General features: G+C 56.0%; 3 protein-coding genes and 1 non-coding gene across 10 annotated transcripts; 2 read left to right on the plus strand and 2 right to left on the minus strand.

The window, feature by feature from the left end:
- Positions 1–2,061: 2,061 nt before the first annotated feature.
- Positions 2,062–7,483, plus strand: ASB6 (ankyrin repeat and SOCS box containing 6). Of its 3 annotated transcripts, XM_043916623.1 has the most exons (7): positions 2,172–2,312; positions 2,617–2,759; positions 3,364–3,545; positions 4,550–4,656; positions 4,752–4,860; positions 5,829–5,915; positions 6,015–7,483. In XM_043916623.1, the coding sequence occupies exons 3-7, from the start codon at positions 3,476–3,478 to the stop codon at positions 6,680–6,682; spliced, it is 1,041 nt and encodes a 346-aa protein (XP_043772558.1). In that variant the 5' UTR covers positions 2,172–2,312; positions 2,617–2,759; positions 3,364–3,475; the 3' UTR covers positions 6,683–7,483. The 3 variants fall into 3 exon arrangements, with proteins under 3 accessions (XP_043772556.1, XP_043772558.1, XP_043772557.1); XM_043916621.1 differs by lacking the exon at positions 2,617–2,759 and having other exon boundaries at positions 2,062–2,312; XM_043916622.1 differs by having other exon boundaries at positions 2,172–2,759.
- Positions 7,484–8,163: 680 nt separating this feature from the next.
- NTMT1 (N-terminal Xaa-Pro-Lys N-methyltransferase 1) lies at positions 8,164–20,207 on the minus strand. 5 transcript variants are annotated; one of them, XM_043916626.1, is made up of 5 exons: positions 19,939–20,207; positions 10,570–10,731; positions 10,232–10,444; positions 9,278–9,530; positions 8,164–8,554 (listed from the first exon to the last, which is right to left on the minus strand). In XM_043916626.1, the coding sequence occupies exons 2-5, from the start codon at positions 10,600–10,602 to the stop codon at positions 8,298–8,300; spliced, it is 756 nt and encodes a 251-aa protein (XP_043772561.1). In that variant the 5' UTR covers positions 10,603–10,731; positions 19,939–20,207; the 3' UTR covers positions 8,164–8,297. The 5 variants fall into 5 exon arrangements, with proteins under 5 accessions (XP_043772561.1, XP_043772559.1, XP_043772560.1 ...); XM_043916624.1 differs by lacking the exon at positions 19,939–20,207 and adding an exon at positions 15,653–15,829; XM_043916625.1 differs by lacking the exon at positions 19,939–20,207 and adding an exon at positions 15,653–15,829 and having other exon boundaries at positions 10,570–10,736.
- Positions 16,745–16,817, minus strand: TRNAG-CCC. Its single transcript has one exon. It is a non-coding gene; the product is annotated as a tRNA-Gly (tRNA).
- Positions 20,164–26,923, plus strand: C11H9orf50 (chromosome 11 C9orf50 homolog). The gene is made up of 7 exons (XM_043917163.1): positions 20,164–20,683; positions 20,985–21,078; positions 21,181–21,294; positions 24,080–24,240; positions 25,933–26,098; positions 26,252–26,408; positions 26,725–26,923. The coding sequence occupies exons 1-7, from the start codon at positions 20,164–20,166 to the stop codon at positions 26,827–26,829; spliced, it is 1,317 nt and encodes a 438-aa protein (XP_043773098.1). The 3' UTR covers positions 26,830–26,923.
- The last annotated feature ends 41,300 nt before the right edge of the window (positions 26,924–68,223 follow it).

Here is a 68,223-nt window from a genome sequence, read left to right on the forward strand (position 1 = left end):
ATGTCACTGTTTCCATTGTTTTCCCATCTATTTGCCATGAAGTGATTAGACCAGATGCCATGATCTTAGTTTTCTGAATGTTGAGCTTTAAGTCAACTTTTTCACTCTCCTCTTTCACTTTCATCAAGAGGCTCTTTAGTTCTTCTTCACTTTCTGCCATAAGGGTGGTGTTATCTGCATATCTGAGGTTATTGATATTTCTCCCGGCAATCTTGATTCCAGCTTGTGCTTCTTCCAGCCCAGCGTTTCTCATGATGTACTCTGCATATAAGTTAAATAAGCAGGGTGACAATATACAGCCTTGATGTACTCCTTTCCCAATTTGGAACCAGTCTGTTGTTTCATGCCCAGGCAGAGATCAGGTGATACCAACGCAAGCCAAGCCATGCCCAGAGATGCTAAAAAGCTTCTTTATTGTCTTCAGAGGGAGCGTGACCCTGCTAACACTTTGAGGTCAGAGTTCTGGCTCCCAGGATTGGGAGAGAACAGATTTCTGTTGTTTTAAGCCACCTGGTTCCTGGTGCTTTGTTCTCACAGCCTCAGGGAATGAACGAAGCCAGGGTAGAGGCTGGCCTCGGACCAGGCTGTGTCCACCCCTCCCAGTTCTGCCCTGCACCCCATAGAATGGTCTAGAAGATGGGCCTCCTGCGGTTACTGACCACGTGCTCCAGCCTTCTCCAGGCCCCTTAGGCCCCTCACCTGTGCCATGGAGCAAGTGACTCGGGATCAAACAGGGTTGTGAAACCCAGGGGTCACCTGGGGGCACCTGTGCCATTGAGGGCCAGGGGATCAACTGAGGGGTGGGGTGTGAATCCTTTTCCAGACCCCCAGGGGAACTCCTGCGGAGACTGAGGTGCACCGGGGCAAGGGGCCCATCCAGAGGGGCCTTGTTGCCAGATAGGAATTTGGGCTCAGGTGTCCAGTCCTCTGATTTTACAAGACAAGCTGGAAATCTCCACTTCTTTGTGAGCAAAATAAATTTCCAGTTTCACTTAAGGAGAAGGTACTTCTCCCTGGAGTGAGAACCAAGGCAGATGTGTGCTGGGACTGAGGGACTGTATGGTCTGGAGCCCCTTCCGGCAAGCCTTCTGTGTATGTGCGTGTGTGTGCGCGCGCGTCAGTCGCTCAGTCATGTCTGACTCTGCGACCCCATGGACTGTAGTTGGCCAGGCTCCTCCGTCCATGGAATTCTTCAGGCAAGAACACCGGAGTGGGTTGCCATTTCCTCCTCCAGGGAATCTTCCTGACCCAGGGATCGAACCCGGGTCTCCTGGACTACAGGCAGATTCCCTGCTGATCCCCACTCCCCACTTTTCTCACTCCTTTAGGCAGTGGAGGGGGGGCAAAATGAGGTCTTCAGAGACCTGATCGGAATTTTAAAGTCTTGTCCCTTGATCTGCATAACAACCTTGTAACGTTGTGGACGTTGGAATGCGAGGCGCAGGGCCAGACTCTACTCCCTAGAAAAGCGGCCCCAGCCTCGGGCTCCTTCCTGTTAGACTCGACTGACAGTAACAGAGGTCTTGACCCAAGATCTTGTTTGATTATCCCCATTATACAGATGAAAGTAAAGTTCATTGAGTCCATCAAGGCAGAAAGTGGAAGAAGCCCTAGTAAGCTGCAGGGCTAAGGAATCGTCCCCATTGCCAGTCAGCGTGGGGAGAAGGCGAAAGCCAGGCCCAGCCGTGGTCCGAGCCCAAGTCCGACCCAAGTCGGGGGCACCGGGGGCTCAGCCTTCCTGAGAGCTGGCCAAGGATCCGGCCGGTGTGTGCTCGCTCAATGGGCGGAGCTCGGACGGCTCCCAGCGGCCGCGCGCGGGATAGCAAGGCGGAGCCTGGCCGGGCCGGGAACGGGGCTTGCGGGCCTAGGGCTGGGATCTGGCTTGGCTGCGGGTCCGCACCCTCCAGTCCCGCGGGGCGGCCCAGCCAAGACACCCTCAGCGTGCGCGCCCAATCGCACCGCGATCCTCCGAACCCGCAGAGGGCGCTATCGCCGCCCCCGCGCTCCCTTCCCCGGAGCCTGAGCAGGCCGGAAGCGCTCGGGTGACTTCCGGCGCGTAGTCCCGGGTTGGGCGGTGCACCGGGCCGGGCGTGGGGCTGGGAACTGGACTCAGCGAGTGGCCGAACCTGGTCAGGACCGCGGGCCGCGCGACGCACCCCAGTCGGCGTCTCGGCCTCGGTGGAAGCTGCGGCCGCCGCTATGCCGTTTCTGCATGGCTTCCGGAGGATTATCTTCGAGTACCAGCCGCTCGTGGATGCTATCCTGGGCTCCTTGGGCATCCAGGACCCCGAGCGGCAGGAGCCCCTGGACGGGTAACTTGCGCTCTTCCCCGCCTCAGACCGGCGCGGCAGCCCTTTCCTTGTCCCCACAAACATGGCGGGCGGTGTCCTCATCTGTCAGATGAGGCCGAGGGCGGGCGGGGATGGGTGGAGGCGGCCGCGGCCCGCTCAGGGAGGGCCGTGGGGCGGGGTGGCGGCAGGGCCTCCACCTCAGCGCCCCGCCCTGCGCCCCGCCTGTCCTGTGCTCTCTACCTGGAGTTGCAGAAGAGCAGGGTGGAGTCGGTAAACGCGGCGCGGGATGAGCTTTCTGTAGCCCCGAGTTTCCCGTTTGGTATAGACAGGCGCGGGTCTGTCCAACGCGAACCTGTGGGAAGGCTGTTCAGAAAGCGCATCGTTTAGAGACTACATCGGCGAGCTAAAACCCTCAGCCTTCGTGGTGATCGTGCCCCCAGAGAGGAAAGGCTGACAGTGGTTAAAGTGGTATATACTGCCTTACGTGGAGCGGAGAAAAGAGCCGAGGAGAGGGGGATGGGGGTGTGTTTCGGGCATCAGTTGGAATTGTCGAGGTGGGCAGGCGGGTTGGGGCTGTGGTGCAAAGGGCTTTCTGGGTGCCTCTGCCTTCGGTGGACCGAACGTCTCTGAGTGTGATCGGGCTTCGGGAGATCTGCTGATCGCTGTGGCTGCGGGGTGGCCTGAGCTGGGGTGCAGCACCCTCAGCCCCGGGTCAGTCGGTGTCTGGTTCTTGCCCTTGGCCACAAGGGTTCCCTTCAGTGCCGACAGCGCAGGTGTATGAGGCTTTGTACCCAAGCCAGGGGCCAGGTGGTATGGGTGACTTGGAAGGAGGTTGATGACAGCCCCAGTCCTTTCTCAGCAGACCTGAGGAGTCTGCTCCATTGAAGAGATCCAGCTTGGTCCTCTTTCTCCCACCAACCTTTTCGGAAGAGACTTTCTGCCCCATGGAGCCAGGGCCCTGCCTGGGGTGGGAGGTGGGGGGGACAACATGGGGGTGACTGCGGGAAACCAAAGGCCACTGGGTGCCCAGCCAGCAGGTCCCACCCTCAGCTGGTCCTCTCTCCTGCCCCAGGCCCAGTTATGCCGCCAGTGAGGAGAGCCGCATCCTTGTTCTCACCGAGCTGCTTGAGAGAAAAGCCCAGTCTCCATTTTACCAGGAAGGCGTGAGCAATGCCCTGCTGAAGATGGCAGAACTGGGGCTGGCACGCGCGGCCGCCGTGCTCCTGCGGAATGGAGCCAACCTCAACTTCGAAGGTCTGCCGGAGCCCGGAGGGCTGGGGAGGATGCATGGCTTAAGTGTGGCCCTGCTGGGGGTGGGCGGTCCAGCCTTCAGACTCTGCTTTTGGAAGGTGCTGCCCTCATCTGTGCCACGGGTGATGACTAAGGAAGCCCACACTGGGTGGCCTCCCATCCCCCTGCAGGTTTCCCAGTGGCCCTTAACCACCTCTGATCAGGAGCAAGTTGGTCACTGCTTCTATCAGGTGATTGACTTAGCAAACTTTCCCCCAGCTCTCAGCTAAATCCTTGCTTCCATTAATGCGAAAATGGGGCTGCTGGCGCTGTGCCCAGAGCTAAGAGAAAGTAATTTTCTGCCACTGGTTCTGAGCCATGCTGCATGCTGGTTCCTGCCACGGGCAGAGGGGGAAACAGATGAGACACATTGGGCATAAATCACAGCCGGCCAGTGTTGGCGTCTCGCTGGTGTGCCCGGGAGTGTTGATGGAGCCATCTTCCTTCCCTCTTTGTTTCGCCCTGGGTGGGGGCTGGGGGGGCAGGCAAGGTCAGCCAGGAGACACTCCGGACTGACTTGTTCCCAGTGGGGGTTTTTGTGCTGATACAGGGCGTGCCGGGCATGTTTCTCCTGCCCTTTGGAGGACAGGCTCAGAGGCTGCTGGGCTCCTGGGAGGTCAAGGAGCTGGGGGAGGCGCCTGAGGCATTCTGCAGTCAGTCACTTGGGAGACCCAGCTTTGAGCATTTGTGGGTATTCATCCGCACAGCCTTGTTTTAGGTCCTGTTTTACAAAAGGGACTGAAACCCAGGTTAAGTACCTTGTCCGTTCATTGGAACGCCTCCCCAGGACCCGAAACTAGGCCTGACTGAGTACCCTAGCGTCCGACGAGGACAGCTGTGTCCTGACCCCTCGCGGTGCCGGGAGCCCTTGGGTCACAGCGTTGGGGCCGGGCTGCCAGGCTGGTCCTGGGATTCCGTGAGAATGTGCCGGCAGGCAAGGCTGATGTGAGCTGTGTCTGCGCCTTCAGACCCGGTCACCTACTACACGGCGCTGCACATCGCCGTCCTACGGAACCAGCCGGACATGGTGGAGCTGCTGGTGCGCCACGGGGCCGACGTCAACCGCAGGGACCGGGTGAGGGCCAGCCCTGCTCTACAGGAGGGGTGTGGCTGGGGCCCCGAGCCGCTCACAGGCCCCGGGGCCAACCTGGCTGTGCTTTCTCGGCTCAGATCCACGAGAGCAGCCCCCTGGACCTGGCCAGCGAGGAGCCAGAGCGCCTGCCCTGCCTGCAACGCCTCCTGGACCTCGGAGCAGATGTCAATGCGGCCGACAAGCATGGTGGGTGCCCCTGGAGAAAAGCAGGCCAGGCTGGGCCAGACTGCCTCGTGAGGCAACCCCGGGCGAGCTGGGGTGATGGCTCGGCAGGCAGACTGGAGGCAACCCGTCTGATGACATAGCACGGCTGGGTGCACGCTGCTGCCTTCTGCTGACTCACAGAGGCGCAGGAGGCGGTGCATCTTGGCCCCACGAGGGCATCTGCAGGAGCTGGACCTGTGTGCTCAGCTCCTGAGTGACGGGCCTTCCTTCCACCCAGGCTGGGTCTCAGGTAGCATCTCAGGGTCCAGAAAAATCCTACTTCTCCTGGCCCTTCTGGTCCCGTGTTTGTGTCAGTGGAGAGAAAACGGCCAGAAACCTGTCACCCTCAGCCGTAGCTGAGAGGTCAGTTTGGTTTTTTTTTTTTTTTTAATAATTTATTTTTGGCTGTGCTGGGTCTTCGTTGGTATGTGAATGTTGATCTAGTTGTGGCGAGTGGGGGCTCCTTTCTGGTTGTGGTGTGCAGTCTTTCCATTTTGGAGGCTTCTCTTGGGGAACACGGGTCCCAGGGCGTGTGGACTCAGTAGCTGCGGCTCCCGGGCCCTGCAGCACGGGCTTAGCTGCTCTGCTGATGTGGGATCTTCCAGACCAGGGATCAGACCTGTGTCTCCTGCACTGGCAGGTGGATTCTTTACCACTGAGCCACCAGGGAAGCCCGAGATCAGTTTTGGTTTTTTAATATATTTATTTGGCTGCACTGGGTCTTAGTTGTAGCGTATGGGATCTAGACCCGGGATCAAACCCAGACCCCCAGCATTGGGTGTGCAGCGTCCTAGCCACTAGACCACAGGGAAATCCCCAAGATGAGTTGTTTTTAACCTTCATTCTCTGGTCCTGAGGGTCTATATTTCCTCTCCCACCCCTGGGCTGGCCTGGCCTGACCTTGGCTTCCCCACCTCCCACTTCCTGCCTCACTGGCTCTCCCTCCCTAGGTAAGACAGCCCTGCTTCATGCTCTGGCCAGCAGTGATGGGGTGCAGATCCACAACACCGAGAACATCCGGCTCCTGCTGGAAGGAGGTGAGCCCCACCCTTCCACACGGCCCCCCGGACCATGAGGCGTGGCTCTGCCGGGGCTGAAGGCCTCCTCCCACCTTTTCCCCCTCCTGGCTCTCCTAGGGGCGGATGTCAAGGCCACTACCAAAGACGGAGACACGGTGTTCACCTGCATCATCTTCCTGCTGGGCGAGACAGTGGGAGGCGACAAAGAGGAGGCCCAGCTGATCAACCGCTTCTGCTTCCAAGTCACGCAGCTGCTGCTGGCCCACGGTGCCGACCCCAGCGAGTGCCCGGCCCACGAGTCCCTCACGCACATTTGCCTCAAAAGCTTCAAGCTGCACTTCCCCCTGCTGCGCTTCCTGCTGGAGTCGGGAGCCGCCTACAACTGCTCCCTGCACGGCGCGTCCTGCTGGTCCGGCTTCCACATCATCTTCGAGAGGCTCTGCTCCCACCCAGGCTGTGCGGAGGACGAGAGCCACGCGGACCTGCTGCGCAAGGCGGAGACCGTGCTGGATCTCATGGTGACTAACTCCCAGAAGCTCCAGCTGCCCGAAAACTTTGACATCCACCCCGTGGGCAGCCTGGCGGACAAGATCCAGGCCCTGCACGTCTCCCTGAGGCAGCTGGAGAGCTACCCCCCGCCCCTCAAACACCTATGCCGCGTGTGCATCCGCCTCTACCTTCAGCCGTGGCCCGTGGACGCCAAGGTCAAGGCCCTACCTCTGCCGGACAGGCTCAAGTGGTACCTCCTCAGCGAGCACAGCGGCGCCGTCGAGGATGACATCTGACCGTCCGGGCTAGGGGGCAGGGTCTGGGCAGCCCCATTGGCATGTGGGTGATTCAAGTACCTGGGCGGCCCGAGGGGACAGCCTTCGGTCCACCTGTCAGAGGCGCAGGGTGGAGCCCGGTGGCGGCAAGCACTCCAGCGGAGGAAGGCCTCTCTCTGGAGGGAGACTGCCCCCGCTTCCCCTGGCAGTGACTCCGAGCCTCGGCCCACAGTGGAAGCGGGGACAGGGTTTAGGACAAGCAGACCCTCCTGATGGGGAGTGCCGGGCACTCCGAGAAGCAAGGGGGCTCCACGCCCGGGCCCTCTGCAGGAAGCCGGCCTGGCCTGCGTGGAGATGCCAGGAGGGGCCTGTGGGGTGCAGCCCGGCCAAGACCATTGACTCTTCACCCAAGATTCTGTCAAAAAAAATAAGCGCTTCGGGGCAGGCAGGGAGAGCTGAGCTAACTCCGGCCAGCTTCTATAGCTCTGGGGCCAAGCCACCCGCCACCCTGCCCAGCAAGGGCCAGGGCCCTGCCCGGGTGGCAGCTGTTCATGCCAAACCTGGGGTTTGGGGACCACGCCTTCTAACAAGCAATCATGCATGACTGCGCTGTCTTTCTGAAATGTCTCACATCGTGAGGGTTCATCTGATGGGAAACGCTACCAAGGGTGAAAGCCAGCGTCCGCCCTGTGTTGAGCCCTCGGCAGGCCGCCTGTGGGTCACACAAGGTGGTCAGTGTGAGTTGTGTAACTGCCTTGGAGATAAGCTGAGGCGACTAAAGGATATATTTATAAGATTAAAATGATTTCTCTTGGCCTTAAAGGTCCTTGTGTAACGTTCACACACACCCACCACCTTCCGAGTTCAGGGTGAAGGATCCCACGGCAGTCAGGAGGGAGGGGTGGCAGGCCCACGACACAGCTGTCCCAGTAAAGACAAGCACCATCCAGACGGGCCAGGGCCTTTCCGGGAGAGGCTTCACCCCTTTATTTTTGAAAACACCCCCCGAGGAGGAGCCACAAGGCATAGCCAGGAGTGACGCTCCGGCCTCTCCCCTTGCCACAGGCTGTGGTGACCGTCACGTTAGGATGCCAGGGCCCATCACCACCAGCACCAGAAATGTGGACATCCCCCATCTCCCAACAGCACCAGGAACGTGGACTTGCCCCCAGCCCCATGATTCAGCAGGTGCCGCATGGGCTTTGGCAGCCAGGAGGTCCAGACCTGCAGGCCCCACAGGCCCAGCTCCCCTCCTACCCTGAGGCCCAGTCCTCAGCAGCTGCATTAAGGGTCATTCTCTTCCTCCTGAGGCAGCCAGGCCTGTGGCTGGAAGGCCAGCTGGTGTCCTGGCGGTGAGGGACTCACTCTCGCTTCTCATGGGAGCACAAGGGCCCAGGGGTCCGCAGGGCTGCAGGGCCCAGTCCCCACCTCCAGCCTCACCGCCCCATCCAGCAGCACCGCTCGGGATCGAGTTCCCTTGCGCCTCTCTGAAAAAGAGCCTGTTTGGCAGTGGACGGCAGACAGCTGTATTTAGTGGCCCCGCTCAACACTCCCGAACCACCGACGTGGCGCTTCTGGGCCCTGCCCGGCCGCCAGTCCCCCGGTCCCACACTGGTCCCTGGTTGCGCCGGCCCGCTCATCTCAGGGCGAGGCTGTAGACGTGGTAGATCTCGTCCGGGAGGTTCTCCTGCCGCTCCTGCGCCAGGAGGCTGAGGCCCGCGCTGCGGACGATGCTGTGCACCACGTCCAGGTCGCGGCACACACTGCTGTCCACGTCGTCCAGGATGACACCCTCCTGGGCCATGTTGTCCTTGATGACGATGATGCCGTTGGGACGCAGGCCCCGCTTGCAGCGCCGCAGGAACTCGGCCAGGTGCTGATCGGTCAGGTGGCCTGGGGGAGGCAGAGGCCGTCACTGGGGAGAGCCGGGCCCGCCAGGCCCCCGCGTGGCCTTCGGCACCGCTACTGCCTTCCTGAGCGCTGACTGTGCTGAACACACAGGGCGCGCTGGCTCTCAACAGCCCGGAGGGGTTCACCAAACCCCACTTGGAGCGGAAATGGGCTCAGAAACCACCTGCCCCACACCTGCCCTCCACCCAACCCTCCTAGCCTGGGCCAGGGGCGTGCACCCAGCCAAGCTCCTCGCCTACATTACAACCCCGAACAGAACTCAGGGCTGGACCCCGTGGGCTCCCGGCAGGCCGGGGCCACCCAGCCTGCAGTGGGGAGGCCTGCTGCCAGATGAGCAGCCCGAGAAGAGCACCCCGAGTGTGCCGTCAGGCTAAGCGGGGGCCAGACAGGACGGCAGGGCAGGGCTCGCTCCCCACAAACAGCACGGGGGGCGCGAGGCTTCCACTTTTCCTAAAAACCCCTTCCTTAACAAAACTAATTCCACATTCTTTGAATGCCGTTAAAACTTGAAAATTAAAAATTTTTTTTCAACAAAAAACTGCCCCCAAATGGGTTGCAGCAGATACGGAGTTGAGACAAAATGTGGAAACAAATGAACCTTCGAGGTGGAGCCCTAGGGAGGGAGGATTTGAGAAGCCCCTGCTGGCCCCCCACCTGCAGGAGCAGAGACAGGCAGGAAGGCGCAGAGAGGCGCAGGAGGCTCACCTATCACCCACTGGATCCAGATCACATCGTACGACTGTGGCTCGGGGCTGAAGTCCTGGAGGCCGCAGCAAAAGAAGTTCCTCACTCGCTTGCCCTCCTCGCCCAGGTAGGTCTTGGCCTTGACCAGGAAGTCCTCTGTCACGTCCACCATGTCCACCACTCCGAAGAGAGGCAAGAGCAGCCGCTTGGTGATCCTCCCAATGCCGGCTCCGCAGTCCAGGGCGTACGAGGTCCCTGTCTTGTTTGGGCCTTCCTGAAGCAGCAGAGAAGACAGACTAAAGAGAAGGGTTAGAAAACCAGAGGGACACTGTCTCTGCAAAGGGCCTTTCCCTGAGAGCCCCCGGAACTACTCAGATCAGCACAGGCTGGTGGCTGGTGTGAGCACAACACAGCCTTTATCTGGGCCACGTGTTCCTGAAATGAAAGCCAACCTCCGCTTAAAGACATTAACCCGAACAGATACACTCATCTCCTCTCTCTCCCGAGACTCCCGTCAGAAGGACCGTGGAGAGAAGCGCTGAAAGAAGAGGGCACTCAGTGAACGCACCTGGGAGGCTGGCACGCGGGCAGAGTGAGGGGCAACAGCAGCCTCGATGCGTGCTGAGGGAGAGGCAGGGAGGCGGCCTGGGGAGGCTCCGGTCACAGCCCTGCCAGGCTGCCACAGAGGAGGCAGCAGAACGAGAAACTGGGAGCCTGTGTTCAGCAGACCAGCCAACACCCACAGCCCAGATTTTTGCAAACATGGCAGGAGGGCAAAGGTTTCCACCTCTGGAAAAACAGAACAGTCTGCAAGAAGGCTGCTCTGTGCCGGCACCAGGAGGCCCCAGCATGACAGCCGGCTCCTGGCGGGGGACCTTGCGGCAAAGCCTGTGAGCTGGCCCGCCCCACCCGCTCATCAAGGCCTGGGCGGTGGACATGAGCTCTCCTCCTGGAGAGCACACCGGACCTGCCTACCCTCAGAAACCTCTGCAGGAACTTCCGGGAGCTGTTGATGTCGATGCTGGAGATGTGGCCATACCCCCCGAGCATGCCGTCCACGGTGGCCGGGACCTCCTTCCAGTACGTCTTGGCCTTGGAGTAGAACTGCTTCTCGTCCTCGATCACCTCGCTCGTCATGCTCTCAGCAGCACGTCTCTGCTCAGGCACCAAACTCAGCGGCAGCGGCTCCTGAGAAGGAAAGGGAAGTGGGTGAGGCAGTCAGGTTTCGGGCCCCAGTCTCCTGGCACGGCGGCTGCTGGTCACGCGATCCTGTCTGATGCCAAGGGGCACCCCCAACCCCCGCCCACTCCTACCCCTCGGAGGGCAGTGCCTCCTGACTCTTGCATTCGAGTCGTTTCGCAAAGCCATCTTCATGTCAGAGCAGGAGACCCGGCGTCCCGGCTTCTCCATCCTTCCTCTCCCGACAGGACACCAGACCGGGCGGCTTCTGACCCCAGGGTAGACAGGATCCTGACCTACACTTAAAGGAGAGCAAAGCGCGGAACTGAAGCCTCCTCTCTGGGACCCCGAGGACCCCGCCTCCCAGCTTCAGTCACGAGCACGTGGACAGGCTCACTGTGGGGTGCAGTGCTGTGAACGCGGAGACAGGCAGCAGACACACACCATCGTGCGTGTGTGAGGCCACAGAGAGGCACGGGGCGGGCAGACGACGGGCACCAGGGGCGGTGACACAGCAGCCGACAGCAGGGAGGACGCGTTCGCGCAGTGACTGGAAGATGTGAGGGCAAGGGGCTCTTCCAGGGGAAACCCGGGGCCCTCTAGGTAACGGTTACCAACTCAGCCTTCACCCCGAAGGGCAGCAAGCTGCCACTACCCTGGGTTAAGCAGGAAGTGGCCTGAGACGTGAGATCCGGAAGGCGGTGTTGGCAGCTGAGTGGACTCCGGGGTGAGAGGACCGGCGGCCGGCCAGGCCCCCGCAGCAGGACGGAGGCCCACCGCACCCCACACCTGCCGGCTGGTGCGCCACGCGGGGCAGGGAGGGGCACCCCTCTCCCCAGGACAACACTGGTCTACAGATGCTCTCTTGCACAGGGCTGGTCCAGATAAAGCCCGATCCCCGAATGGAACCAATGCAAACACCAGGCAGAAACGAGGCCTCTCGCTGAGACAGAAAGTGTTACGGGAACTCGAGGCATGGAGGAGTCCCTTCCGAATGGCAGATGGGGCAGCGGCTGAGAGAAGGCAAACCCTGAGGACAAGGAACACTCCAGATGGGGACAGGGACAGAGCGGAGACGGCGTGGCATGCATGCCGCACAGAGGGCTGGCCCGGCTGGCTGCCGCGTGTCACTAACGGGGAAGCGATCAGCCGAGTTTCTGAAGGGTGAGGGTGGGCAGGGACCCAGCGTGGGAAGGCAGGGCCAGGTCAGGGTCCTCAGGAGCCCCGTGCAGAGGAGGGGTGGACGCACACGCGAGCATCCTGCCCGAGGTCGGGAGGCCCGCGCACCTGCCACGCCCTAGGCCTCCCCACATGGGCAGCTCATTTCCATCACTGCGTGTCAGCCTGAGTGTCAGCTCCTCCCAGAGGCCTGCCCTGACCTGCCCGAGGTGCACCCTTATCCACTGCCCACGGCTGCTGCCTTCAGAGTGTGTGTGTTTCTTCTGAAATGAGCTGTTTACTGACTGCCTGGCCTCCAGGCAGGGCCTTTTCACCACCGCGTCCCAGCACCGAGCCCACAGGGGTCACTGGGTGCAGAGGCGACGCCCCTCACACGTCTGTGCTCCGGGGGGCTTCACTCCGCTCCCTTTACAGAACTCCACGGGGCTGTAGTTAAGCCCACCCCCGCCCCGTCGGTACAGTCCTGCAAAGAGCTGAGAACCCCCGAAGACCGAGGAATGCTTCAAGAGAAGTAATGGGAAAGTGCCCGAGGACAGCATGGGCCTTCAGGACGCAGCCTGGAGACCAGGAGGAGAGAAGGGAAACAAAAATGAGGCGTGCTGAAGATTTTCACTCCTGTGTCTGTCGCCAGCCTCCAACCCACACCTGTATTCTGAACTTGTCCCAGAAGGAACCTTCCAGAAGCAGCAGGCGTGCCCTGCCCAAACAACTCAGAGACACAGTCCTTTCTGGAGACCCCACCGGTGAGTGGGGTCACCAGGGAGAGGCCGGCCTGGCGGGTGAGAGCTGCTGGGCAGGGGGCCGCCTCCTCCACGGATCCCAGCTTTCTCAGGGGCCAGATCACACACTGGCCTTCCGAGGAACAGATGAGGGCCGACAGATCCACGTGTCCGACCCGGGTCGGCTAAGGTTTCCACCCTCGGAGGCCCCTTCCACTGCGCCCCCAGAGACCCCTGCTCCAGTCCTTCTGCGGACTCCTGAATCAACTCTAGGACCAATCTCCCCGGGCAGCTGCGGGGCTTGGGACTCCAGTGACGATGGCTCCAGTTACTGCACCAACCCAAGAGCCCTCTGGGGTAACAGGCTGGGGGGGCCTGGGTTCCAAATACTGCCCCCCACCCCAATCAGGGCGGTGTCCCACACCCGTGTCCCAACCCCTGAAGCGACTACTGCCCAATCAGGAGGAGGACGCGGCATGCTGCTTGTGAGGATGGACTCTTGTCCCTCCAGCCTGTAGGGACACGCACAGCAAAGACGCAGAGGCCTGCCAGTCCCCAAGCGTGCGAGCTGCGGCAGAGTGGCCATCCGTGTGGCTCCCTGACAGCTAACAGGAGAGGGAGCCACCAGCTCGAATGTCACCGTGTAACCTGACTGGGCTTGGGGGCGGCTTACGTGGGCAGGGTCGGCAAGGCCGAGTGGACTCCCTGGCCCTGGCCAACAGGGGCCACGGCAACCCTGTCACAGCGTCCCACCCGCCCCCAGCCACCACCCTGGAAGGAGAGTGCCTAAGCCAGCTCTTCCACACCACACAGCAATGCCCCCCCTCGGACAAACTTCTGGTTCTGTGTTTGTGTCCCTCTCCCCACTGGACTGCAAACTGCCTGAGAAAGCAGTGGCGACACCCTGAGATGCATCCCTGTGTTTCTCTTGCATTCCACATAGCTCACAGGTAGTCAACAAAATTCTCTGTCGATCAAAGGAACGGAATAATTGTGGGCCAGACGCCCCGTAGCTGTACTCTCTCCCTCTGCCTGTTGTCTGCCTTTCCCCCCCAGCAGACACGGCTCCTGGGCGCAGGGACACTGCCTGACACACCATTAGCCTCAGACCTGATACACAGTGGCGGTGTACTAACTGGTTGCTGAAGGAACCAAAGAAGGACCTTTGTGCGGCTACAGCCATTCTGTACTTCTTCAGAAAATCCTACAAACAAAGATGTAACCATTCCAATCTATAACACTGAAGCCCTTTACTGACAGTATAATTTTTTGCTTTACCAAAAGCCATACAACACAATTCCTTTAAATGCCAAGGTCCCCTGAATAATCTCACTGACGAGAATTCCACTTACAGGCAGAGGCTGGGAATAAGCCAGGGAGGCACAGCCAGGCTGGGAAATGGCAAGGGTGACGCTGACATTTGTTCTAACGGCTTGGATTCATTAGTAAACAGGACTCCTGGGCCCTGTCCACCCTGGACCTCCTGGCATCCAGATGGGGTGGGCAGGAGGTCCCTAGGAGTCAGAGGGGACAGCAGGGTTATCGATCAAACTGCAAGTCCTCCTACACTCAGTCCAGATCACAGGAAGGAGCCACATGGTTGCAGGGATGGGAAGGGGCCTGGGCACAGTCTGGCTTTGTGAGTGCTCTAAACGAGCTCGGAGGAGAAAAGAAACCCTTTGCTCATTAGGGAACTTCTGCTTCTCAGAGTGCAATGTGTTTGGGCATCCTTCATGGTCATCCCCCCACCCCAAGGTGTTTAGGGTGACCCTGGGCAGCCGTCCCAGCAACTACTCTTCTTCCAGGATCTGCGACAGAGAATGGTGTCTAAACTGTCATCGCCTGTAAGTGAAATTCTTGTAAATGAGATTATTCAGTGGACCTTGACACGTAAAGGAATCATGTCATAAGGAAGGGCACAAGGAAGATGCAAAAAAGAGGGGAGGGGATTAAACTCCTGATGATGAATGAACCAGGTCTGAATGCTGGCTCTGCCTCTCCCTGGCTGTGTAAGCTCAGATAAGACACAACCTCAGTTAAGAAGGTGTCTCTATCTATAAAACAGGAACACTATTGACTTTACAGGAGGGCTGTGATGATTAAATGTGGATATAAAAGTGAAAAGTGGTCCAGACACTGCTGGGCACATGTTAATCTGAAAAAAAAAAAAACAAAAAAAAAAACCCACAAAAAACCTCTGTCCAATGAGACGCTCATCAATTCTCTCTGCTAAGTGTGAAGATCTAATGAGAAACTGTGCTGAAAGGCCCTATAAACCGTGGTGTGCTGGTCACACCTAAGGGATCACTACTGCTACTGCAGTGTGGTCAATCCAGTCGCTCAAATGGCTCTGCCAATGGCAGCAGAGGGGAGCAAGCCTCCGGCCACGTAGGCACAGAAACCCCCGAGGTTTTGGGGACTCCAGGGTTTCTGGTCGCCACCAAAGCATGTCACATGTATTTACTTCCAACCCTCCCACGGTCCCTGGTACACAGAGAGAGAAAAACCATTCACTAAAATGAAGCGATGCACACACACAGGAAACTAGAAGCAGAACAAGGAGAGAATCCAGGCTTCTGACCCCGCTCAAGGTCCCCTTTCTCCCAGGGGAGGGGCTCAGGCCATCTCACTGAGCAGACTCTATACATCCAGACCACGTGCAGTACAGCCCGGCCCCACCGGCAGGGCCTCTGACACCAGCTGTTTCTAACCCTTGTCGCACAGACACACCAAGATCCAAAGAGAGTCGCAGTTGACTGGGCAGCAGGGCCTGGGCCTTCAGATTTATGGCAGCCTCTCTGCCAACAGGCTGACCTTGGCTCCAAGGGCTCAGGGGGCCGGCGGGCTGTCTTTAGAAATAGCACCTCTGTTGAGCCGTCACTGGGGTCGGGTCCAAAGTGAAATATGAGAGCGACGCCTGTGTAACGAGCAGGATACCCTGTGCCCGACTGTGATCCGAGCGCTCTTCCTGAATCCTCACACCCACCCTCCTTTGCGGGTGCGCGCCTTACCCGTCTGGCACAGGGGAAACTGAGGCTCAGACAGGGAAAGGAACTGGCGGCGGCGGGGTTTGGCGTGGGGGCCGTGCCCTGATCAGGCTTGCGGGGTCTCAGCCTTCCTCCAGCCCGGGACCCCGGGGGCCCAGGGCCGGCCGGCGGACCTTCCGCGAGCGCGCACGTGGAGCCTAGCCCGCTTGCGCTCGGGTCACGTGAGGAGCCGGGGAGGCCTCACGGCACCGAGGCGGTTGGGGTCCGGGGCCTCCCCTCTCCCGGCGGCCGCTGTCTCTGCCCCCCACCCCGCTCCGCCTCGCGCTACTCACCGCGGGTGGGGGCTCCTGGGACGCGGGAGAAGAGGACGGGGAAGCGGAAAAGAGGGCGGCGGCGGCGGCGGCGGCGGCGACAGCGAAGACCCCCACCTGACTACGACCTGCTCCGTCCAACCTTGGCTAGAAGCGACACCTCGCGGCGCGCGCCCCCTTTGTCCGCTCACGTCACTTCCGGGCTTCTGGGGGCGGGACCGCTCCGGGCTCCGCCCGCGCGCGACTTGTCCCCGCCCCCCTGCCCCCGTGGGCTCCTGCCCTAACTCGAGAACTTCCCTGCCTTTACAGAGCCGCAGGGCAGAGCTTATTCCGCCTCCGGCTTGTGCACCAGCTCATTTGGAGACGGCTTAAAAAGAGCCTTTTGTGGGTCTTCCCCTGGGTTACAAAAAAAGGGGGGGGGGGGGGAGAGACTTATTCAAGCCTTAACTCTACCCATAACAATTAACATCCTTAAAATATACAGATCCAAAAAAATAAATAGGTAAAGAAAAAAAATACCCTTGACAGTGCCAAGGGGTTGCCACTCCAAATAAGCAGAACAAGTCCATGAAGTTTCCATTTCGAAAGGTTGCCCTCTCCCAGGTTCCTCCCATACACAAATTCTGAATTGGTCCCTGAAGCAGCCGAGATGAACCTGTGAATTTGCAGGTAGAAGGCCTTGTGAACCTCTCCAAGCCTCAGTCTACTTCCGCCAGATGCACAGAATAATTAGTCATCTTTCAATGCTTGGAGGGTTAATCTGTGGGATATTGTGAGTTGAGCCTTCAGCCCTGTGTTTGGAGCCGGCTGTCAGTAAATAGAAACTGATTCATAATATTCGTCACAATATTCATGTATAGCATAATATTCACAATATTTATCATAAATTCTTTTTTCCTAAACTGACATCCTGGCTTAGATTTACAGTGCCTCCTGGACATTGCACACAGGAGGTTCTTAAAGTGTGTTTGCTCTAATGAAGTGAAAGCTATGGTGGGGAAGTGGGTGCCCTGAAAAGCCCCACCTGCTTTTTTTTTTTTATATTTATTTATTTGGCTGAGCTGGGTCTTAGTTGCAGCATGTGGGCTCTTAGTTGTTGCATTTGGGGTCTAGTTCCCTGACCAGGGATTGAAACTGGGCCCCCTGCATTGGGAGTACAGAGTCTTAGCCACTGGACTACCAGGGAAGTCCCCTGACCTGCTATTGAGTCCCCAGTTCTGTTCATATTATGTAGCATCCTCCCTTCAGTTCAGTTCAGTTCAGTCACTCAGTCATGTCCGACTCTTTGCCACCCCATGGACTGCAGCATGCCAGGCCTCCCTGTCCATCACCAACTCCCAGAGTTTACTCAAACTCATGTCCATTGAGTCAGTGATGCCATCCAACCACCTCATCCTCTGTTGCCCCCTTCTCCTCCTGCCTTCAATCTTTCCCAGCATCAAGGTCTTTTCCAATGAGTCAGCTGTTCACATCAGGTGGCCAGAGTATTGGAGTTTCAGCTTCAGCATCAGTCCTTCCAATGAATATTCAGGACTGATTTCCTTTAGGATGGACTGGTTGGATCTCCTTGCAGTCCAAGGGACTCTCAAGAGTCTTCTCCAACACCACAATTCAAAAGCATCAATTCTTCAGCACTCAACTTTCTTTATAGTCCAGCTCTCACATCCATACATGACTCCCTAGGGCACTCCAGTTAAGACTTGGTTCCCTGGCCTGGGGCCCCTCTCCCAAGCTTCGTTTTCCACACCTCTACGGCAAGAGGATAAATCTTGGGCAGCCTCAATCAGGAAATTTCTATAATCTTTGTGGGTGTGGCTCTGAGTCTAGATCTTTTAGGGGTGCCTAAAAATTCACCTCTACCTTTATTTTTTTTTTTTCTGTCCATGGAAGACAAAGTCCCTTCCCTGCATCTGGACTCCAAGACTTTTCCAGGTCTGGCTGGGCCGCTGACCTCCAAAGTCTCTCGAGTCACTGAATTCCCAAGGCTTGCACATGGTAGATACTCAATAAATGTCCGCAGCATGTATGGGCCGGATGGTTCCTTAGAAATCATCTAGGTAGTCTGGTGTTCCTCATTCATTTTCTAAAAATTTACACACCCTTAGAATAAATAGAAAAAATTTCTTATCCTCCCCACTCAATATTCTAACTTCCCAAGGAAGGATGCTCTTCCATCCCTGGTTGAGGAGTCTTTGCAGAAATACATTACATTGGGATTTCCCTGGTGGCCCAGGGGTTAGGAATCTGCTTGGCAGTGCAGGGGACATGAGTTCAATCCCTGGTGGGGGAACTAAGATCCCACATGCTGAGGAGAAAAATGAGTCTTCGTGCCCCAGCTGGAGGGTCCATATGTCACAACAAGTCACAACAAAAGATCGTACATCACAACGAGATACCTCGCTTGAGGCAATGGAGAGTCTGCATGCCACAACCAAGACCTAACACAGCCAAATAACTAATTTAAAAAAAAAAAAAAAGAAAAGAAATCCATTACATTATCTGGGATGCCTCCTCCAGGCAGACATCTTGTAATGTGAATTCAAAGTCATCTTTTTTTCCATTTTCAAATTGTAAAATCCTACCAGGCCAGTGAAATCACTGCCCAAACTACCCTTGTTCCTCACTCAAGTTTTAGTACAAGCTTCCTCCCTGCCCCCTCCCAACCGAGAGTCACAGATGGAGCCCAACTGTCCATATTATCATGGAGCCCTGAGAAAGGAGAGACTTAACCTGCATCACACAGCGTGCAGAAGCAGAGCGCAGGCTCAAAGCTGGCTCTCGCAGCTTCCAGGCCCACCGCATTCTTACTGCCCAGACTTCCAAGTTCTAACTCCAGAGCCACCCCAGCCCAAACCTGACCCACCTGAGCCTCCCAGGTCCAGAGGGGGTAACTGAACCCCCCAGCCCTTCATCCCTGCTTTGGGCCTGGCTGCCCTGGCGGGGAGCCCCACGCCCGTTTGTGACTGTGGCTTTGACATCCTGAGCATGACAGCCCCGCCCTCTGCCCTCCCCCACAGGCAGCCTCAGCGCCCACTTGGCCCTGAGTGCCAGGCGGGTCACAATCACTCTGGAAAGGCATGGAGGCAGCAGGGAGGGGCCAGCAGAGGGACCAGGCCGGGAAGATGGGCTCCCCCAAGGACCAGCCCACCTGTTAAGGGGCTCTAAACTCAGGGGGCCGTCTCTGGCCCCACCCCCAAGGCCGTACTAGGGTGAGTGTGACACTAGCAGCTGGTCAGTGCATGTGTGCGTGGGTGCATGCTTAGTCATGTCTGACTCTCTGCGACCCCATGGACTGCAGCCCGCCAGGCTCCTCTGTCCATGGGATTCTCCTGGCAAGAATACTGGAGTGGGTTGCCGTTTCCTCCTCCAGGGGATCTTCCCGATCCAGGGATTGAACCTGAGTCTCCTGCTTGGCAGGCAGATTCTTTACCACGGTGCCACCTGGGAAGCCGGTTCAGAGCTGTCAGCAATCTGGGGAGTGGGGTGTGGTAGGGAGGAAGCAGGCTCAGATCTCAGTGTCAGAAGCTGGGGCGGGGGCGGGGGTGGGGTGGGGTGGGGGGAGTCTGGGGCCGTGTCTCCAAAGGGGAATTTTGTTAAAAATAAGTGTCTTGACCTGACCCCAGACCCAGTGAATCGGAATCTGAGGCGTCTGTATTTTCAAGAAGCTCCCACTCAAGGGACTCTGGGGCTCCAGTAGGAATGGGCAACTGCAGGGCAAACCACCCTTTTAAGCTGGTTCCAGCTTTCCCAATTTCCACCTGAGCGCTAGTAACAGTAGAAGAAGTTGAACACTCCAGGTGTGAAGTGCTTTCCACGTGGTGCGGTTTCATTCTCACAAAGGAGCAGGCCCTGGGTTATCCCCATTCTATAGATGGGGGCACTGAGAGCAATTAACTGGCTTGCGGCAAGGGCACAGCTAATAAGTAATGGCAGTGAAAGCGCTCAGTCTTGTCCAACTCTTTATGGACCCCACGGACTGTAGAGCCCGCCAGACTCCTCTGTCCATGGACTTCTCCAGGCAAGAATACTGGAGTGGGTAGCCATTCCCTCCTCCAGGGGATCTTCCCAACCCAGGGATGGAACCGAGGTCTCCCCCATTGCAGGGGGATTCTTGACTGTCTGAGCCTCCGGGGAAGCCCCAGTAAGTAATGGAGCTGAGACTACATTCTAAATAATAATAATTTTAAAATAATAATAGCAGTTAGGCTTTGTTAAGCACGTACAATGTGCCTGGCATTATTCTAAGCCATTTACATCTGCTGGCTCATTTAAACGTCACAGCAACTTGAAAAGGTGGGTACTCTTACCGTCACCGTTTCTTCAGGTGAGGAAACAGAGGATCGGGGCGCTCTAGCCTGAAGCCACTTTTTACTGTCTGGCGGGCCAGTGGTGGTACCCCCCGAACCACACTGCCGCGCTCTGGGCGCTATGGCCTGGGGGGCTGGTCTACGCCCTCCTGTCCACTTCCCACGGCACCCCCCCTCCGCCCCCCACTGGCGTGAGGATGCCCTGAGCTGAGCGCAGGGCCAGACATGACCCGGCGTCGCCCCAGCTTCTGGGCCCAGCAGGTGGCGCCCGAGGGGCTCCCCGGCGGTGGCGATCGCCGGCGCAGAGACCCGCGGCTGCCCAGGCTGCTGCCGCCCGAGCTCCGAGCAGCCTCGGGCACGAGGGTCTTCGGGGGCTTGAGGGCCTCGGAGAGCGGCGCCGAGTGGTGGCAGGCCCCCGCGTGTGAGTCCTTGTATTCCGATCCCGGGCTGGGCTTCAGGCGCTCCCGGTCCCGCCTGCCGGTCCTGCCCACCGTGGCCCAGCGGCCGGCAAGGAGCCGGACAGGGCTGAGGTCGCTGCTGCTGCCGCCCCTGCTCTTGGCCGGCGAGCCCCCCGAATCGGCGCCCGCATGCCCCGAGCTCGGAGAGCGCGAGGACCCTCGCAGGGGCTCGGCCAAGGAGACCTCCGATTCCTTGGGCTCCCTCCTAGGAGAAGTTCTCCCGGGCCGGTTCCGGCAGTTCCTGCGACAGTCCAGGGCTGAGTCTGCGGAACGGCTCCTCCCACCGAGTGAGGCCCCCACGGCCCCCAGGGGGCGGGGCAAGGCGGGGCTGCGTCATTTCCGATGGTGGGGGTGGTCGGGGTGGCGGTGGTCGGGGTGGGGGTCACAGCACCTGGCATAGAAGGATGCTTGCATTAGTGAAGCAGGGCTGGCAGAATCCTGACAACCACCGCTTGAGGGCGGGTCTGCCATTGTACAGATGAATAAACAGGCCCAAGGCCATGCAACCAGGAACACCCTAATAAAGACTGTCCCCAAGCGAAGGCTCATAACTCTTTCTACTTCATTCTGTCCCCCCACCCACCCCAGCACCCTCAGCATCTCAACATCAAAGGCATCCTACGTCAGAGTTCAACGGAAGTCCTCCTTGGTGTTCCAGCTCCCCCTTCCTCCCAGACCTTGGGTAAGCATCAGTGACCTCTTCGTGGGGACAGGGTTGTCATCAATGCCCTGACCATGGGGGACCCTGGTCACTCATAGCAGGTATGGCCTATTTGTTTTCAAGGGGCCGGTCATCCTACCTCAAGAATAGCCTTAAGAAGATTTTACTTCATCAGACACCTGTCCTGGGGCCCTTGAGTAGAGATTACCCGCAGTTCACCACGGTCAAGGCCAATCAGTGAGTTGTGGGAGGATGGGGGTAGGGGGGTGGGGAGAAAGAACATTTCTTTCCTTCCTCTGTCTTTTCAGAATTTATCCATCTGTCCACCTGTTCATCCATCTATATGTCCATCCATGAATCAGGTCTTTTCCCAACCTGTTTAAGGATGATCCATCAACATCTATGAATTCATCCACCCATTCATTAATCAGATCTTTTACCCACACACTCATAATTCATTGATGAATCCATTCATATATTCATTCTCCTATTCACCCATCCACCATTGCATACATCTGTGAACCAGGTCTTTTACAATCTATTCATGAACCTCTCCATCAATCCATCCACTCATGAATCAGGTCTCCTGTTGATTCATTAATCCATCTCTCCACCAGCCAGCCAGCCAGTCATCCAGCTATTCACAAACTCCCACAATTCTATCCACCTATCCATGAATTCAGTGATTGATCATCTACCAATCCTTCCATCCACTTGTAAATCCAGGATATTGTCCATCACTAATCTAATCATGAAGCCAGTCTACATACCAATCTACATAATCATTCATCCACCCATGCATCCATACATCTACCTATCCTCCTAAGATCCAAACCTTATATTAAGACCTTTTTGGGAATTCCCTTGGCAGTTCAGTGGTTAGGACTCAATGCTTTCACTTCTGTGGCCTGGATTCTACCCCTGGTTGGGGAACTAAGGTCCTGCAAGCCGAGTGGTGTGCCAAATAAAAAAGACCTTTTCACTAATTCATCCATCAGTCCATCCACCCACCCACCCACCAACCCATTCTTTCACCCACCCTGCCATTCATTCATCCATCTCTTCCTCTAACTTTGATTCACTTTTACTATATGTCAATGGAGAAAGTGAAGTCGCTCAGTCATGTCTGACTCTTTGCAACCCCATGGACTGTAGCCCGCCACACTCCTCTGTCCATGGGATTCTCCAGGTAAGAATACTGGAGTGGATTGCCATTTCTTCCTCCAGGGGATCTTCCCGACCCAGGGATTGAACCCAGGTCTCCTGCATTGCAGGCAGGCGCTTTAACCTCTGAGCCACCAGGGAAGACCCAGGGAAGAAGTCAATGGAGAAGGAAAGGGCAACCCACTCCAGTATTCTTGCCTGGAAAGTTCCATGGACAGAGGAGCCTGGTGGGCTACCGTCCATGGGGTCACAGAGAGCCGCCATGACTGAGCGACTGAGCACAACACATGTGTCAAATATTGGGAGAAACAGAATAAGGAATGGAAGTCGGAAGAGCCTGGGCACTGGAACCTAGCTGGACCTGGATGCAATAGCTCTAAGGGAGGGAGAAAATAATGCAGAAGTAGTTCCTCCTGCTTAACCCTGGACGGAAGGTGAAGAGCATCGTCCTTGAGTTTAAAGACCAGGGACAGTATACACACTAGACGTGCCACTCCTTCTCATCCTGGGCCCATGGCAAACATTACTAATTGACCACAGCAATTCTCCCCCCACTGAGCCTCAGAACCTTTCTTGACTCAGTGCTCCAGGAAGACACCGCCTATAGATGCACATCACTGTTGCGTAACTAGGTCCCAATGCGTGTAGCCAACACCGTCTTGGTCATCTCCTGGCTGCCTGGCTCTTTAAGGGACTCATGAAAAGTGTCCTCTCTGTGTCCACATGGACATAAAGATGTAGTCAGATAAATGGAAACAAGTATATCCATAGGCATGTGCTTAAGATCGAACATGGCATTTCTGAATAACAGAGCCGTCAATGAATCAAGCACACCGTCCTGCAGCCTTGCTCTGGAGGCTGAAATGAATAACAATAAATGTAATAATCACAGATCCCCTTTACTGAGCCAAGGCCCCTGGCCAGGCTCCATACTAGATGCCTCACATTTTATCTAATACTCACCAAACTCTTAGAGCACTTCTAGGGGATGTTAGTGTAAAGAAGCCGCCTATCAATGCAGGTTAGATAAAAGAGATGCAAGTTTGATCCCTGGTTCAGGAAGACCCCCTGGAACAGGGCACAGCAACCCACTCCAGCATTCCTGCCTGGAGACTCCCACGGACAGAGGAGCCTGGCGGACTATAGTTCATAGGGTCGCAAAGGAGTCTGACACGACTGAAGAGACTTAGCATGCACTCATGCAAACCCTTATAAGGATGCTGTTATCCTGCCCACAATACACAGTACATCATTTAAAGGGGAGATCTGCTGGTAGCCTGCCCCATGTCACAGGACTGGGATGTTTCATAGTTGAAATTGACGACTATGGGAACAGTTCTCAGAGATGTTTACTCTTGGCCCTGCAGACCATGGGGGGTGGGGGTGGGGGTGCTTTTCAGTCTCTTTCACGTCTTCCCAGCCCTGTACTGTGGGCACGATGATCCCATTTTACAGACAAAGAAACTGAGGCTCCAAGAGTTAGAATTAAAACCCAGGGACTGCCCAGCTTCTTCTCTCTGCTGAATTGCTTGATGTACAAGAGTACCCGCTCTGGAACCAGGATTCACAGTCCAGTCCCACCCCTAACCAGCTGTGCGATCTTGGGCAAGTTGCAAAAAAAGAAAAAAATCAAAAAAACTCTGTGCCTCAGTTTCCTCATCGGTAAAATGGGACTAATAATCGTGTTTCACAGGGTTGTGTGAGTTTGGTGGGCTGATGCCAGTTACATGCTTGATCCATCGCTTTGGGGGGCAGGAAGTGCTCAGGAAGGATGGTCAGGATCCCACAGAGAGCTCCGGTGGAGGTGTGTGTTGCCGGGGTGGCATGGAGGCTGAGCCCCTCTCGTCTCTCTCACCAGGCCCCAGGCTCCCCATGCCCCCAAGCTCAAGGCTGTGCTCACCCACAGCTCCTCGGGGGAAGGCCCAGGGCGCCGCAGGCGATGCTGCCCTTTCCGAGTGAGATTCGCTGACGAGACACTGCGGGACACAGCGCTCCGTTACTGGGAACGCAGCTGTGCCGGTGAGCAGACAGGAGGGGGAGCCCCGGGACTCCAGAAAGTTCCAGCCTGCAACCTGGCCAGCAGAGACTGGGCCCTGGTACTGCAAAGGCCAAGCGGCCACTGACCCCACAGAGGAGGCCCCTGAACTGGCCTTTCCAGAGGCTCTTAGGGTGACCTTCAAGGACCGTGTATAGGGTCTGAGGTCCAGCAGAGGTGGCTCAAGGCAGATGGTGCCAGGGAGCAGGTGGGTCCAGAGAACAGGGTGTGCCCAGGCCTGGCCATCACGGAAGGCTTGCTCACTACCAAGGGTTCCCACATGCTGTATCCTCTGCCCACCTTGGAACCCGTACCCACAGCCTGCAGACCCCGCATCTGGCCTCCAGGGGCTGGAGAAGGTGGGAACTGAGACACCCGAAGCTTTTCCCAGATCTGTGAAGGCAGACCTCAGGGGCCTGGCTGAGGAGGTGTCCAGAAAGTTCTAGAAGATCACATCTCTGTGGGAGGCTGGCACTGCCTGGTCCAGCAAGGAAGCTCAGAACCGAGTATCAGTCCCAGGTTCCCCGGGGAGAACTTTGCTCTCGGCTCTTGGGTGATGGATGTGGTCGTATCAGTGCTGGCAGTTTCCAGTGTTTTCTGAAGTGGGTGTCACAAGAGGCAAGCAGGAAGAATACACACCCTCGCTCTAGTATGACCCTTCCCAAGACCCCCTTTCCCCATCTGCCCAGCCCTTTCTCTTCTGAGGATCCAGCAATCCAACAGCCTCATTTATTTATTAAGCACCAACTGTGTGCACTTTCAGAGAACAGCTGCTCCAAAGCCTTGCTCGGGATTGTTACCGTTCAGTCGCTTAGTCGTGTCCGACTCGTTGCGACCCCATGGACTGCAGCACGCCAGGCTTCCCTGTCCTTCACCAACTCCCAGAGCTTGCTCAAATTCATGTCCATTGAGTCGATGCTGCCCTCCAACCACCTCATCCTCTGTCACCCCCTTCTCCTTCTGCCCTTGCTGGGGGTAAAGTCCTCAAAATCCAGGACCTTGGCCGATTCAGGAGGAGCCCGACCCAGTGCCATCAGGATGGCAGGAAGTTGGAGAGGGAAGCTGAAATTCTGCCCAGTTTTATTTGATGGGGGAAGCCAAGGCCCCAAGAGCAGATGACAAGCAGCTGAGAAGTCAGAGTCCACCCCAGCCACTGGGAGTGCCAGGAAAGGGAGGGGGGCCTGGAGAAAGTTTCTTGGGAATGGTAGCTGGCTGGCACAGGAGACACTTTCTTGGCAGCCGCTGGGCACAGGGGCCATGGCCATCCCCTCGGGGCACCAGGGTGGGGATTTCAGGCTTCCTGACCAGCCAGAGGGGCAGCTGTTGGGCAGGAAAGACTCCAACCCTATGGGATTCTTAGCATCATTGCTTTTATTCCCTTGTGGGGCCACTGGGCTTCCCATGGTGGGAAAAGGGGCCTGTATTGGGCTGGAAAAGGAGTAGGTGTGTGGGGAGAGAGTTGGGCGGGCGGTGCAGAGCTTGGATAAGAAAGGCAGAAACAGTCATGCAGGATAGTTTTAAAACCAGAGCCTTCTCTGGAGGCAGCCAGAAGGCGCTGGGGAGCCTTGGGTTGCCATGGAGACAGGGCTCTGCCTGTCACAGGGAAGAGGGGGGAGGGTGGGGTACAGGTGGCCCCGCCCGGGGAAGAGATCTCACCCATGCCCCTTCTTCTTCAGCCCGGCAGGGCATCTTCGAGAACAGGACAGCCAAGCCCCGGTCAACAGCATCAGATCGGGTGTTCGGGAGTGTCGGGAGATGGCTGGAGAGCTTGCCCAAAGCCCTGTACTCAAGGGCCAAGGAGGAGACTGTGGCCAGCCCCTTCAGCTGGGACTTCCCTGCCCTGTGAGGCTTTGTGGAAGGGGACGGGATTCACGCGCCTCCTCCCCCTGTAAACCTCCCTGTCCAGCGGTAGTCTGGGCCCTGGAGGGTCCTGCCAGCTACGCGTGGACCTGAGACTCAGGGTCCACGCAGCTCATGGGCGCCTGTCCCCCTCAGGTCTACCCTGGAGCCGAAAGGCCACCTCTCTGAGGACACTTCCATGAACAGCAGCCTGCCCTTAATCCCCAGGGCCACCACCCAGAGGCAGCGGGGGGACCTCAAAACCTTTCTGGAGCAGGTGGGCAAATCGCCCTGTTCCTGGAGCCAGAAGCTGGTGAGCATCTGCCAGCGGCCAGCCACCTGGAGCGCCCTGCCTGCTGGGAGGATGCCCAGTGGGGTGGCTTGGCCTCTGGGGAAAGCCTCTGTATGTGCTTGGCTAAGGGGCGGGCTTTCAGGCTGGACCACTGGGGGTCAGATTCCAGCTCCTACCCTGCTATAGGTGGGGGCTTTTTAATGTCAGTTTCTGCATCTGTAAAATGGGGCTGACCGTGGTGTCTGCCCCCTCGGGCTGCAGTATAGAGCTCCCTGGGCCCAGGAAACCCCGTCTCCTTCCCGGAGGCCCCCGAAAGTGGCCCTCCTTCTCGCTCTAGGAGTCCTTCCTGCCCAGCGTGGTGCTGCACACGGTCCTGAAACGAGGCTGCCCCAAGGGGTACCAGCTCCTCCTGCCGTCAGCATCACGTCGCACCCAGAGGTGAATGGTCACTCTGGGTGTCCAAGCCCAGCCGTGGACATGGGTGAGGGGTGAGGAGAGGCCTTCCCTGACCCACAAATAAACGCGCATCCCAGGTGGCTGGTGTCCGCTGTCGGGTCTCACCCTGCAAACCTTTCCAGGTGCCTGGTTGCTAGTCTTCAGGGGTCCTGGACCAAGGGGTATGGAAGGGGTAGGGTCACAGAAGATGAGGGAGCGAGGCATCTTTAGGGGCTAGGCTTCTTCCAAGTGAACCATTCTGGGAGGTGGGAGACCCTGCCATACACCTCAAACCGGGAACCAGGCCTCTGTCAACCTAGATCAGCCCACACCTGAAACAGGCATCTGCTCTGAACCACCACCCGCCCCCCCCCAGCCTCCATCTTTGACTGGAACCAAAGGCTGCTTGTTGTTGGAAGAGGACCTTCTTCCAACAACACAAGAGATGACTCTACACATGAACATCACCAGGTGGTCAATACAGAAATCAGATTGATTATATTCTTTGCAGTAGAAGATAGAGAAGCTTTATACAGTCAGCAAAAACAAGACTGGAAGCTGACTGTGGCTCAGATCATGAACTCCTTATTGCAAAATTCAGACCTAAATTGAAGAAAGTAAGGAAACCACTAGACCATTCAGGTATGACCTAAATCAAATCCCTTACAATTATGCAGTGGAAGTGACAAATAGATTCAAGGGATTAGATCTGATAGACAGATGATCTGAAGAACTGTGGATGGCGGTTTGTAACACTGTACTGGAGACTGTGATCAAAACCATGCCCAAGAAAAAGAAATGCAAAAAGGCAAAATGGTTGTCTGAGGAGACTTCACAAATAGCTGAGAAAAGAAGAGACGCGAAAGACAAAGGAGAAATGGAAAGATATACCCATCTGAATGCAGAGTTCCAAAGAATAGCAAGGAGAGATAAGAAAGCCTTCCTAAGTGATCAATGCAAAGAAATAAAGGAAAACAATAGAATGGGGAAGACTAGAGATCTCTTTAAGAAAATGAGAGATACCAAGGGAATATTTCATGCAAAATGGGCACAATAAAGGACAGAAATGGTATGGACCTAACAGAAGCAGAAGATATGAAGAAGAGGTAGCAAGAATACACAGAAGAACTATACAAGAAAGATCTTAATGACCCAGATGACCATGATGGTGTGACCACTCACCTAGAGCCAGACATCCTGGAATGTGAAGTCAAGTGGGCCTTAGGAAGCATCACCATAAACAAGGCTAGTGGAGGCAATGGAATTCCAGCTGAGCTGTTTCAAGTCCTAAAGGATGATGCTGTGAAAGTGCTGCACTCAACATGCCAGCAAACTTGGAAGACTCAGCAGTGGCCACAGGACTGGAAAAGGTCAGTTTTCATTTCAATGCCAAAGAATGCTCAAACTACCACACAATTGCATTCAATCCCACATGCTAGCAAAGTAATGCTCAAAATTCTCCAAGATAGGCTTCAAAAGTACATTAACCAAGAACTTTTAGATGTTCAAGTTGGATTTAGAAAAGGCAGAGGAACCAGTGGTCAAATTGCCAACATCCGTTAGATCATAGAAAAAGCAAGAGAATTCCAGAAAAACATCTGCTTCATTGACTACACTAAAGCTTTTGACTGTGTGAATCACAAGAAACTGTGGAAAATTCTTCAAGAGATGGGAATGTCAGACCTCCTTACCTGCCACCTGGAAAATCTGTATGCAGGTCAAGAAGCAGCAGTTAAAACTGTTCAAAACTGGGAAGGGAGTACGTGAAGGCTGTATGTTGTCACCCTGCTTATTTAACTTCTATGCAGAGTACATCATGAGAAACACTGGGCTGGATGAAGCACAAGCTGGAACCAAAGATTGCCGGGAGAAATATCAATAACTCCGATATGCAGATGACACCACCCTTATGGCAGAAAGTGAAGTGAAGTCACTCAGTCATGTCCGACTCTTTGCGACCCCATGGACTGTAGCCCACGAGACTCCTCAGTCCATAGAATTTTCCAGGCAAGGATACTGGAGTGGGTTGCCATTTCCTTCTCCAGCTTTGGGATAAGGGACTTGCTAAGCGTTGCTGGCAGAAAGTGAAGAGGAACTAAAGAGCCTCTTGATGAAAGTGAAGGAGGAGAGTCAAAAAACTGGCTTAAAACTCAACATTCAAAAAAACTAAGATCATGGCATCCAGTCCCATCATTTCATGACAAATAGATGGAAAACAATGGAAACAGTGAGAGATTTTATTTTCTTGGGCTTCAAAATCACTGCAGATGGTGACTGCAGCCATGAAGTTAAAAGACGCTTGCTCCTTGGAAGAAAAGCTATGACAAACCTAGATGCATATTAAAAAGCAGAGACATTGCTTTACTGACAAAGATTTGTATAGTCAAAGCTGTGGTTTTTCCTGTAGTCAGTTGGATCATAAAGAAGGCTGAGCGCCAAAGAATTGATACTTTTAAACTGTGGTGTTGGAGAAGATTCTTGAGCATCCCTTGAACTGCAAGGAGGTCCAACCAGTCCATCCTAAAGGAAATCAGTCCTGAATATTCATTGGATGGACTGATGCTGAAGCTCCAATACTTTGTCCACCTGATGTGAAGAACTGACTCGTTGGAAAAGACCCTGATGCTGGGAAAGAATGAAGGCGGGAGGAGAAGGGGACAACAGAGGATGAGATGGTTGGATGAAATGGCCCATCAACGACTTGATGGACATGAGTTTGAGCAAGCTCAGAGAGTTGGTGATGGACAGGGAAGCCTGGTGTTCTGCAGTCCGTGGGGTCGCAGAATTGGAGATGACTGAGCGACTGAACGGAAAGGCTGCTTGTGGAACTCCCTGATAGGGTAAGGGCATCCAGACTGTGGTGCAAGGGAGAAGCATTCGTCTTCTGCGTTCCCCAGGCCAGGTTTTCACCATCTGGTCCCTGGAGGGCAAGCATCTGGGTGGGCAGGGGCCAGATGTTTCTGTCCTAGTTGGGGCGGGGATTGGTACCGGGAGTGGGGGAGTGTTTGGAGTCATATCAGGAGGTGGTGAAAGACAGGGGTGGCAGGAACCGCCTGGAGTCCTCCTGACGCTGCACTGACCCAGCAGCGCCACCTGCTTCTGCCTGTGTGCCCGCTTTGGCCCTGCCACACACCTGCCTGCCCGCCGCTGGGCAGAGTTCAGCCCCCTCCCCTTCTTGGAGCCGCGCTGTGGCGCCAACCCCTCACCAAGGCCAGCGTCGAGGTCTCTTTCGCCACCTCCTGGCCACCGAGGGAACAGCCACGGAACCCACACCCAGTGGGTGCACTGCTGAAGACGAGGGGATGGGATTTGGGCTGGACGGGACGTGGGGAATTTTGGGACCAGGATGGGTTGTGAATGGAGGAGGGCGCTGTTTCCTTTCTTAAAAAAAAAAAATTTTTTTTTTTAAATTGAAGGATAATTGCTTTACAGAATTTTGTTGTTTTCTGTCAAACTTCAACATGAATCAGCCATAGGTATACATCTATCCCCTCCCTTTTGAAACTCCCTCCCACCTCCCTCCCCATCCCACCCTTCTAGGTGGATACAGAGCCCCTGTTTGAGTTTCCTGAGCCAGACAGCAAATTCCCTATTGGCTATCTATTTTACATATGGTAATAGAAGTTGAGGGCGCTGTTTTGAAGGACGGCTTTGCCTCCACAAAAGGGTCAGTTCGGGTCAGTTCAGTTCAGTTCAGTTGCTCAGTCGTGTCTGACACTTTGCGAGCCCATGGACTGCAGCACGCCAGGCTTCCCTGTCCATCACCAACTCCTGGAGTTTACTCAGACTCATGTCCATTGAGTTGGTGATGCCATCCAGCCATCTCATCCTCTGTTGACCCCTTCTCCTTCTGCCTTCAATCCTTCCCAGCATCAGGGTCTTTTCCAATGAGTCAGTTCTTGGCATCAGGTGGCCAAAGTATTGGAGTTTCAACTTCAGCATCATTGCTTCCAATGAACACCCGGGACTGATCTCCTTTAGGATGGAGTGACTGAATCTCCTTGCTGTCCAAGGGACTCTCAAGTCATGGATCTACAAACCCTGTGGGGGATGGGACCGGAGGGGAATTGCAATCCCTGGGATGACTTAATCTCTCCCATCCCCACTTTCTGACTTGCCCGCCCTCCCACTCCACCAGCAGTAGTTCTGTTTCCTGGAGAGCCTGCGAGTCCAGGAGAAGACTTGCTTCTACTGCATCTCTTCCTCTTGGCCTTTGCGCAGGCCAGGCTCCCCGGCTCCGAGCCTCAGTGTGTACCCCCACAGAGTCGCCGCGGACCCCAAGGAGGCCACCGGCTGCAGCGCCGCGCCGCGCCCACGCGGGGGCAGTGTTGGCCTGGCTTTGGCGCCGCCCCGCGCGGCCGAAACTTCTCAGCCTCTCGCTCAAGGGTCGGAAACTTTTCCCCTCGCGCGGCGCTGGCGCCTGGCGTCCTGCCCTCTGCGCGAGCTCTCTGCCCTGGACCGCCGACCGGGACCCCGGGGGACGCTCCCAACCCCCTCCCCCAACGGCTCTTTCTCGCTTTTTGTCGTTAAAGCAAAATATCGGCTTAAGCTTGTAACAGCGCGGTCAGCTGCGAGCACTGGAGATGGAGTCCCGCGTGCTGCGCACAGGGGCGGGAGTCGGGGTGTCGGGGCCCCCCAGAGCGGGGCGGCGCGGACCCGGCGGGCGGCCACGCGGGGTCCCGCAGACCGGCCTGTCGGGGACCCCTCCGCTCCTCGCCCCCACCCCGCCACGCCCCGCCTCGCATCCCTTCCGCTGGCATCGTCCTCCTCCCCCGGGGTCCCCACCCCAGCCCTCCATTTCTTCCTTCCCTCTGCGTTCTCGTCCTCCCTCCTGTCTCCCTCCTCGACAGACACGGATTCTGTGACAAGAGGACCTTGAGCGGCGGCCCCGAGCCTCCCTTCCCGCCACTCCCAGCAGAAACCCAGGGACACACGGGGACAGCCGCGGACAGGCGCCTGCGCGCGCGGGCGCGCGCGCACACACACACACACACATAAACACACGCATCACACACGCACAAACACATCACACACACACAGGCACCACATCCCAAGACCCACACCACACAGTTAGAAACCCCACATAACAGGGAACACCCACATACCCTCCCACGGCGGGGGGTCTGCCAGCGACCGCACCCCCGCCTTCAGGGTGCACTTGTTGCCTGGGAGGCCGCAGATGCAGCCCCCGCCGCGGTCCTCTCTAGGCCTTGCCAGCATGCCCCTGCCCCTCCACACACAGAGCTGGGACGTGGGGTGACTAAGAAGGGGGCCAGAGGGGAGCGACCCCTCCCCAGGGTCCCCTGCGGGGTCCTTCTCGCTGGTACATTTCCACTCAGGCCTGGCACGTGGCCAGTCCCTCCTGGGCTTCAGGGAGCAGCATGGCTGGAACGCCGGGAAGCAGCTGCGGCCTGACTCTCCGGAGGGCGGGGCGAGGCAGGTGGACCACCCTCCGCCCCACGCACTGGCCTCTTCCAGTTCCTGTCTGCCCTCCTCTCTCTGAGCCATAGTAGCACCCACCCCATTCCACCCCCTACCCTGGACCACCTGCTTGGGCCGTGGGCAGACCTGTGCCCAACCAGGGCTGGGTGCGGGAGCAGCGGCTAGTTTGGGAGGGGGGGAGGGAGGAAAGACTCCCAACCCAGCACAGAAGGAAGTGATGGGAGAAGCAGGAAAAGCACCCCTCCTTTCTCCTGGGAGTCCCCCTTCACTGGGCCTCTCCACCCACTGCGAGGGCAGCTCCTTAGCTCCTTAGCAAATAAGGAAACTGAGGGCCAGGGAAGTCACGGGGTCTTGTTCAGGCTGTGCCTACCGCTGGAACTGGAGCCAGGTCCACGTATGTCCCAGACCAGACCCTCCCCCACCCTCCCCCCAACCCGCCCCTCCCCCTCCCCTATTCACCCTCCCCCCAACCCTCCCCGCCACCCTACCACCCCGCCATCACCACCACCAACCCACCCCACCCCCTGACCTCCCCATCCTGGACCTTCTCTCACAACCATTCCTTGTTGGGAAACCAAAACCCAGACAGGCTCATCTCTTTCTCAAGGTCACTTCTTTTTTAAGTGTTGGAGTCAGGATTCAAATTCAGCAGAATGAGAGGCCAACATGGGATCCTGAGCCTTCCTCTCCCCGGGGCAAGCAGGGTGATCTGGAGCCCCCTTCCTGCCCTGGGGTCTCTCCTCCAGTACTGGGGCCCCTGGGAGGCAGGGAGAACCCGGGCAAGGCCAGGGAGGGAGAGATGTATTAGAAGGTGGCGTTTGGGGAGGCTGTGGAGACTGGCAAATGACAGGGCTGGAGCAAATGGTCCTGAGAGCCAGAGTCTCAGGAATTCCCTAGAAGGCGGGGCTGGGCCTCCGGGTAGGGGGACGGGAATGCTGACTCCAGGCAGGGTCAGAGAGGGGCCAGGAGTCTGGGTGTCAGGGTGGAGCCATGGAGATGTGGAACCCGAGAGCCTGCCCTGCTTCAGGGATATGAGCTGTCCCAGGGGCTCTTTCACTTCATCTGCAGGCAGTTTGCTGAGCACCTACTGTGCGCCACACTCACGTTGGGCCCTGAGCACACAGTGGGCCCCACCACGGGCAGCCCTGCGTCCGGACCTGCCGTCTGCTGGGGACGTGGGCTCCAGTGGGTGACTGCAGGACACAGTGGCAGAGGCGATGAGGGGCGGCCCGGGGCTCTGGGGGCACCGGGAGGACCTAACCCGCTGTTTAGGGCGCCGGGTAGACATCTGGGCCTTGTGATGACAGGGAGGTAGAGGCGTGGCCAGACCCAGACAGAGGACGGGGGATGGGCAGGGAGGCAACCACATCAAACTGGTGCCACACTTCTTCGCATGGGCTGGCGGCGGGGCAAGGGGCCCAGGAGGGCTGTGGATGAGGCAGGGGGAAGGCCAGAGTTACCCCAGCCGAGATAGACACACACCCCTGCCCCAGTCACCTGCAGTTGCTCGTTCCAATTGCCTTTGTGCCATCCCAGCCCACCACACCCTCCCATCCCCTGGCATTCCTGTCTTTTGGGGTCCTGTTGTCATTCCCTGCCAAATATGCCCCAACTGACCGATGGTCTGCAGCTTCCAGGGGCTCCTGCAGAAGGCCATCGAACCCTTCCATGGAGACAATGCATGCTGCCACCTCCAAGCAGCCCCCCAAGCCTCAACATTCCCTGTAAAAGCCTCAGGAAAAGAGGTGATGCTGATAACGGTCGCTGTGCCATATGGGCTCATCAGAGCCAGTTTCAGATGCTGGGTGGGGTCCGAGTCAGAAGCAGAGACTGGACGCATCAGACAGGGTTCTGGAACCCTCTTCAACAGTGGAATTGGGACCCAAAGAGCCAGGGGCAGCTCATCTGCTGTCTCCCATTATGAGGCCTTGGGGACCCTTAATGACTCACTCGCCAGGGTTTCCCGGGTTTATTGTCTGCACCTGGCAGTCCTGGGGACCGCGGTGACGCCTGCAAGCTCCCAGGGAGCCCCCATCTGGCTCTGGGCTGGCTTCCAGCTCCCCCAGCTGCAGGGCCCAGCAAACCTCGAAGAACCCTCTTCCAGGAACCTGCTGGCCCAGGCAGCTCGGAGCCCCTGGATCGTGTTCTCCAGGGGCGGTGCCTCCCACAGCCATCCCACAGTGTTAACCAGGGCGACTGGGAATCCATGTGAGTGAAACAGACCTGGGCCCTGCCCTCATGGAGCTCAGAGGCCACTGGGGACCCCAGAGGCATAGTGACAAAGCTACTGAGCAGGTCCTTGTACAGACATTGATCCAAAGACTGCCACGCTTCGAGCTTCCCGATCCGTGAAGGAGGGTGCCGCTCTCTGAAGTACATGCCCTTAGCTCCATGTGTGTGTGTGTGTATTGCTCAGTCGTGTCCCACTCTTTGCGACCCCATGGACTGTAGCCCCCCAGGCTTCTCTCTCCATGGGATTCTCCAGGCAAGAATACTGGAGTGAGTTGCCATTTTCTTCTCCAGAGGATCTTCCTGACCCAGGGACTGAACATGGGTCTCCTGCTTTGCAGGTGGATTCTTTACCATCTGAGCCACAAGGGAAGCGCCCTTAGCTCCGTATTACAGGTGAAAAAACCACGGCACAGACAGGTTAAGTCAGTTTCCGAGAGTCACAGAGCTGGGCTCCAGATAAGAGGGCTGTGAGAAGTGCTGTGATGAGGGACGGACAGGAAGGTGTGCTGGGGAGCACAGGACAGCCACCTCCTCTGAGACGGAGGTTTCTGCTTCCAGAAAAACCAGCCCCAGCTTTCCTCTGGCCCAAAGGGGAAGGCCCAGGAGGGCAGGGCTGTAGCCAGCATAAACAGGCTGCCCTGTTGGTAAACTCTGCCCACACTTCCGTTCTCTTCCTCATCCTGCATTCACTCACAGAACACATTTATTGAGCATCTACTGTGTGCAGGCTCTGGAAATAAGACAGAAGCACTTCCGCCTGAAGGAGCCCACATCTTAGGCGGGCAGACACAAACGGGGCTGGGCTCACAGGTCAGTGACTCCTGCAGTCAGACACTCAGGACCCTTTCCCGGAAGGGCCTTCAGCTGGATTTAAAGCCAACATCTGGAGATTCTTAATCAATTTTGAGCAAGGAGCCCTAGGTTTTCATGTTGTCCTGAGCCTTTGCAAACTGTGAGCTAGTCCTGGACACAGACATTAAGGAGGGCTGGCCAGAGGGTCCACAAGCTTTCTTGGAAGAGGCAGTCATAGATCTGCCTGGGTGTGGGCTTTGTCCTGACCCCAAATCCCATCCTGGGTCCCCAGATCCCTCAAGGCAGCTCCCTAGGAGCTGGGTCAGTCAGCATCAGGCAGGAGGTCAGGACCAGCAAAGCTCCCAAGGGACTTTAAAACCACCCCTGCGTGTCTGTATCGACTCAGTGATAATGCATGCCCAGCACTGGTAGGCGTAAGCTGGAGCCGAAGAGAAGAAAGCCCCGCCTAGCCATCCCCAACCCAGCCCTGGTCCCTCCCACTGGGTAACACCGCTTCCTGGACACCCTCCAGAATTATTTGCACTGTACAAGGAAGTGCGTACATTCGTGTATTTTTGTATTGTGACACTGATTTTTTTTTGGTGTAGTGTCGATTTTATTAATATATACGTTCTGTATTGCACACATTTTCTGCTGTTGGTGTTCCCACTTGACAGTCTAACTGGGAACTCAGAGAAGGCTCTTTCAAGGTCATTGAATTGGAGAGATGGAGGAACTGGGACCCAGAGTGTCACAGCAAGTGTGGGGTGTTCTGGTGGCCCAGGCACAGCTCCTGGCCATGGCACTGTGATGCCCACGGTCCCTCCACGTGCTCATATTTGCCCAGGCGTCGCTGACAGCCAGCGCCTCTCCTGTCCTAATTTCAAGGACTGCCGTGGAGGGAGCCAAAGCTCTATTTTGTGAAGGAGGTGCTGCGATGATCTGAATTTCTACATGGGGCTCAGAGAGGTGTGGCCACCGTCTTGGGGTCACACAGCTGAACAAAGGCCGAGACCTGCAAAGCCGCAGTGCCTCCCATGAGCAGGATCACATTTCCCCAGGTGGCGGGGCGCTGCCCCTTGTCATATACTCACAACCTCCCCTATGCCAGATGGGAAGGCCTCGACTTCAGCAGGTGAGAACTGGGCAAAGGACCCTGCCAGCCTGACAAAGCCGCCAGGATGGAGCTGGCGGGAGTCCCAGCAAGGCCTGGAGGGCGGGGCTGGGCCAGGTGGCCTGCTGGGTGGTGGGGGGGGGCAGGTGTGGGTGCCTGGCCCCCAGGCCCCAGCTGCATGGAGGCTCCTGGCACGCACCCCTTGGCGGCCTGTCGCTCGAGAGGGCTGGCATCAGCTGGTTGAATGTGCCTGGGGCTGCGATTCAGCATTTGGGTTCGAAGCGTTATTTTTATTGTGTTTTGTTTATTCGAAGCTCGCCTTTGAAATCTGTTTTTGTGCCTCCCCCATCCCAGACAAGGGAACCGGTTAGGGGATAACTCGAAGCAGTTTTCTCAGCCTTTAAAATAATTCCTCCTGAGTTGAAGGCTCGGTGTCCCTGGGCACACATGGCCCCCGAAGTGCGGGTGCCACTGGTGGGTCTGCAGGACAGCTGGACACCCACCTGCCTGGTCAAGCTGCCCCAGGCAACAGGCAGCCCCAGAAGTTGGGGGCCCTCCAAGCACTGGGGGTGTCGTTGATGCTGGTGAAAGGAGGCGCCACTTTGTGAGAGGGCTCATGAAACCTTCTGATGAAAGCTAAGGACCTTATCTGTCCAAAAAAATGTACCCACACACAAAGTTCTGCACTCACTTCCGGGAGCTTCCAGGATCTTCTTTGGCCCATCCGCGGACCCCTTCCTCCAGTTTAGAGCCTGTTCTTAGAGGAATCTCACCGTCAGCCTTTTTGGAATAATAAGGGACAACAATCACTAGCAGCTAAAATTGAGCAGTTACCATTTCAGGGGTTGTACCGCGGGGTTCCTCCGATGAACTCACATATGCCCCAGGATTGAAGGTCATTCACCAAAGGTCACACAGCTAGTAAGGGGCTCAGCCCGGATCTAAGCCTGGCCAGTCCAGCCAGTCTGTCCTCTCAGCCTAATGTATACACATGCACGAGCGTGCACGCACACACGAATGCATGGTGCCTGGCCCCTTGGGACACCTGTGGATTAGAGTGGAGGGCCCCAGGGCTTGGGGGTCTGACCAGGGTTGGGGGCTGGGGGCCAGGCCTTGTGAAGATCAGAGGAGATGCACCTGGAGATTTCTCTGGCTTGAGGCCAGCATGGGGGGCTCCACCATCCAGGGAGCTGATATTATTGTGAGGGAAGGGACCAAAGTGGGGGCCCCCCAGTGCGGACACCCCCGCGGGCTGCCATCCCAGCACAGACAGGCGCCTCCCCTCCCTACCCCTCGTCCTCCTTCCCTTCCATCCTCCCTGCATCCCTTCTCTCTGCTCTTCTCCTTCCCTCCGGCTTCTCCTCCCACCCCCACCCCTCCACAAACAAGGCAAACACGAGACCGTGTACAGCTCTGCCCGGGACACAGCCCATTTCTGAGAAGCCCGGACCTCGTCTGCAGAAGCCATGCAGTTTGCAAGCTGGCTGAGCCAGACAGACCAGTTCAGGCCGCCCACTCCCGATCCCGGGCCTCTAGCCCCCAGGGCAGGCAGGACAGGCCTGGGGTCTCTGTGGGCCTTCCAGGCTGGGATTTCCAGCGACTGTGGAGTTAAGACCCTAATACTATTTCCCAACAGCTTGTGGTGGTTTAATAGAATTGAGGGTAAATCTAACTTGCAAATTTTCCCTTTTGATCTCCCTTCTTTTTTCTCTTAGTGGCTCAATAGAACTGGGTTTAGAACAGGGCTGGAGACAGCTCCCTTCCCAATCCTGCTCCCAGCCAGCATTCCCCCGAGGAGGTCTGAAGTCCTGGGGTGCCACGGAGGTGGCTGCCAGCCTCCTCTCCCCTGCCCTATGTGGCACTGACCCAGCCCAGGCAGGCTTCTCCGAGCCCGAACCGAGGTCCTGCCCTTCAGCCTTCCCACTGGCTTCTCCCCTCCTCTGCAGCAAGCAGGCTTTCTTCATGCACTCAGGGCCTCTGCACTTGCTTTCCCCTCTGCCTGAAACGCTATTCCCACTAGCTTCACTGACTCCTGCTTAACATCAGGTCTCAGCTTGCAAGTCTCCTCCTCAGGGAAGCCCTCCTGGATCAGCCCAGAACCACGGTAACATTGCTGGCACACAGAGGACCACTCTCAGCAGACCCCAAGCTCCAGGAGCCCAGGTTCCTGCCCAGACCCTGCCACCCAGGAGCCCCCAAAGGGGTTCCCTGCTGTGTCCTGCACCTCAGTTTCCCTGCCTATAAGATGAGGGGGTGGGTCACACTCCTGCACTTGCCGTGTGATGATTCTCTGCAGCTCCCTGTGGGTTTCTGGCAAGGATCACACTCATTTCACGGTATTTGACTTCCTTGATTATCTGATTTTCCAGGGAGGAATTTTAAATCTCTGGGCTGGGGTGGCATCTGCCTGATCCCCGGGCACCCATCCCATCCCACCAGCCCGAGTGCACCTGACATCCTGGGGAGGCCCATGAAAACTGCCCTCTTGGCAGACGAGGTCCCTCGCTGAGAAACCCTGCCAGGCTCTGTGACTGTGTCGTTTGGCCCGTGGGGTCGGGGAAGGTGGTGGTGACAGCCCCATGCCCTGGGGCCAAAGCTATCAAGTCAGGGACCGCGGCTCAGGAGCCAGACAGGCTGGGTTCAAATTGTGACTCGGTCAGTTCCCGTGAGACTAAGGCCCACCCTTCACTTCTCCGTGCCTCCGTCCCTCACTATACAGTGGACATAAAAACAGAACTTCCCAGCTGGGGTTCTTGGGTTAACTGAGATGGTTCCCTGCCTGGGCTCTGGGAATAAAGGGCTCTTCTCTTCTCATCCCAGAGGCAGCAGCTAAGCTTCAAGTCTCTGGAGAAAAACAAAAACAAACAGGACTTCCCTGGTGAGCCAGTGGTTGCGAGTCCACCTGCCAGAGCAGGAGACCGGGGTTCAATTCCTGGTCCGGGAAGATTCCACATGCCGTGGGGCGGCTAGGCCCTCCTGCCACGGCGACTGAGCCCCAACCCTGGAGCCCCAGCTCTGCAGCAAGAAAAGCCACAGCCTTGAGAAGCCCATGAACCAAGCTGGAGCAGGAGCCCCAGCCTGCCACAGCCCGAGAAAGCCGGCACAGCGACGACCCAGCGCAGCCAAACCACCACCAAACAACAACATAAAGTCTCTGCTACTAGCTGGCTGTGTGAGCTCCTAGTGCCACGGTTTTCCCATCTGTAAATTGGGGGTGCTAGATACAGGCGTCTCTTAGGGTGGCCGCCCGCCAAGGTGAGCCCCAGCTTCCTACTCTGCTGCTGCTAAGTCGTTTCAGATGGCAGCCCGACAGCTTCCTGCTCTGGATCTCAGTAAACCAAACACTAGGGAATCTTCCCAGAATCTTACCGAGTGCCAGGGCTTCCTGGGCAGGGAGGAGGGCTGCTGGGGAAGCCGAGGCACAGAGGAGGGCAGCGACAGGCCCGAGGTCACACAGCCCGGCCAGGATGGAGGCTCTGACCAGCCGGGTCCCAAGGCGCAGCCTCCCGGGCACCCCGCACCCCCGCAGCCCCTGCCTTCCCCAGGCCGCCAGGCCCTGTAGGGACACGCCCCGCAGGGGCTGCAGGGCCTCCCGGAGGTCTGCGCCAGCCCAGCCGCGGGATGAAAGGGGAATCCGCCCAAACCTGCCTCCCTCCCAGCTCGCCCGCCCCTCCCGCAACCGGATCAGGCCCGGGCGGCCGGCTTTGATGTCGGCGGAGGAGCTGCGGCCCCTCTGCCTGGGCGGCTTGGAGCCTCAGGGAGGCCGACTTGAAAGGGCAGCCGCGGGTGCAGCCTTCCTGGGATCGCCCCGCGGAGGGGAGGAGGCGGGGCAGGGGGTGCGGAGGGTTCAAGCCCCGCTCGCGGAAGCGAGGAAGCGGCCTGTCGTCGGCATTCAAGGCCCCGCAGGCGGGTGCGCCGCCTGCACCACCGGTTGCGACGCCCCCAGTCGGCGCCCCCCGGGCCGGACAGTGACTGTGGCTCCCAGGTGTCGCTGGATCTCAGGACCTACCAAATGCTGTTCTTCCTGCCTCAAACGCGCTTCCCAGCTTTTCCTCCCAGGCCTCAGGGTCAGGTCTTAGGCTGGGGCTTTATCTCTTCTTCTGGACCTTTCCAGAACCGCGCCCCACCCCTGCCTGGTGCCTTCCTCCTGGTCCGCTGCCGCCGCGGGGGGGGGGGGGGGGGGCACCCCCTCCCAGGGCAGCACAGGCTCTGGTAACCCCCACCCCAGGCCTCTGGCTATGAGCTTCAGGACCAGCATCCTTGCGTTCCCCACCCACCACCGCCACATTGGCCCCCACCTCGCTCCCGCCACCCTGCCTGATCAGCTGTGGGAACGTGCTTGGGAAACAGGAAGGACTGTTTCAATAACAGCAGCCATAATAATAAGGCTTGGGGCCGCCAGTCTGGTGCGAGGGTGGAGGGTGGGGCGCCCAGAGGATTCCAGGCTCCAGGAGCACACCCCAGGTTCCTGATACACCTTGTCCTCCCATTACAAGGCTGGTTGACCTTTCTCCCCGCCTCCAGGCCAGGCCTTGCCCTCACTCACTACAGAGGAGCTCAACAACTTTTCTTGTTCAGTCGCTCAGTCGTGTCTGACTCTGCGACCCCCATAGACTGCAGCATGCCAGGCCTCCCTGTCCCTCACCATCTCCCCCAGTTTGCTCAAACTCATGTTACTGAGTTGGTAAATGCTATCCAACCATCTCAACTTCTGTCACCCTCCTCTCCTCCCGCCCTCAGTCTTTCCCAGCATCAGGTCTTATCCAATGAGCCAGCACTTCCCAGCAGGTGGCCAAAGTATTGGAGCTTCAGCTTCAATACCAGTCCTTCCAGTGAATATTCAGGGTTGATTTCCTTTAGGGTTGACTGGTTGGATCTCTTTGCTATCCAAGGGACTCTCAACCACTGACAGCGCCCAAAAGCCCCAGCCTCCTGACTCCCTGCCCAGAGTCCCATGATGTTCTGCAGCTGCTTCCCAGACCCGAGGCCTCTGCCCATGCAGAGGACTCCCCCAGCCTCTCCAAGCCTCCCAGAGAGGCAGGCTGGGGACAGAGTTTTAGTTCCAAGTTGCAGACGGGGACACGGAGGCCCAGAGCTGGGGGGATGGAGCTGGCAGTACTAGGCCTCAGGAAAGAGAGGGAGCCCCACACTCAGGCTAGATTCAAAGGTAGAACTCCATTCAACCAAGGCCGTCTGGGAGCCTGAGAGGGTCCAGGCACCATCCTTTTTTTTTGGGGGGGGGGGTGGATTTTCACATACTAAACATAGGAACAAATTGGCCACAAGCCTCAAGACAGGCTTCAGTGTTAGGTCTCAGGAATTGATGTTTAGCTGCATGCACAGCACCATGGAACTGGCTGTACGTGCACACAGATCCCAGGGCAGCTCAGAAAGGACCCTCCAGGGCTTCCCCAGGAGGGGGAGAAGGAGGGCTGGTTAGGGGGGCTGTAGGCGTGGATGTGCGGCCTGGGTGGGCCACAGCAGATGTGAGCTTCAGCCTCCTCTCTCCTCCAGCTCCAGCTTTCTGCCTCCCCCGGGGATGGGGTCTTATGCCTGCAGCTCCCTCCCACCCCTCCAGCTGCTCCCACCCCCACCCCAGGGTCCTGGGTTAGGCTGACAGAGGGAAGAAGGGAGAGAGAATGGAACAGCTCACCGCAGTGGCAGGAGACCCGACTCCTGCCTGGGCCAAGCCTCTCAGCCGGTTTTCTCCCCTTTCCTGGAGGTTTGGAGTAATTCTCCTACTTCCTTCCCTTAATAAATGTCTGCTGGGCGCTTACTCTGTGCCAACCCTGTGCTGAGTGCTGTGGATGCCTCTGGGGACAGGATAGAGTCATCATTTAGTTGGTGGTGGGGAGCAGACATGAACAGATAGACCCATAAAGACAGGCTATGATGGTGGAACTACAGACAGTTCTGAGAAAAGGTTCTAAGACAGATATCAGGGAAGGCTTCCTGGAGGAAGTGGCATGGATGAATTGAAAGCAAAGGCCGGGGCAGGGGAGAGTGAGTGGTGGTAAGAGCAGAGGGTGCAGTAGTTGGGCTGGATTGTGTGAGTGGCAGAGAGAGGAAGGACTCACTAGAGGAAGGAAGGGCAGAGGCCGGGGGCACCAAGGAGTCTGGGCAGGGTCCTGGTTGAGTAGGGCCTTGCCAGACCTGGGAACCCAGAGGATCCAGCCCAAAAAAGGACTGGGGATCCCTCAATGTGGGTTCCCCACTTGGGCTGGCTCAGGACCTGAGCTGTGGCCTCCAGGACAGAGCCTGGCCTGAGGCAGGGGGACTCGGCAAAGCCAGCTCTTGGGCAGGACAATGGGGTTTGCCCCTGGGAAGAGAAGAAGGGGCAGGGACAGCTGTGATGGAGGGTTCCAGAGAACCAAGGGGGAGGGAGGGAGGCGACAGGACGGCAACCTCCGGCCTCCTTCAAAACCTGGGACTGAATCTCTGTGAAAAGAATATCTTCCCAGGGCAGGGCATTAGCTGGGATGGCCCGACCCAAACTTCTGACTCCTGGGATTAGGGGCGGCGGGGGGAATCCTGATCCTGGGGAAGCAGGCAGGAGAGCCTGGGGGTGGGGTAGGCTCTTGCCTGGCCCTGCAGGAACCCAGGGATGTTGTCTCATCAGCATTTTTCCAGCATCTCCCTTGGGTGGTGGCTGCCGCCCCACAGAGTATCTCTGCCAAGGAGCTCTTCCTGGGGACATTTTCCTACTCAGTTCATCTGGGTTTGGTGCAGAGGAGGCCCTGGAAACGTCCAGCCTCAGCCTTGAGGTTCCATCCCTCAAGGAGAGAGGCCCAGAGAACCAGACAGACTCGTTCTCCCCACACCCAACCCCACCTGGACACCAGCCACCCATCCACTGGGCCCCTGCCAAGTCTCCTGCCCACCACCACCCCCCCTGCAGAATTCCTGGCGGCACTCCTGGCCCTACTTCTTCAAGAATTCAAGGTCTCAATCCTTTCCCCTTGGGGCAGGGGAGAAGGGGCAGGGGCGGATGGTGACTTTTTCTCTGCCATGGGCCACCAGAGCATTGGGTGGCACCTCCACACCCTGTCTTGTTTGTAAATGTAGAACAAAATACATAGGATCACACTGGAAGCCAATTAATCTGAAATGCAGGTATCAAGATATTTTTTAAAACCACATTTGTGATGGAACAATAAATACGCCACTTTATTAACCATTAACAAGATCTAGCAGCAGGTCTAAAATGGAGAAGAAGGGATGAGTGAGATTTTGAGAAATCTGCATCAACTTTGATGTGGTCTGAAGATATCAAGGATTCCTACTGGAAACAAAGCCGCAGGTACTGCTGAATACAGGGCATGTTGGGTAAGTTCCTCGCTGAAGGAAATGCTAAATTGTATAGTTAAAGGGCAGTGAAACTGAAGATGTAAATTTTTTTCCCACCCAAGTTCATGATGGTCACCCTGAATTCTATCCACGCTGCACCCTAGCTTAAGGTTTCCTACTGTGCTCCAGTTGAAGGAGGCAGGAGGAGAAGGGGACGACAGAGGATGAGATGGTTGGATGGCATCACCGAATGGATGGACACGAGTTTGAGCAAACCCCGGGAGTTGGTGATGGACACAGAAGCCTGGCATGCTACAGTCCACAGGGTCGCAAAGAGTCCGATAGGACGGAGTGACTGAACTGAACTGAGCTCTGCTCCAATAATTGGGGTATGGACAGCATATCACCAAACATGGAGTTCTGGGAGGGGCCAAGTAGCTAAGGGGAAGAGTCCTAGACTCCAGGGAGAATCACCTGACCCCAGTAACCAATGAAATGAGGAAACAGGGGGAGAGGGAGGAGCCAGCTCACTTCCTGGTTTCTCCAGCCTGGGATCCTGGGTACTAGGATTCCTGATAGAAGAGGGTGGTCAGGAAGAGGAGAGAGTGAGCTGCTCAGCTGGAAGTGGTTCCAGTGGGAAAGAAAGAGTGTGTGTTGGTCAGCTCTTGCTTGGTTATGCTGCGGTAACAAACAGCCTCCGTTTCTCCAGGGTGTCATAACCACAAAGCTTTTCTTGCTCACCTGCAGCTCCACTGTGTATCACCTTCTCCAGGATCCAGGTGGAGACATTGCTGTTTTCACAGTAAACCAGGGCCCCTCGAAGGCCCATGTCTGGCTGCTTTGCAAGTTTGAACCGTTCTTATTTTTTTTGCCGCACTGCAAGACTTGCAGGATCTTAGTTCCCCCACCAGGGATGGAACTCGCTCCCCCTGCAGTGGGAGTGCAGAGTCTTAACCACTGGACCACCAGGGAAGTCCCTGAACCATTCTTAATACGCAATACTCACTCAAGCAGTTGCCCTGAATCCCACGCAACCCAGGAGGAGGGCTCCAAGATGAGCTCCATCTTCCCAATGGACCCCTGGGGCTCAGAGAGGGAGTAAGACTCCCCATGGGTGGCCCAGCAGGGATATGGCAGAGTAAGGACTCCTTGTTCCAAGTTCCCTGGAATGTTCTTGGTCCAAGGTCTTGGAGTCCCCCTCCCTCTTCACCTCCCAGAGCCTGGTGAGGCCCAGCTAATTGGCTGCTGGCACTGTTCCCCAAAGCAGGAGATACCAGTCAGGCCCAGGGGAATTTGTACAGGACTTGTGGGTCCTCACCAACTCAAAGTGCAACTCCTACTTAGCCAGCTGTCTCTGGCAAGGGAGAGGTGGGGCTCCAGTTTGAAGCCAGAGAGCCTGAGTCCTCAGGAGCATCTTGACTCTTTCCCAGGAAGCCTGGATGGGGCTCCCTGTCTTATAGGCAGTGGTGAGAAGCCCCATGCCTATCCTGGGCCTTGTGTGGGGGTTGGGGGAGGAAGGATGTGGGAGAAGCCCTGCTGAGCCCCCCGGAGGTTTACAGTCAGGCTGGGAGAGGTGGGCCCTTCGTCATCACAAGCAAGGCGAGAAAGGCAGAATCAGGAAGATATTGGAAGGTGCTGTGCTGCTGGCTTTTTAAAAATTTATTTTATTTATTTGGCTGCACTGGGTCTTGGTTGCAGCACGTGGGATCTTCAGTCTTTATGCAGCATGTGAGGTGTTTAGTTGAGGCACTCAGGATCTAGCTCCCTGACCAGAGATCAAACCCAAGCCCCCTGCATTGGGAGCGTGGAGTCTTAGTCACTGGACCATCAAGGAGTCCCTGTGCTGCTGGCTTTGAAGGAGGATGAGGCCATAAGCCAACAAATGTGGGCTGTCTCTAGAAGCTGAAAAAAAGCAAGGAAACATTCCCCCTACACCCACAAAAGGAACACAGCACTCCTGACACCTGGACTTCAGGTTTCTGACCCCAGACTGAAAGAGATGAATTTGTGTTAAGCCACTTGCCCCTTCCCAGGTGGCGCTAGTATAAAAGAACCTGCCTGCCAATGCAGGAGATGTAAGAAACGCAGGTTCAATCCCTGGCTTGGGAAGATTCCCTGGAGGAGGGCGAGGCAACTCACTCCAATATTCTTGCCTGGGGAATCCCATGGACAGAAGAGCCTGGTGGGCTACAGTCCATGGGGGTCACAAAGAGTCGGACATGACTGAGGTGACTTAGCACACACACTAAATCTGTGGTTATTTGCAGTGGTAGCTACAGGAAGCCCATACTGTGGTGTTGCACCAGCTCTTCTCCCAAGTCTTAGCAAGCGCTGCTGTTCCAGAAAGACAAGAAGTAATACGCGTGACCCTGCTTTACCAAGAGGCAGGGTGGGAGCTTCATGAGGTCACGGGGTCATCTATAGTTTCTCCAGGAAAGGAAACCAGCCGCTTTGACTGGGGGTGGGGTGGGGCGGGGCCGGGCGGGGGTCTGCAAGGTGAGCAGGAGGAACAGGAGAGCGCCTTTTCAGAGCAGCAAGTGGGGCCCGCTGGGCTGCTCCCTGCAGCTGCCCGTCTTCACCGAGAGTCCTCCAAGCCCATGAGTCACGAGCTGGAAAAGGGTGCCCAGGCGCTGCTTCTCCGTCTCTGGGCAGGTCTCCCCACTGCTCCGAGCCTCAGTTTCCTCTTCTGTAAAATGCAGAGAGTCAGTGGGACTTACCTGTAGTGTCCACCTGGATGTCGTGTGTGTGTGTGTGTGTGTGTGTGTGTGTGTGTGTGATGAGCTCCGCACAGGGCTAGGCACACAGGGGTAACCCTGCATGTCCCCAGGTGGGCAGGTGTGCGTGTCCAGGTGCCCATGATAGGTATGCCTGTGCTGGGACCCGTGTGCAGTTATCTATGCAACCTGGATGAGCATTCTGAAATTCAACTTGGACGTGTCTCTCCCCTGCTCGTAGCCCCCCTACTGCCCCAGGGAGAAGGTCACGTCTTCACCGTGGCCTCTGGGACCCAGCTCTGTCTGGCACCTGCAGCCTCTCTGCCTCCCCAACTCCCCAGTTTGCACCCGGGGATCCAGCCCTGCCTGCCTCCTCTCTGTTCCTTAAGTGGGTCATGTTCCCGTGGGCGTCCAGGCCTTCACACATGCTGTTCTGTGCAAAGTATTCCTCCATCTGGAATACTTCTCTCTTTTTGCTCCTCGCTGACTAGCACCGAATCAGTCTGGGTTTTGAGAAGATGACCTCCTCCAGGTAGCCTTCCCTGACTGCTACCCTCACTGGGATGATTATCCCACCTTTGACCTCACGGGCACCTCCTTCCTATGTGCTCCCCTGGCCTCAGCACTAACCACCGGGTTGGATAATCGCTCGTGAGCATCCTTCCTCCTTCTGAGGGCCTATTCTGAGGGCAGACACCTAGAATGCCTTGCTCTCCCTGTCACCGGCGCTCAGCATGGAGTCTAGCCCAGAGCAGGTGCTCAGAACTTTGTTGAATGAATGAACGAGTGGGTGAACGCACAGGTCTGGGTGCATGAGCGAGGAGGCTGCTATCACTTACCCGTGCACATGCGTGCTTGCTCGCTGCTGGAGGGGTGTGCAGCATGTGTGTTCCTGCCGGGAGTGATGGTGGTGGGACCACGACCGTGCCCTGGAGGGGGCTGGAGCAGGGGAAGGCCAGAGCGTGCTCCGCTTCCCTCGTGGTCCCCTCTCCCCTGCGCAGACCTGGACTCAGGGAGGTGACTTAGCTGTGGGAGCGGGAGGAGAGAGCGGAGAGGTAAAAGGAAGGCAGACCCCTGCAGCCTTCAGCACAGAACGCATTCCGCTCCTTCCTTCCTCCCTGACCTCCCCGTGACCTTCATCCCCCAGCCTGGGCCCTCCACTGAATGGGGGGAAGGGCAGAGACCTCCCAGTGTCCCCAGGGGACACCAAGCCAGGCAGTACTTCTCCAGGCGGGCCCCCACCCCACCCCCACACCATCCCCCCAGCTCTGGTCCGGGTGCTGGGGAGGACCTGGTCAGGCCAGGAGAAGGGCAACCTGGGGTGGGGTCGGGGGGCGAGGGATGGCCGGGCCTCTTAGCCTAGACCACCGCCTGCCTGCCGAGTCCCTCCCTCATGCCTGGGTGAGGCAGATCATGCCACCTCTCTGACCCTTGACCCTGTCATCTGGACAATGGCACCGCAGCCCTCCCTTGCAGCGTTGTAGCAATTAATGAGATCTTGTTTACAGAAGGCTTGACACGGTGTCTGGTGCTGGAGGATGCTGAGTGCCTTTAATTTTGTCATCATTGACATCACCCCCTTACCCCCCATTCCTCGCCCCCGGCCGTGGCCATCCTGCGCTGAGGACCGTGCAGGTCTGGCCCCAGCACACCCCTGGCACAGTGGGACAGGTCTGTCTGGCTCATATTTATGTCCCCTCCCTCTGGCACCAAGTAGGTGCTCCAAAAATATGTTAAAAGAATAAACCCACCAGACTCAGGTGGGGTAAAGCACTTACTGTCTCCGGGTCTCAGTTTCCTTATGTGTCAAACTGCAAGTCCACAAACTAAGACTTTCCAAGGTTCCTCCTAGAATGTTGTCGCTGCTGTGCTGAGTTTTGGGTCTTTTTTTTTTTTTTAATATTCGTGCTAGCTCACACATTCCCAGGTCCTCTCCTCTGGACACACTGCTGGCCTCTCGCTTTTCTGCCTGTTTCTGTGCCTTGACCCCATTCTCCATCCCGTGCAGCTGGTGCAGGGGTCTCGAAACACAAGCGTCTGCCTGTGATAGACTGGAATGTGACATGGCTCACAGGGGCCCACATGGCCAGCCCCTGGGAACCCTTCCAGCCTCGTGGAAAGCCTCCACCAGCTCCGCTACACAGGCCTTCTCTCTGCCCCTCCTCTCCTGGCCCTCACTGTACAGGCCCTCTGAACACAACATGCTGTTCCCTCAAGCTGCCATGCTGTTCCCTCCCTCTTTAACTGGTGACTGGCACTCAGTCTTCAGGTCTCCTTTCTAGGGCCCCACCCTCTGGGAAGCCCTCCTTAACCTTTCCTGAGACTGGGTCAAATTACCCCATTATTTCTTTAAAAATATTTATTTATTGACCAACTTAAACAGCATGTTAAAAAGCAGAGACATTACTTTGCCAACAAAGATCCGTCCAGTCAAAGCTATGGTTTTTCCAATTGTCTTGTATGGATATGAGAGTTGGACTGGGGGGGTGGCGGCGGTGGAGAGAGAAAAGAAAAAAAAAAAAGAGAAAAGAAGAAAAAGAAAGAAAAAAAAAAAAAAGAGAGTTGGACTATAAAGAAAGCTGAACATTGAAGAATTGGTGCTTTTGAACTATGGTGTTGGAGAAGACTCTTGAGAGTCCCTTGGACTGCAAGGAGATCAAACCAGTCCACCCTAAAGGAAATCAGTCCTGAATATTCATTGGAAGGACTGATGCTGAAGCTGAAGCTCCAATACTTTGGCCACCTGATGGGAAGAACTGACTCATTGGAAAAGACCCTGATGCTGGGAGGGATTGGGGGCAGGAGGAGAAGGGGACGACAGAGGATGAGATGGCTGGATGGCATCACCGACTTGATGGACATGAGTTTGAGTAAACTCCAGGAGTTGGTGATGGACAGGGAAGCCTGATATGCTGCAGTCCATGGGGCAGCAAAGAGTCGGACACGACTGCGCGACTGAACTGAACTGATTCATTTCATTTTTGGCTTTGCTGGGTCTTCTGTAGTTGCGATGAGCAGGGGCTACTCTGTGGCAGTGCACGGCCCTCTTATTGCAGTGGTTTCTCCTGCTGTGGAGCACGGGCTAGTTGCAGCTCGTGGCTCTAGAGCTCGGGCTTGGTAGTTGTGCACGGGCTTCGTTGCTCTGAGGCATGTGGGATCTTCCCAGACCAGGGATCGAACCTATGTCCCCTGCATCGGCAGGCAGATTCTTTACCACTGAGCCCCCACTCCATTATTGACTGTGTCTCTCTCCCAGCGTCTGTTGTGATCCGAAAGTTCCCCCTACTTGCGGGATCACTGTGTGTGTGTCCCCCACTGGGACCATGTGTTCCTGGAGGTCAGGTCTGGCCTGGCTCCTTCTTACGTTGCTACAAAACAGTGAAGAGCCTGGCACATAGGAATTGCCTCATAAAGGGTGGCCACTGCTGGCATCCTCCCTTCCACAGCGGGACTCTTTGAGGGGCGCTGCAGAGTGCCCATACCCAAAGATCAGGCGGCCATGTGGGCATAGTGTGGGCTGGGTGGAGGTTCATGTGTGACCTTGGGGGAGGGGTGCACCCTTGGGGGGGGATCAGGACAGTGGCCGGGAGGGGGATGGCCTCTGGGTGCCCACACCCAGTCCCTGCCTTCTGCCTGGCATCATAGCCTGCTTTCAGGGAAGGGCCTGTGCTTGCCACATTTTGGACTTCATCCTACTCTCTGAGTTTGGCCTCGGCTGGAGAGACCGGGTCCCGAGGCTCGGGCTGAATCCTGGCAGCACTCAGTGCTGTGCATCCTTAGGCAGCGCCCGCCCCCTCTCTGGGCCCCAGGTCCTCATACGGGAGGTGGAGGCAACGCTGTTCCCTGCTGCAGAGGGTAGGAGGTAGCGAGGCGCTCTGTGCCCAGCGCCCCTGCTGGGACAGGAGGGCGCTCCCTGGGGAACTGGGACACAGGGAGCAACAGGGGCGTGGTCTTCAGGGGGTGCCCCCGAAACTGCTGTGTGGCTGGTCTGCAGCGGGCATTGGGGAGGGTGGTAGAAAGAGCCTCAGAGTGGCTGCCGAAAGAGGGTGAGGCTGAGTGCACATGTGTGTGTGTGTGTGTGTGTACAGCTGCTGGAGGAGAGACTTCAGAGGAGAGGAGGGAGGGAGTGAGCTGGCAGAGCTGAGCGCTGCAGCAGCAGTGGAAACAGAGGCCCAGAGGCGGGAGCTGAAAGAAGCCTCCCAAGGCCACTGCAGTCAAAGCTGGAGAAGGAGGGGTGGGCCTGGCTGGAAGGAGGGGCTTCCCAGACCTGGGAGGGGAGGCTGAGGACCCTGGGCTGGGGGTCTGAGGACTCACAGGCTTCCTAGCATCCCTGGTGTGCAGGGCTTGCACTCTGCTGCTCGGAGGCCCCTGTCTGATTCAGGCTCTGCTTCTCAATAGCTGTGTGACTCTGGGCAAGCCCTTTGCCTCTCGAAGCCTCCTTTACTTTGGGTGTAAAATGAGAATGATGATAGAACATCCCTATGTATTTCCTGGGGCTACCATAACAAAAGTGCCACAGGCCGGGTGGCTTAAACCACAGAAATTAGTTTTCTCCTATTTCTGGAGACGGGGAACCAAGAGCAAGTTATCAACAGGGCTGGTTTCCTCTGAGGCCTCGCTCCTCGGCTTGTAGACGGCCGCCTTCTCGCTGTGTCTTCATGTGGTCCTTGCTCAGTGCATGCCTGTGTCTTTATCTCCTCTTCTTAGAAGGACACCAGACATTGCATCAGGGCCCACCCCGATGACCTCATTTTAACTTAATTACCTCTTTAAAGACCCCGTGTTCAAACACAGTCACATCTAAGGTGCTGGGGCTTAGGACTTCAACCTACAAATTTGGGGGGACTCTTTGGGACCCCACAGACAATACAATCCATGGAATTCCTCAGGCCAGAATACTGGAGTGGGTACCCTTTCCCTTCTCCAGGGGATCTTCCCAACCCAGGGATCGAACCCAGGTCTCCCGCACTGCAAGGGGATTCTTTACCAGCTGAGCCACAAAGGAAACCCAAGAATACTGGAGTGGGTAGCCTATGCCTTCTCCAGGGGATCTTCCCAATCCAGGAATCAAACTATAGTCTCCTGCATTGCAGGAGGATTCTTCACCAACTGAGCTATCAGGGAAGCCCTGCGAGAGGGGAAGGGACTTAATTCAGCCCATAATACCAGTTTGGTCTGGGCTCCCTGTACACAGGCTAAAATAAAGGCTGAGGTATGAGTAGCTTGTCAGGGGCAAGAGTGAGGGTGGGAGAGGGAAGGGTGAAATAAAAGAGAAAAGAGAACTAACACAAACCCGCATTCTCGAGTTCCCCGAGTTCCCCATTTAGGCTGCCTGGGTGCCCAGGCCCCGGGGTTGTCTGAAATTCCTTATGAGATGTACCTCGGAGGAGGCATCCCAGAGCTCCTGCTCCCTGGGATCAAGGGTTGCCCTGAAGGTGTTACAGCTGATCTCCTACAACTGCTGGGGGGTTCGGGTGGGTGGAGGGACATCCCAGACAGGCAGTCCTATTTCCACAGCTTGTCTCTGGCTCGGGTGTCCTAGTCCTTGGGAACACAGCACCACCGACTGGCTGTGGGCTCTGGGCTCGGGTCTGCTTGCCCCCGCGTTCCATCAGGCCCTTGCTCCAGGGTCAGATGATGGCTTCTGTGTTCCCGCTCTTCTCTTGCCATAAAGTCAGGCCCTTGGTCCAAGGCCCAGGGAGGATGGGGTCCCATGTCTCCAGATGAAGAGCTGTGTAAGGCCTAGGATGTGACCGGCTGTGGTGTTCTGAGAGGTGTGACAGATGACGGAGCACACATCTCCTTAAAAAGGGAGGCTTGGTCTCGGCCTGGGCCGGCTCAGGGAATAGTGTGGAGGCCGAAGTGACCCTGCATGGCCTCCCAGGGCAACAGCCACCAGTGGGTGTGGGCAAACAGGCAGCTGCTAGGCTGACCCACGGAGACCTTTCTGGAAAAACTGGCAGCCAGAGTCACCCACTGAAGGGCAGGACAAGGTGACTGTGAACTCCCAAAGCCTGATTTCTGCCCAGGATCCCTAAATCCTTCTTGATAGACCATCATTCCTCCCGGGCTCAGCTTCCCAGGTGGTTCAGTGGTAAAGAACATGTCTCTAAATGCAGGAGACAGGGGTTCAATCCCTGGTCAGGAAGATCCCCTGGAGAAGGAAATGAATGGCAACCCACTCCAGTATTCTGGCTCGGGAAATCCCTTGGACAGAGGAGCTTGGTGGGCCACAGTCCATGGGGTCGTAAAAGAATCGGACACGACTGAGCGACTAAACAACAACGACAACCTCCCAGGCTCAGGACAGGTGGACTGGGCTCTGGGTCAGACACAGCCTTCTGGATGCATAACCCTGGGTGAGTCCTGTCTTCGTCCTCTCATCGGGCCTCAGGAGGACTGTGGGGCTGAACGAGATGCTGGGGGCCTGGCCCTCAATGGGGTTGTTAGTCCAGCCAGGCCACAGAGCGGCCACCAGTGGGCCTGAGCCCTACCTTGATTGCCAATCCAGTGTTCCTTCCACCACTCCTCAAAAGAAAGCATGGGGGTCGTGGGAAGAGCGAGAGGATGGGAAAGGCAGGGACCCTATGCCCACTCCCCTCCATGATGCCCCGCACATAGTAGGAGCTTACTAAGTACGTGCTGAATGACTGAATGACTTGAGTGCAAGGATGGATGGACAAACGGACAGACAGGTAGGTAGCTGCGGCCTAGCTCCGTTTTTTTCCAAATCCCAACCACCCAGTCCAGCCCTTCCCTCCCCTTGCTAACCTCATTTGGTTGCTAGCTGTCTCCCGCTTTCATTTCTGCCGAGTCATTGCTCTCCAACCCCGTGATGGGGCTGGGCGTGCCAGGAATCCAGAGAGGAGGAAACAGAACCTCAGAACTTCACCACTAGCTCCATTTTCGAGAAGAGGAAACCGAGGCAGGGGGAGGGTCCTGAGGTTTGTTCAGCCCTGGAACGGCCCACCTCCCCAGCAGCCAAAGGGCCCCACGCTTGCCTGGCTCACCCACCACCATGGGAAGGCTTTAGGCCTCCTCTGGCAGATTTGGTAGCTGGTTGGAAGGGGGAGTAGGGGAGTGGGGGGCTTTTGGCCAGCAGATTGGGTTCCCTGAGTCATTTCCAGTCCTCCCAAAAGTGTCCTAACTCAACCCACGTTGCTCCAAAGATGCGCCCAGGACCCCCTGGCTGGGCCTATGGGCTGCCCCCAGCCTCCTCCCCTGGGTGAGTCTCTCCACTCTTCCTCTCGGGCCCTTCTCACCCTCCTGCAGGGTCTGGAGCCAAGACCCAGGAACTCTCCTCCGACTCGGCACAAGTACTGTGGCCTTGAGCAGGCCTCTGGCCCTCTCTAAGCCTCCGTGGCCCCCAGCTGAGGTGGCTGGCTCTCTCAATTCCTTCTGACCTTGATCCTCCAGGCCTCCTGGCCACTGGAGCTCTATTCTCCCTTCTCCCTCCGTCTGCACACCCCCTTTCTCTCTGGACGCCACCCCCCCCCATCTCGCCTTCTCCCCACTCTGCTCCCCGTCTCCTGCCCACCCTCCTCAGAATGCCAGGTCTGCAGCTTTCCCTGACCTTGAGCAGATAGCAGGCTGGGAGCCTGCAGCTCAGAGCTTTGCAAAAGGGCCTGCGGTGACTGTAACGGGAAGCCTTCCTGTTCTCTTGGTCCTGGGAGGCTGCACTGTCCTTGCTGGCCCCCTCCCCACACCCTACGCCAAGCCCCAAGTTTCCTTTACTCCCTGGCTTTTCTCATCTTCTCACCAGTTACTTCACTTGCGTGTGTGTGCTAGTCGTGTCCAACTGTGCGACCCTATGGACTGTAACCCCCCAGCCGCCTCTGTCCACGGGATGCTCCAGGCAAGGAGACAGGTGTTGTTGGTTGTTCATCCCCTCGTTAGAACATCAGCTCCCCCATCCCCTCGTTAGAACGTTAGAACACTCCCCGAGGGCAGCGATTTTTGCCTCTTGTCACTGCTGGGTCCCCCAGCCCAGAACTGGCGCCCGGCACGCAATGGGTGCTCAGTAGATACCTGATGAATGAAGATTCTGCTCTCTAATGACAGCGGCTATTTATGGAGGGTGTAATACTTGCACACGGCCTCTGATTAGCACGCCCTGCATGCCCAGGACTGTGCCAGCCCCTTTAGGAAGATGGGGAAACTGAGGCTCAGAGAGGAAAAGCCCAGAGGGAAGAGTTAAGGTCACACAGCGGTAACCGGTGGAGGCTGGATTCGAACCCACAGGTCCAGCCCAGGGACCTGCGCTCTTGGTCCGCCCTCCCAGCAGGGATGGGGGTGGCGGGAGCAGTTGCCAAAGGGGACCAAAGGGGAAGGCCGAGGGTCAGTCCAGAGGGGCGGGGGTCAGTCCGGCCCCCAGGCCTCCGGCCACGCCCCTTACTTGTGGACCGGGAAGACCCAGGTACTCTCCCTGCCTCGGGTTCCCTGGAAGCCTCCCTCCCAAACCCGAGTCAGTCCGGGAACCGGCCCGCGCCGCCCCCGAGCCCCGGCCCGAGGCGGAGCCTCGCCCGCGCCCACCGGGAGCCGGGGAGGGAGAAAGAAATGAGTTTTCCTGCCGCCCGGTGGCGGTGTCAATTGATCGGGCGCGGGCGGGGGCCGCGCGCCGTGCTGGGGGCCTCGCTCGCAGCTGCCGGCGCACAATTATCGGGAAAAAACTGGGGCGGCCGCTGCGGTGAAATTAGTTATCGATCCCTCGGCGGGGCCGCGGGGCCGCGCTCGGCGCTGACTGCTGCAGACCTGGGCCCGGCCCGCCGGGCGGGTGCGGCGAGGAGGGGGCAGGGATGGGGGAAGGGGGGACCTCCCCCGCCCTCTCCCCTCCCTCTCCGTCTCCCCGCGGCGCTCCTCCACCTCCTCCGCCTCCTCCCCGCACCCTCCTCCCGGCCTCTCTGCCTCTCTCCTCTCCCATTCATCCCGCCGCCGTGGTATCGACCCAAAGCCGACCCCGAGCTGACGGGCGTCCCCCGCCCCCAGCACCGGCCGCCCCGCCTCGTGGGCTTGGCGCCCGGCGCCCGGTCTGAGTGCTGAGAGCACCCCCAGGGTGGGCCCTGCCCCCCGCCCCTGAGAGCCCCAGCGAGCTGGCGTGGAGGAAAGCCTGTTCCCGGTAAGCCAGGGTTTGGAGCCCTGTTGCCTGGGAAAGTGTTTGATCCAAGCCTCAGTTTCCTCCCCTATAAACTGGGCAGTTCTAAATCTTGCTTGTTGAGGGGATAAAATCAGAGGCTTCAAGAAGGAGTACCTGGGCTGGTCGCCTGGAAGGAAGCATTTTGGAGGGTTGCTTTCACGTTTATACCGCCAGTTCTTCCCAGCGACTCTAGATGTGTCCTGTTCTCGTGTCCCCATTTTATAGATGAGTAAACTGAACTCTGAGGGGGGAAGTGCCTTGTCCACCCCATACAGCCAATGGGGCGGCCCCATGACACTAGAGCCCAGCTAACAGAGGGGAAATTGGGGGGGGGGGGTCTTCTCAGTGGGTGCTGACATACAAAAGGCGGAGGGGGGTGGTAAGAGAGGAAGGGGGGCTCAGGGAAGCTGGGGCTCTGCAGCCTCCGGGGAGCGGGGAGGGCCTCTCTCTTTCCCAGGACTAGGCTGAGGGGTGGGGATAAGGAGGCTCCAGGCTGGGAAGCAGGGTATCTGAGCCCTAACCCTGTCCCTCCACTCACCTGAATGTGACTTTGGGGATGCCCTTGACTCTGTCCCAGGCCTTCCACAAAAAGGGGTTTGGACCTTATGTCCCTCCAGGGAGAGGTTGGCAGAGTCTGATCATGGAGAACTTGGCAGTGTCCCAGCAAAGGGCATTGAGGAGGAGGATGACAGGGTCAAGTTCACCCCCATGGCTGGAAGCCTGATGTGCAGAAATCCTGCATTGGAGTCCTGACTCTGTTCTTGGTCTCTCTGCGCCTCAGTTTTCTCCCCTGTAAAATGGAAATAATGATCTCCACCAAGGTAAGGGCAGTGGCTTTGGATTGGTTTAGCCCTGGGTTCAAGTCTTCCTTTAAAGCTGCAGTACCTTAGGTGCTGGGACTTTCCAGGTGGCATTAGTGGTAAAGAACCTGCCTGCCAGTGCAGGAGATGTAAGAGACGTGGGTTCAATTCCTGGGTTGGGTAGATCCCCTGGAGGGGGGCATGGCAACCCACTCCAGTATTCTTGCCTGGAGAACCCCGTGGACAGAGGAGCCGTGTGGGTCACAGTCCGTGGGGTCACAAAGAGTTAGACACGGCTGAAGTGACTTAGCACACGTGCATCCATGCCTGTTGGGTACTATCAACACGTGGTTCAATCAAAGGGGCAGAACGGCCTAGCATCTTGTCCTTCCTCTCCCAAGATTTCCTGGCTTGCCAAACGGGGCTCCAGAGATGGTGCTTGTTTTCTTTTTTGTTTGTTTTGGCCCTGCCACAGGGCATATGGGATCTTTTTAATAGTTCCCTGACCAAGGACTGAACCCGTGTGCCCTGCAGTGAAAGTGAGGAGTCTTAACCACTGGACCATTGGGAGGTCCCCAGAGGTGGTGCTGTGAAGGGGATGTGGCCCCTCCGCAGGCCACAGTAGCCCTGGCCTGATGCTGGAGGAGAGGCAAGGCCAGACCACTGGAGGCTAACAGGCTGATTCTGCCTCTTCTGCCTGTGGGTTGCAGGGACCTTGGCAAAGGGGTCCTGAGATGAGGAGACCAGTGCCCCCTTGCTGTCTTTGAGGGCAAATAGAAACTTATGGGGAGCAGGGACTGCAGGCTGGCCTATGGGGCCTGGGGCTGCCTTATGTTCTGTAAAAACTGACCCTCATTTACAAAAAGGGTCGGGGGGCTTCCCAGCTAGCTCAGCTGGTAAAGAAGCTGCCTGCAGTGCAGGAGACCCTGGTTCAATCCCTGGGTGGGGAAGATCCCCTGGAGAAGGAAATGGCAACCCACTCCAGTATTCTTGCCTGGAGAATCCCATGGACAGAGGAACCTGGTAGGCTATAGTCTATGCGGTTGCAGAGAAACAACAACAATGAAAACTGACCCTCATCCACTCGGGAGCAGGATATATTCTATTTCTTGGTTTGCATGCTGGTTAGTTATACAGGTGGGTTTACTTAGTGAAAATTCGTACAGCTGAATACCTAGCATGTGACTGTTCAGTTCAGTCGGACCCAGTGTCCGACTCTTTGCCACCCCATGGACTGCAGCACACCAGGCTTCCCTGTTCATCACCAACTCCCAGAGTTTACTCAAACTCATGTCTACCAAGTCAGTGATGCCATCCAACTACCTCATCCTCTGTCATCCCCTTCTCCTCCTGCCTTAAATCTTTCCCAGCATCAGGGTCTTTTCCAATGAGTCAGTTCTTCACATCAGGTGGCCCAAGTATTGGAGTTTCAGCTTCACCATCAGTCCTTCCAATGAATATTCAGGGCTGATTTCCTTTAGGATGGACTGGTTAGATCTCCTTGCAGAGGGGAGACTCTCAAGAGTCTCCTCCAACACCACAGTTCAAAAGCATCAATTCTTCAGCGCTAAGCTTTCATGTACATCTGTACATGACTACTGGAGAAACCATAGCTTTGACTAGATGAACCTTTGTCAGCAAAGTAATGTCTCTGCTTTTTAATATGCTGTCTAGGTTGGTCATAGCTTTTCTTCCAAGGAGCAAGCGTCTTTTAATTTCATGGCTACAGTCACCATCTGTGGTGATTTTGGAGCCCAAGAAAAGAAAATCTCTCACTGTTTCCATTGTTTCTCCATCTATTTGCTATGAAGTGATGGGATCGGATGTCATGAATTTGGTTTTTTGAGCGCTGAGGTTTAAGGCAGCTTTTTCACTCTCCCATTTCACTTTCATCAAGAAGCTCTTCAGTTCCTCTTCGCTTTCTGCCATAAGGGTGGTGTCATCTGTGTATCTGAGGTTATTGATATTTCTCCCGGCAATCTTGACTCCAGTTTGTGCTTCATCCAGCCCGGCGTTTCCCATGATATACTCTGTGTGTGTGCATGTTTTGTCCCTCGGTCGTGTCCGACTCTTTGCGACCCCGTGGACTGTGACCCGCCAGGCTCCTCTGTCCACGGGATTCTCCAGGCAAGGATACTGGAGTGGGTTGCCATTTCCTTCTCCAGGGGATCTTCCCCAGCCAGAGATCGAACCCAGGTCTCCTGCGTTGCAGGCAGATGCTTTGCCATCCGAGCTGCTAGGGAAGACCCTAGTATATACTCTGCCTATAAGTTAAACACAGTGACGATATACAACTCCTTTCCCAATTTGGAACCAATCCATTGTTCCATGTCCGGTTCTAACTGTTGCTTCTTGACCTGCATACAGGTTTCTTTTTTTTTGCATACAGGTTTCTTAGGAGGCAGGTAAGGTGGTTTGGTATTCCCATCTCTTGAAGAATTTTCCGCAGTTTCTTGTGATCCACACAGTCAAAAGCTTTAGGGTAGTCAACAAAGTAGAAGTAGATGTTTTTCTGGAATTCTCGTGCTTTTTTTTTATGATCCAGTGGTGTTGGCAATTTGATTTCTGGTTCCTCTCCCTTTTCCAAATCTAGCCTGAACATCTGGAAGTTCTTGGTTCACGTACTGTTGAAGCCCAGCTTGGAGAAATCTGAGCACTAGCATGTTATTAGTGAGTGAAGTTGCTCAGTCGTGTCCGACTCTTTGCGACCCCATGGACTGTAGCCTACCAGGCTCTTCCCTCCCTGGGATTCTCCACACAAGAATACTGGAATGGGTTGCCATTTCCTTCTCCAGGGGATCTTCCCAACTCAGGAATCAAACCCTGAGTCTCCTGCATTGCAGGCAGACGCTTTAACCTCTGAGCCACCAGGGATGAGTGCAATTGTAGTTTGAATGTCCTTGGGCTTCCCTGGTGGCTCAGCTGGTGAAGAATCCGCCTGCAATGTAGGAGACCTGGGTTCGATCCCTGGGTCGGGAAGATCCCCTGGAGAAGGGAACGGCTACCCACTCCAGTATTCTGGCCTGGAGAATTCCACAGACTGTGCAGTCCATGGGGTCACAAAGAGTCAGACACAACTGATTGACTTTCAAATAAATAAAATATATTGAACATTCTTTTTTTTTTTTTTTGCATTGCCCTTCTTTGAGACTTGATTCCAGTCCTGTGGCCACTGCTGAGTTTTCCAAATTTGCTGGCATATTGAGTGCAGCAATTTAACAGCATCATCTTTTAGGATTTGAAACAGCTTGACTGGAATTCCATCACCTCCACTAGCTTTGTTCATAGTGATGCTTCCTAAGGCCCACTTGACTTCCCACTCCAGGATGTCTGGCTCTAGGTGAGTGATCACACCATCGTGATTATCTGGGTCATTAAGGTCTTTTTTCTACAGTTCTTCTGTGTATTCTGACCACCTCATCTTAATCTCTTTTGCTTCTGTTAGGTCCATACTGTTTCTGTCCTTTATTGTGCCCATCTTTGCATGAAATGTTCCCTTGGTATCTCCAATTTTCTTGAAGAGATCTCTAGTCATTCCCATTCTATCGTTTTCCTCTATTTCTTTGCATTGATCACTTGGGAAGGCCTTCTTACCTCTCCTAGCTATCTTTGGATCTCTGCATTCAGATGGGCATATCTTTCCTTTTCTCCTTTGTCTTTTGCTTCTCTTCTTTTCACAGCTACTTGTAAGGCCTCCTCAGACAACCATTTTGCCTTTTTGCATTTCTTCTTCTTGGGGATTTTTTTTTTTAAAGTCTTTATTGAATCTGTTACAATGTTGCTCCTGTTTTATATTTTTGTTTTTTGGCCTGGAGGCGTGTGGGATCTGAGCTAACATTCCAGGTTCCTATGCAGTATTCTTCTTTACAGCATTGGACTTTACTTCCCTCACCAGTCACACCCACAACTGGGCTTTGTTTTCGCTTTGGCTCGGCCTCTTCTTTCCATCCTGAGCTATTTCTCCACTCTTCTCCAGTAGCATATCGGACACCTACTGACCTGGGGGGTTCATCTTTCAGTGTCATATCTTTTTGCCTTTTCATCCTGTTCTGAACACCTAGAGTGTAACTGAGGCCCAGAGAAAGTCAGTGCCCTGGCTAGGTCCCCCAGCACTAAGACGGAACCAGATTTGAAACAAGACCTGCCTCCCTGGCTGCAAGGCCCTATGTTTTCTCTGACACTCCTCTCCCTCCTACCCCATCTGACATTCCACCTGCCATCAGTAAGCAGGAGGGTGAACAGAGGAGTGCGAATGGGGAAGGAGGGGAGGAAGAAGTCAAGGAGTGACTGTCCTGAACACCCCCCTCCCCAGCCACCAGGCCCATCCCAGCCTCATTCACTCACAGGGGACCCCTGGCCACTCCCCAGACTGTCGCCCTCCTGCCTCTGAGCTTTTCCTGATGTTGCAGGCCTGCAAACCCTCTGGGCACCAAGCCCTGAGCTGGGCTTCAGGGATGCAACTGTGAACCAGGGCCCACAGACCCTCCCCGTGGGGCGCTTTCAGTGTAGCCTGAATGTGTGGAGCACCTTTACTTAGGCTTTTATAAACATGCAGGTACAGATGAGGACAAGCTTCCCTGGTCGCTTAGTGGTAAAGAATCTGCCTGCCAATGCAGGAAACGTGGGTTCAATCCCTGGGTTGGGAAGAAGCCTTGGAGAAGGAAATGGCAACCCACTCTGGTATTCTTGCCGGGAGAATCCCATGGACAGAGGAGCCTGGTGGGCTACAGTCCATGGGGTCTCAAAGAGTTGGACACAACTTAGCGACTAAACAACAACAACGACATACAAGGACATGTGTTCATCTTTGTATTGGATTTCTCCATAAGATGGCACAGAAAGACCTGTCCGAACGCTTTGGCCAACCCACCATGTGTGTATTTGTGCATTGTTTGTGTGGGCGTGGCTGTACACGTGTACACGTACTGCTCAGTCTGCGTGTACACATATGTATAAGCGTGGGTAGCACCGTACAGGCATGAATAACTGTATGTGTGTGCATGTGTTCAGTTATGTAAATGTGCATCTTTGTGTGTGTTGCACATGCCTGTGTACATCTGTTTATACTTGGTTTTCAGCACACATTTGTGTGGGGTTTGAACATCTCTGTGAATGCTTAGAAGCACATAGGATGGGCATCTCTGTGGATGGACGGAGGTGCAGAGATGTGCAGGAAGGGGCTGTGTGTCGGGACACTGGCTATGTACTTGCATTCTGAGTGTATGATGTGTGCATGCTGGCACTCATGAGTATGCAGGTGTATGCAGGGCAGGTACACATCTTTGTGGTTTCAGGCCTTCCTTGTGTTTGCCTGTGCCCGTGCGAGTCCTCTATGTGTGTGCACGTCGGTGTAGGGAGCGCCTCCCGAGTGCATGTGCATTTCTGAGGTTGTGTATGTTCGTGCCTGTGTCTGTGTTTGCCTCCCTGCCCGTTCTGAGCATGCACACAGCGCCCTGGGTGTGTGTCACCCCACATCCATTAGGGAGCACAGCACACTCCTGTGGGGAGGAGGGTGCTTCCCCATCTTTCAGCAAAAGACAGAGAGACCCAGGCAGGGCTTGGCTGCCGCTTACCTGGTACAAGATGCTGAAGAGGGAGGTAGAAGCTGGCCAGGACTGCCAGCTGCCTGCTGCACCCAGCCGGGGTCCAGGGAAACAGCCTCCTCCCCGCACTTCCTCCGGGCCTCTAGGGATGGCAGGGGCAGGAGGCAGCAGGTGGCCTTGCCAAGCAGGCTGAGGCCTCCCCGGAGCCCCTTGCCAAGGGAGGCTTTCCTGAGCCTTTGAGTTTAGAGAGGTCGGCCGCCGCCTGCCACCTCCCTGCTCGGGCCTCTCACACATGTGCCCCGGCCTGTCTGCTGCGAGCATCATAGGCTCCAGTGGCAGGCGGTGGAGTCTGGCTCCTCTCGACTTTTTCTCCATCCCATCTCCCTGGCTTCAAGGCTCAGGTTGGGACTGCGTCAAGGCTCTCCTCTCAAGGAGCTGGAGCCTCTGGTGAAGGCAAGATGCACAAGAACATCCTTCCTTTTTTTTTTTTAAGCAAAAAAATTTTTTTTAATTTGAAGGACAATTGCTTTACAGAATTTGCTGTTTTCTGTCAAACCTCAACATGAATCAGCCATAGGTATACATATATCCCCTCCCTTCTGAACCTCCCTCCCACCTCCCTCCCCATCCCACCCTTCTAGGTTGATACAGAGCCCCTGTTTGAGTTTCCTGAGCCAGACAGCAAATTCCTGTTGGCTATCTATTTTACATACGGTAATGTAAGTTTCCATGTTACTCTTTCCATACATCTCACCCTCTCCTCCCCTCTCCCCATGTCCATAAGTCTGTTCTCTATGTCTGTTTCTCCATTGCTGCCTCTGTAAATAAATTTCTCAGTACCATTTTTCTAGATTCCATATATATGCGTTAGAGTATGATATTTGTCTTTCTCTTTCTGACTTACTTCACTCTGTATAATAGGTTCTAGGTTCATTCACCTCATTAGAACTGAATCAAAGGCGTTCCTTTTTATGGCTGAGTAATATTAAAAAGTATTTATTTATTTGACTGTGCTGGGTCTTAGTTGTAGCACACAGGATCTTCCGTCTTCACCGAGGCACGTGGGATCTTTAGTTGTGGCATGTGGGATCTAGTTCCCTGACCAGGGATCGAACATGGACCTCCTGCATCAGGAGTGTGGAGTCTGCCACTGGACCACCAGGGAAGTCCCAGCGCATCCTTCCTTAAGCTGCCAGCCTGGGTGGTAGTGATGAAGCCCGGTGTGCAGAAAACAAGCTTGTTCACGCTTTTTCTGTCCATGGGAACCTCTGTGGTTCCTAACGTAGGTCTGAGATGGTCTTCCGCCCACCACAGCTTGCTTCTCCCCCATCCCCATCTGACTCCCTCATCCCTTTGGGGTTTCTGTACCCTGGTCCCTGGGGCCCCTCCTCACCCCGCACAGTGCTTCATTCTCAGAAGACGTTGGGGCCTCCCACAACCCTCCTCTCCTCGCTCAGTCCCCCTCCAGCACCACCAGGAACCCCTGGCCAATACGCTGGGCTCCCTCTTTCTCCATCCTGTTGCTTCCGGGGCACTTGGCTTGGCTCCTGCACCGTGGTCCACCCTGACCCGGTCATCACTCGCTCGCCTGTACTTCTGAGGTCTGAAATTCAGACATCCCTGCCTCCATCCCACCTCCCGCCTATCTAGCCCTCACCCTTTTGTGAGTCTTTCATGCTTGCCACCTTCTTCCAGACCCCTGTGGTCCCAACCATCCTCAGGACAGCTACCTTTTTCTGTGCAGTGTCCTGAGATGTTCCCACTGTAGGACCAAGCCAGCCTCACCAGACTTCACCTCTAAGTGACCACATTGCCACTTTAGATCTCCAAGACCACGGCCTTCTGGACGTCTATCTCCAGTCCAGATCCATTGTCTTCTGAACACTAGACCCACCGTGATTGCTGCCCTTGACATCTCCTCTGTGTCCTTAAAGCCCACACAGGCCCTTCCCACCTCAATCCCGCCCTCCCGTCCTCCAGGCCTCCCCCTCAGAGAATGGTACCCCAGCCATGTATGTCTTCTGGGCCAGAAGTCAGGACATTGCCCTTGTCTGCTTCTCCTCCTCCACCTTCCCCCTTTCCTCTGGGACTCCAATTATCCATGTATTAGGCTGTTTGGAATTATTCTACAGCTGACTGGTGTTCTTCCCATTTTTAAAAACATTTTTTCTCCATGTTTCATTTTGGATAGTTTTTATCGCTATGCCTTCATGTTCACGAACATTTATTCTGCCTTATCTAATCTGCCACAAATCCCACTCAGTGTATTTTTTACCTCAGACATTGCAATTTTCAACTCTTAAAAGTTAATTTGGGTCTTTTGTCTATCTTCATGTCTCTAGCATTTTGAAAATATGGAATAGAGTTATAAAAGCTGTTTTAGAATCCTTCTCTGCTAATTCTAACATCTGTGTCAGTTCTGGGTCAGTTGCCATTGATTGATTATTCTTTTCTTTATGGCTTATGTTTTCCGGCTTCCTTGTATGCCTGATAATTTTTAGTGGATGCCAGACATTGTGATTTTGGGATATTTTTGTATTCTTATTAATCTTCTTGAGCTTTCTTCTGGGAAGCAGTTAAATTACTTGGGATTCAACTGATGTTTTTGGGTCTTGCTTGAAGATTTATTAGGTGGGTTTTTAGCAATACTGTCTAGGACTAACTCTTCCCCACCTCTGAGACAAGACCTTCCTAAGTGCTCTCTCCACTTCCCTGTGAATTATGACTTTTCCAGTCTGGCTGGTGGGAACAGGCAGTATTCCCAGCCCTGTGTGAGCATCAGACACAGTTCCCTGTAATCCTTTCATATGGTTCTTTCTTGAAAACCACTGTGTTTTTTTTTTTTCTTCTGTCTGAATTTTTTGGTTGTTTCAGGTGGGATAGGAAATCTGGCCTCCAATATTTCATCTTGGCCAGAAGCAAAAGTCCTTGTTTTTCAGCTGCTCATGTCGTGTCTGACTCTTTGTGACCCCATGGACTGCAGCACGCCAGGCTTCCTGGTCCTTCACCATCTCCCAGAGTTTGCTCTGACTCTTTGAGACCCCATGGACTGCAGCATGCTAGGCTTCCCTGTCCTTCACTATCTCCCAGAGTTTGGTCAAACTCATGTCCATTGAGTCAGTGAAGCCATCCAACCTTCTCATCAGAAGTCAGTTACCAAATCTTAATGATTCTACTTCCTAGTAACTCTTGAATCTCCTTCCTTCTCTCCCAACCCCTGCCATGGATCCAGACCCCAGTGGCTCTTGCCTGGCATAACACCCACAGCCTCCTGGGCTTTTTCTTTTCTGTCTTATCATTTCATGTGGCAGCAGCCAGAGCCATCTTTCCAGACCGCACTCTGACCATCCCGCTCCCTAGTTCAAATCCTTTGACTCCTCATCATCTTGGAGTTAATTTCAAACTCCTGCTTGTGGCTCCCTGGGTCTTGATACAGCCAAACTGAACTGCATGCAACTCTCCCAAGGGATCACTCGTGCCCGGTGGAGCCTTTGTTGTTACTCCTGTCTCCCCTCTTCCCTTCTTCTCCTCCACCTTCTCTGGGAGGCCCTCTCACCCCTCCCTTTTGCAAACCTTCACAAATAGCTCTGGATCTTAAGTGCCTGGGATGACTGTGTCCCCAGGGTTGGGCCTCCCTGAGGGCAAGACCCTGGCCCCTCATGCTGAGCCCTTCCTAACTTATCCATTGAATGAATGCATAACAAGAAGGGAAGAGTATAATGGACCACAGGGAGGGCTGCCACGAAGGGGAGGGAGACCAGGGCTGTGGCTGAGAGTCTGTGTCCTCGTCCTGGCCCTCCCCCACTGGCCCACTTGCTGTGTGACTGCAGGCCCACTACGCGTGATGACGTGGTCTCTGGGCTCCTCTGGCTCAGTTGCAACACCTGCCTGTTTCCATAGCATCACAGCATGATTTGCTGTCCTTCTGAACCCATCCCCCTTGTTTGACTGATGGGGAAACCGAGGCCCAGTGGTGGGGGAGAGCTGGACCCTCAGGTCACTGAAAAGTTGTTGCTGAGCCATGAAAGACACCGGGATTCTTGGCCTCCAGAGGCGAGAAATTCAATCCGGGGCCAGTGACAAGGCTTGGTCGCTCAGAGCTTTTGTGTAATAAAGTTTCATTAAAGTATAAAAGTAATAGACAGACCTCCTGACCTAGACATCAGAAGCAAGCAGAAAGAGTGCCCCCTTGCTAGCTTTTAGCAAGCTGTTTTATCTCTGTTAGAAAGCTGTTAATCAGATAAGAGGGACACCTCCAGGCTGAGGGGGTTTCACCAGGCCCCTCACCCACAATATTTATTTTTGAAATAGGATGGAATGAGGCGTGTCATTCCCCAGCCATAAAACAGTTGATATGAATACTGGTTTGCTGAGCTATTACCAGTCCAAGGTTTGAGAACCTAGTCTTAGGTGGAACCATTTGGAAGAAAGGCAAATTCCAAAGCAAATACATAGTTTCATTAACATAGCTTAAGAAAAACATTTCCATAAGAAAAATACATCGGTTAGCTCAAGGTTTGAGAAAAGTTAAGTTCAGGTGGAACCAGGCATCGTCATGGCAACACGGAATTTTAAGAGAAACCTCCTTTTAATTTTGTATAGAGAAGGAAAAAAAAATTTGACACTTGTAGTTTGTTTCCACCTGCCACTTAAGGAAGAGAGAAAACATGTCTGACCCTTGCAGCCTATTTCCTCCGTTTGGAGACCCCTGGCCTTCCTGCCTGTCACCCTCTCATCACTGGCGCATCAGTGGCAGAGTCCAGCTTGAGGCCCACGTGCCAACTCAGTTCTGTGATTCTGGGCTTTGGTAAGGAGTGTGGAGAAAAAGGAGTCCCCACTCCCCATGTCCTGACCGGCAGCCTCGTGGGCAGGCTGGGGCACTCCGGGACCGGAACCAGGGCTTGCTTCTCTGTGCCTGGTGTTTCCCCAGGATTCAGAACCCACCAGTAGAGCACCGGAGGAAGAGGGTCACTCTGAAGCGGTCACACATCTGACTGAGGTGGGAACTTAGTGGGAGGAGGCTCAAGGTCAGCCTGAGGTCAGCCCTTGTCCACTTTAATTATTCATTAACCAGGCAGTCTAGGCACTGAGTTAATGACCAACATTAACTGGGGAGGGGGTAAATTCTTCCCCTGAGTGTGGGCATGACCTGCAAGGGCAGGGAAGACTGTAAATGAACAATTGGTGGAAAAGCTCTTCCCTTTTCATTCATTTTCACCCCTTCATTGATTCAGTCACTCACTCACTCACGAATCCTCTTCTCTCTCTCTGCCTGACAGTGAGCAGAATCTTGGAAACCCAGCCGGTGCGGGAGAGGCAGAGCTGCCGAGACAAGGGCAGTCCAGAGTGGTCGGTGCTGCGGCAGGGGAGTGCAGAGGAGACCCCCACCCCCAGGCCAGCTTGGTGGAGTTGGTGAGGCTGCCTGGAGAGGGTCAGGCCCCAGAGGAGATGGGCAGGTCCCATGCGGCCAGACCACATCTGCTGGTTTGTGGGATGTGGGGGTCCTGTAGGGTTCTCAGCCCCACCCCACCCGGCTCAGCTTCTGGAACATCTCTGAGGACAGGGATGAAGCCATCAAGCCCACTTCTGTCTTGGCTTTCCCTTCACCAAGAGATACAACAGGGGACTTCCTCCGGTGGTCTGGCCAGCTCCTGCCCCATCTCTGGTGCCTGGCCCCCAGGCAATGCCCCCGGACAAGATGAATCAGGAAGGGGTCCAGGGAGGCCAAGGTGCAGGCTGAGGAGGGGGCAGGGTGTCCTCCCTTGGGGTTCCATGGGTGCCCAGCTGAGGTGAAGATCCTGTCCGAGGGGAGGTTCCAAGGATGGAGAAGCTCCAGAGACCATCTGGGCCCGGGCTTGGAGGAGCCTTGTGTGACCAGTGCAGATGGAAACTGGACTGGGAGGTGAAGCTGGGGCTCAGCAGTGGGAGGGCAGAGAGAGGCGGAGCAGGGAAGACCGCAGTGGGGGCAGCTGGTGGGGCGGGGGTCTTCTGGGAGAGTGGTGGGAGCCATGGGGGCTTTTCGGAGGACCCTGTGGGGGATTGAGTTGCTGGGACTGGCCTGAGAGCCAGGGACCGGGGGCCTAGGTGTGTCCTCGTGCGTGTGTCATTGCACGTGTATGCCGGTGGTTCCCCTTGCTCGTGCCTGCTGGGTAAATGGCTCCCTTCTGAAGGCCCCATCCTCTCCCAGTAAGGTCTCCTTACTAGGGCCCTGCCTAGCCGTTCCCCATCACCTCTGGAGAAGTTGGCAGGACGAGAGGGGCTGGAGCCTCACTGTTGCCCCTTCCCCTCCCTATTCATTTGGTGAGATTGAGAACTGGGCCCCAGTGGGCTGTGTTCCCATCCCA

The sequence above is a fragment of the Cervus elaphus genome, chromosome 11 (assembly GCF_910594005.1).
Source record: "Cervus elaphus chromosome 11, mCerEla1.1, whole genome shotgun sequence".
Taxonomy (NCBI): domain Eukaryota; kingdom Metazoa; phylum Chordata; class Mammalia; order Artiodactyla; family Cervidae; genus Cervus; species Cervus elaphus.

Excerpts from the sequence above, each read along its gene's own strand:
- ASB6 (XM_043916621.1), top strand. The coding sequence starts at position 2,200 with ATGCCGTTTCTGCATGGCTTCCGGAGGATTATCTTCGAGTACCAGCCG. Across the intron at positions 4,861-5,828 it reads CAATGCGGCCGACAAGCATG|GTAAGACAGCCCTGCTTCAT; the intron begins GTGGGTGCCCCT and ends CTCCCTCCCTAG. Across the intron at positions 5,916-6,014 it reads CCGGCTCCTGCTGGAAGGAG|GGGCGGATGTCAAGGCCACT; the intron begins GTGAGCCCCACC and ends TGGCTCTCCTAG.
- NTMT1 (XM_043916626.1), bottom strand. The coding sequence starts at position 10,602 with ATGCAAGAGTCAGGAGGCACTGCCCTCCGAGGG. Across the intron at positions 9,531-10,231 it reads TCCTGCAGAGGTTTCTGAGG|GAAGGCCCAAACAAGACAGG; the intron begins GTAGGCAGGTCC and ends CTGCTGCTTCAG. Across the intron at positions 8,555-9,277 it reads CTGGATCCAGTGGGTGATAG|GCCACCTGACCGATCAGCAC; the intron begins GTGAGCCTCCTG and ends TGCCTCCCCCAG.
- C11H9orf50 (XM_043917163.1), top strand. The coding sequence starts at position 20,164 with ATGACCCGGCGTCGCCCCAGCTTCTGGGCCCAGCAGGTGGCGCCCGAG. Across the intron at positions 20,684-20,984 it reads GGAACGGCTCCTCCCACCGA|CACCCTCAGCATCTCAACAT; the intron begins GTGAGGCCCCCA and ends CACCCACCCCAG. Across the intron at positions 26,409-26,724 it reads GTTCCTGGAGCCAGAAGCTG|GAGTCCTTCCTGCCCAGCGT; the intron begins GTGAGCATCTGC and ends TTCTCGCTCTAG.